Here is a 72,089-nt window from a genome sequence, read left to right on the forward strand (position 1 = left end):
GAAAATTAAAACAAGAACTAACAAACCAAACCTCTATTTGGACTAAAGGAGAGCTGGGTGTAATTTTGTGAACTGGTTTATATTAAAAACTGGTGAACCAGGGTGGATAATACAGATCAGAGGACTGCACTGTTTTTCTCAGCGTTATTGTTTAATAAATGCTGGTTTTGTTCTGATTAAGTTAAGCAGGTGTTCTGGTACTTTCATTCCTCTACTCCTACTTGAAATGTACCTAGTTTAAGCACTTGTGTGAAGCACTCCACAGTGTATTAATGAAGTGCCTTGCAGAAGATTTTTTTTTATGCGTTTTGGCCTTTTTTACACACTTTTGTACAAGCTTTTGTAAAACTCTTTCCAGAGTGAAGATATCCTTGTTTCAGTGTTCGCGTCTGGATGGATATAAACAGATTTTTGGGAATGCAGTAAGAGACGTTAATCAGTGTTTGTAGATGTTCTGTTAGTCCAGAACATCACAAATTACAATAGCAGGAGCATCATGTGTGAGGCCACGCTGGCAGATGAGCTGATGAGCTGCCTCCAGAGGACCGGCCACTGTCAGTAACCACAGTCCATGTAATGCTGCCTGGCCTGATAACATCCAAGAATGTGTACTAAAAACATGTGACAGTCAGCTCGCTGATGTAAGTACTGATAATTTCACATCAATGGCTGACGTGACTTATGACTCTTTGAAGGGAGCTGGATCTGAATTTCATTTTGCATGTGTAGACCAAGTTTAGCAGCACTGAATTGCTTATTTTCCTTATCTTAATGTCAGAGCCAGCCCTGGGCATAGGCAGTATAGGCAAATGCTAGGGGCGCCGAAAAGGGGGGAGAAAAAAAAATAATAATGAAAAATACAAATTTAAAGAATTTATATTTTTTATCAGTGCCATTACTACTATTATTTCTAAATATTATTATGCCCACAGCAACATAACGTCATAGCAAGGAATAATAAACAGAGAAGCCTTTTTTCTGGGTTCCTGGCTCAGTGCACTGTACCTGTCCTCTGTGAGGGGGGCAGGGCGAGAGGCGAGCTGCCTGAATCTGGCTAGACCGAGACACCAAGACCCAGGGAGAGATTTACTAATACTGTAACAGAATCACAAGGTCCAAAAGACTGAAACCATCCGGAGTCCAGTGAAGGAAAAGACGGAAAGAAGTGGAAGCAAAACGTGAAGAAAATACAGGTACAGTGACGTCAATGTGATAAAGTGAATGAAATCTATAGTTTAATGATCGTTGTTGGAGCAGAGTGTTAGCTTGCTAGCTTACTTCGACGATAGCAGCATCATTTACTAATCAACAAATAGCTGAGTCAATGTGTGTTCATGTTTCTCCACCTTCAATTCATCAGGGACATCTGGAACGTTAACGTTAGGCCTGTTAAGGTGTTATTTTACAGGTGTCTTTCCTGCTTGTATGTTAAAATGATATTAGTTTTCCATCCCCTTTGTAACAGGGTAGATGTAAAACTTTGGTTTATTGTGTCACAGTTTGTTTGTTAAAGTTTACATCAGTGTTAAAGTGTATTTCTGTTAATATTCCACACCTCAGCTTTCACATATCAATTTATAGGCGAAAAATATACACTGCACTTGCACTCTAGTTAGACTATATTGCTTTTCAATGACAACGTTGAATGAATCTCATCACATTTTCATTATTTCTCTATATTAGTCTTATGTATAGCACACATCAAGCACCTGTTTATTTCTAGTAAAATGTAACATGCAGTGGTCACATATTCTTCTTTTCTCTCTTCAGATGCATTTGAAACATATTTCAGCACCAGCCCAGTGACACAGCATCAGGTGCTCCTGTCCTCTACCTCAGCACAGCAGAGTGACACAGCATCAGGTGCTCCTGTCCTCTACCTCAGCACAGCAGAGAGACACAGCATCAGGTGCTCCTGTCCTCTACCTCAGCACAGCAGAGAGACACAGCATCAGGTGCTCCTGTCCTCTACCTCAGCACAGCAGAGAGACACAGCATCAGGTGTTCCTGTCCTCTACCTCAGCACAGCAGAGAGACACAGCAACATTTGTATTCCTGCTGTAAAAGTGTTTTAATTTACTCCACGACGCCCCCTTGCTAGCCAACATAGCTAATGCTAGGTAGCTGCACTGTTAGAACTGGCTAGCTAACAATGTTAGTAGAGCTTACATTTTTGTGAACTAATGCTAAAGACTGTTCTGCGACTCTACAAAATGAGAATAATAAGTAAACATGTATTGTTATATATATAATTCATATATATGAAAATGTTTCTGACTAACTTAGCGATGGAAGTGTTAAACACATGCTAACAAAGCGCTTTTAATGATCCAATAAGAAGTGGAATGGTTAATTACTGTTAATTACCGTACATGGGTGCATCACTCTGATTGGCTGGTTTGAAGACAGAGGTCACTGGAGGCGGAGCTTGCACTTGGAAACTTTCTGCTTTTCTTTCTGTGATGAAGCACTGGTGCCGTCTGATTGCACTTCCCCTCTGAGCAGCACTGTCATAGGAATGTAACGCACCCCTGCTGCTGCGTGCGGGTGCGCTTGGTCCGCGTCACCTTGTGCGCCCGGCACTCTCTCCTGAATTGTAAAACCACAGTATGCAACACGGTGTGAGTGCAGAGCTCCTGTCCTCTGGATCTGTGTGGTACGTCCATGTTTGTGACTGCTGGCCGGCGTTTCTGCGGGAACGTACGCGCACCTCATCTCGACTTGTCACAAAGAAAATCTCTCCTGAAACACTTCAGCGCTGTTACATCTGATATCTGTAATGTTCAGGATCTCCTGTGGAAAACTAAATACTAGAACAGTCAGAACATGCATCATACAGTTCTTATTTTATGGGTGTTGAGAAGCCTTCTAGGAAATGGATGTTGGCACGTAATCATCATCATGATTGGCCTCTTCTTCAGGGGGAGGAGGAGCTTTAGGGCCCAGACACACATCACCAACATCACCGACAAAGAACTAGACTGTTGATTGACCAAAAAGCTGCACAGGAACAAACCACACAGACTTCAGCCATCGGACAGCTAGTACATGCTTCCTGCACCTGCATGAGAGGAAACAAGTCTTCACACCAGCAGGTGGTGTTAGTCTGTATTCATCATTCACAGAGGGAAACCAAAAAGCCACCGACAAGGGCCAACTCGTGCCGACTGTGACACACCACAGAAACTGAAGCCACAGACGCTCAGTGCTCGTTGGCCTGCGGTGTTCATGTTGAGTTGAACCGACGACTGAACATCACAGATTGAAGGTAACGGTGCTGAAGTGTCTGACGGTGGAAATGATCTGTTCAGCTCACCTCACCACCTGCTTTAAGGTCCTGAAGGCGCAGAGACTTCCTGTCATCTTTAACTCCATCGTCACCTGATTGTGAGAAGCAGAAGGAAACTATCAGACGGATTACGAACATTTAAACACATTCAGGACGTTTGAGCATCTCTGTGTGTGAATGGACAGCCAACAGGTTTTTATTCAAACCAGGGATTTTTACACCATCAGTAAACCAAATGTTTCTGTCTGACTGGCTTCGCCTGCTGTTGACTGACTGTTAGCAGTGCTAGCCAGTTAGCCGCACGCTGCAGTTAATGACCCTGGACGCACTGTGTGAGGAGAACATCACGTTGATATTTTATCGGCTTTAGTATATTTTTTAATTTGCTCTTTGAGTGTTTTTTGCACAGAAATTGCTGTGAACAGGAGGAATAAAATGAATAACTCATAGGGCTAAATCTGTGCAATTTAATCATTTCATGCAACAAAAAAAGTCTCCCAGAATTTTATATAAAACTTTGGAGAACAAACTGTTCAGACTGAAGTTATTTAGAGACGTGAGTGACAGTCAGTGAGCGGCTGAATCAGTCTGGTGATATTTCAGAATAAATCTCACATTCAGACTCAAACAACAGTGATGGAAGCTCCTGATTATTAAATATGTTTTCCTCTGTGCCAATGAGCTCCATTAATTCCACAAACACTCTCCACAGCACCACATGTGGATTCATCCGCCACACAACATAACAGTGCAAATAAATAATAATGCAGTAGTTTCAACATCGTTCAGGCTGCAACGTATAATTATTTTCAATAGCAAATTCTCTTTAAGCATTTCTGCTTAAAAGATTAATTATAATTATTAAGCCTTAACGACGAGGTCCAGATTAATTTTCTGGACTAATCGCTCAGATTATTCATTGTAATTTAAACACACATTCATATATATGTTATATTATGTATTTTATATTTAATCATATACTCCTACAACATGATAACTGGTCAATATGATTACAATAAATATGATTGATACAAAAAATGTGTAATTAATATATTCTAATTATATTTTTGATAAAGATTGATATCAATAATAAATGTATTTGTTTTCATGACAACGATAAAAGGTAATTAATATTATATTTGGACATGTTTCGGAAAATTCATTGGTGTATCGGATTACACCATTAAGGAAGCTGGTTAATTATCATTCAGTGATTCATGGAGAAGAGGAGTGCTTTTGTATTATTCATACTGTCAACTGATCACCACCTGGTGGTGAGTTGGATCTGCTGGCAGGGGAGGAAGCTGGACAGACCTGGCAGACCCAAACGTATTGTGAGGGTCTGCTGGGAACGTCTGCTGGAACCCTCTGTCAGGGAGATCTTTAACTCCCACCTCCGGGAGAGCTTTTACCAGATCCCGAGGGAGGCTGGGGACATTGAGTCCAAATGGACCATGTTCTCCACTTCCATTGTTGACGCGGCTGTCTGGAGCTGTGGCCGTGAGGTCTCCAGTGCCTGTCGTGGCGGCAATCCCAAACCCGGTGGTGAACCCTGGAAGTAAGGGATGCTGTCAAGCTGAAGAAGGAGTCCTACCGAGCCTGGCAGGCCCGGGGGACTCCTGAGGCAGCTGACGGGTACCTGCAGGCCAAGCGTGCGGCAGCACTGTGCATTCTGTTGGAGGTGCTCCGGGAGTACGGGGTTGGAGGCCCTCTGTTAAAGGCTGTACGGTCCCTGTACGAACAAAGCAGGAGCTTGTTTCACATTGCGAGCAGTAAGTCAGACCTGTTCCCAGTGCATGTTGGACTCCGGCAGGGCTGCCCTTTGTTACCGGTTCTGTCATTATTTTTATGGACAGAATTTCTAGACGCAGCTAGGGGCCGGAGGGGGTCTGGTTCGGGAGCCGCTGGATCTCATCTCTGCTTTTCGCAGACGATGTGGTCTTCTTGGCTCCTTCAAGCCAGGACCTCCAGCATGTCCTGGGGCGGTTTGCAGCCGAGTGTGAAGTGGCTGGGATGAAAATCAGCACCTCCAAGTCCGAGGCCATGGTTCTCGACCGGAAAAAGGGGGAGAGTTCCTGCCTCAAGTGGAGGAGTTTAAGTATCTTGGGGTCTTGTTCACCAGTGAGGGAAGGATGGAGTGTGAGCTTGACAAGTGGATCAGTGCAGTGGCCGCAGTAATGTGGTCGTTGTATCGGTCTGTCGTGGTGAAGAGAGAGCTGAGCCGAAAGGCAAAACTCTCGATTTACCGGTCAATCTACGTTCCTACCCTCACCTATGGCCATGAACTTTGGGTCGTGACCCAAAGAATAAGATCCCGGATACAAGCGGACGAAGTGAGTTTTCTCGGCAGGGTGCTCCCTTAAGGCAGGAACACAATGGCCCAACTGTTGGACGTCTGAAGCACTTGGAGAGACTCGGACGAGGTTGGGAACACATCTGTTCGGTGTGTTCAGCTGCTTTGGAAGCTTTCGGAGCCGCGTGGACGTTGTCTGCTCCGATTCTGAGGAGGAGCGCTGTCGGCCATCTGAGCCATTGGATTCTCTGATTGGCCGTGTGCTAGCGAATCAGCGCGGTGTGTGGGAGGAGCAGAATACTTTGTGCGCTTTTTTTTTCCTATGCACTCCATTCCGTCATTTCCTGTTTTCATGTATCGCCACCCGCTTATTCGCCGAAATCCTTACGCTTACCCATTTTTCCTGCTTACACATCAACTTTGAGGACAACATGTGTCCCACTAACAGGTGCCATGATGAAGAGATGATCAGTGTTATTCACTTCACCTGTCAGAGGTCATAATGTTAAGCCTGATCGGTGTATATATATTGTCAAAAGAGATGAGATCTGTACACACTGGCCATATAAGGACACTATACCTAGTTCTAATAGGTGATTAAGAAATATATAAGAGTTCTGCTATTTGCGCATTGTATTAATAATCAAATGAGTAAAGGTTAGGGAGGGACTTCAAGAGATTCACAGTTGGATCCAAAACTTGTTGAGAGAGAGAGAGAGAGAGTATTATAGCATTATCTGATGCTAAGTTATCTGATTATGAGAAATCTGATAAACAAACTTAGATGTTTGCCTGATAATTAGTTAATTCATTGCATGTGTACGTGTTAATTTGATTTAAATTATTTTGTATTAAATCTAGACATGTGCAGGTGGACTCAGCCAGTGCTCAGAAAGGTCTTCTGCCTGCCTGTTGGAGAGATAGAGAGACTTAAGCATTAAATTGCGGTAAAAGATGCTGTATAAAAGACAGGCTACAACTTTTATTCCTTGTCCCCCCCTGGAATTATTCTCTAAAATGTTTCTGTTTATTGTCCCCCCTCCTACTATGAAATGGGATTTTCGCCCCTGGATTTTATGTCTCTTTAATGGAAGTAGGTGATATTTGTGCAAAGTATCTTAAAAGTTCTTAAAGGTTACCCTAGCCTAACAAATTGGTCCCTTTGGGTTTATCAAAAGAATCCAACCTTGCACCAGACCTAGTGCACAGATCATTAAGAGCAGAGTGTCATTAACGGGCGTGGTTGGTGGCCGTATCTGACTCAAGGGCCGTTCACGTCAGGTGTCAAACCAGAGGAAGCAGGTAGACGTTCAGACGTAGGCAGTGAGAAACTAGGTGAGTCTCCTTGTAGGTTTGGGACCTGACCCTTTATAACAGAAAGCTGGTCCAGTACCTCCTGGACAGGGGTATACTCGGGATCCAACAATTGGTGCCCAGCGTGAGGCGTGGCTGCAGGAGTCGTTGAGCCTAAAAGAACCACAGCAGAGAGCCAGCCACTGTTCGTGTGAGACGACCCGAGAGAGGCGTGCAACAGAAAGGACACCTGTCCAGCGCCAGTGAAGAGAGATCAACCGGAGCGAGGAGATCTCCAGGCGGTATGTAATTAGTTATAATAAGCATTCAGTTTTGTTTCTACATCGTCTGTGTTGTCAGGAAAACCACCAACCCGCTGTAGTCAGTTCAGTTTGTCATTCGGTAAACAAAAGTTCATTTGTCCTGAACTTAGTTTCTGTCTCACGGTTTGACTTTTTAAATCTTACACATGCTCCTAATTACATTTTACAGTTAGCACAAGTTATTTCAGCTGCAAATGTGAAATTCTCGCACTGTTGAGCCCAAATTAATCATTGCCTTTAATTACTGTAATGACGGCATGATTATTTTGAAGAGCAGCGCCTGTTGTAGCAAAGCAGTTTTTCTTTATATCCATAGATCTGAGGGGACTTTTTGAGCGTATATTATAATTACATCCCTGGGTCAGTTAAGTAAAGGCATTGATTGACTGACAGGATATTCACTTTGATAAATAAAACAATAAAATCTTGTTCAACTCAAGTTGTCTGTACTTGAATATTAAGTTTATTAAAACACAGATCTGATATCAGAGAAGGTTAAAAACATTAGATCCACCCAGCTTCGTACAGAATGTCACCGTCATACAGAATCTCATATCATCACAGCACCAGACGTCACTCAGAACATGTGTTATCCCAGAACATCTTATCCTCATTATCACACACTTCCAACATAAAATATGAGTGTCACAGGTTCTGTAACGTCTCAGGTCAACTACACGTCAATGCATAAATTCAAACAATATTGTAAGACAGATTTTAACACGTTTTCTTGGCCATCTCAGGACAATTAATGTTATACATAAGTACATAGAGGTCTTCACAGGTCCACCCAGACCTGAGCCAGGAGCTGCATTTCTTTACTAATGGACAGAAAAAAGGAGGCTAACATTCCTGTTTTATATGCACACAGAGGATTATCGAGACAGAAACCAGACCACTAATGTACGGTGATAAATAAGTAGGTATTATACGGTCAATGAGGGACCAAGTCGGATCCATAATGCTCATTTCTGCGTGGGTCCAATCCCAGCTTTCAAATAACCGACAGGCCCGGTTCAGTTCAGGGTGAAACACTTCTGGGTATTTTTGGATTGACACGATCTTTTGGACCAGTGAAAACCTTTAAAGTGCGATACTTGAATACTTGTGGTTACACGGCACATACACTTGTTCAATACTTCCACTGATCAAACTAACAGTAACAAAATGTTCCTTTACTTCACAACATTAAAACACCTAGTGCAAGTTATTTACACTGTCAAAACAACTGTTTTCATTACAACTACTTCTACTCTTAATGTCAGTCCTGTCTCCAGACTTGATGAACAGATTTGGTTTTATCTTTAGACTTCAGGGTGATGATGTTAGTTTTACATCATCACATTTAAAAAGATTTGTGGTTAAAATAAACACATGAGATTAAAAAAACACCACTTTGTGAGCTTTGACATGAATCAGAGTGCACACTCAGGACTTTAGTAGCACTTGGGTAGTTATTGCATGCAGTTAATGAAATCCCCCAATCCATCAATCTGGGAACATCAGTCTAAACAACTGCCGATAAAAAATAGATAGTTTAATTGTTAAAATTCTTTGACCACAACATGAAGTGCATCATCTGAAGTTTGTGTTGTGTTGCATGAAGTGTGATCACGCTGATGCGATTGGAAACTAAAGCAAAATGTAAAATTACTTTTAAAAACACAAATGACAGAAAAAACAATCCTCTCATTTACCTCAGAGAGAACATTAACCACAGGTCGAACATTTGTAGAAACTATGAATCAGTGTCTGGTTCAATCCAACAAGCCATGTTACTTCACACTAGTTGGCTTCTTCTCTGTACGTTATAGATTTAACAACTTAATATTACTCAGTCATGTTGTTTGCAGATTAAACACACAGGCCTAATGCAGAAGATATTACAGTTGTTATCATGGGTGTAGACATACAACACATAAATCAGAACAAACTAGAGCATGAATAACAACAATAACATACATCAAAGGTGCCAATTTATGAGTTCAATTCAATAAACCTGCTTTACAGTAGGTTATAAATAATTCAAATAAATACATTTTCAACACGTTTGTCAAACTCAGCAGCTTGGTCAGCGCCCTTAAGCTTCAAATCATGAGCCTCTACACTTCTGAAAAAAGGCTCTGCGGTCAAGTTAGCAACAACTGGTAATACAAAATGTCCGGTTACACTCACGTAACATACATGAAGTCACTGACATAATGTACGTGACATCAGTGACGTCATTTATGTAGCCTTAAAAATAAATCACTCTCGGCTCTTGGTCACAAACGGGTCACGAACCCTGGTCCAAAGGAAAAGTCCTGTTAGTGATTCTCTTTATACCACAGCATCAGACTGAAGCGTTCGGCCACTGACCAAGCTGTTGGAGAAGCTAAAATTGCTAAGTTCACCCTCACTGACACAAATAGGATGGAGAGAACAGTATAGAAACTCTCAGGATAACAAATACAAGTCAGGGGGAATTATTGCACAGCTGTCGTTTTGAGCTGCATTACATTTAGCCACCTTATGAACTGGCAAACTGAGCTACAGCAAAACCAAACACAGGCATGTTTAACTGAAACAAGACACAGACTGGTCAAACTGTCACATGTTTACTTTAACCACTCACCCTCAATGGCACCATCTGCAGTTTGAGGACCAGCCTGTATCCTCCTGCACCTCAGAGTTGCCAGTCACACAGTCTTCCCATTAAAATCATTGTCCAGCAGGTTGTAGGTATCCATTTTGCCTCTTTCATGAGAGGAGCTAAAACGTGATCAGTCAAAGTCTTCTGCTAAAGTGCATTGCTAACATTGGAATATAAATTAAATGGCCAAGGAAAATAAGTTTATTCTTATGCCTAAGTATAGTTCCATCAAAGCGATTGCTTGAGTTATTTTCAAATGTCGACAGTAGAAATGAAAACATCCTCCATGCATTACAGCTCGTGCAGACGTCCATCAGCCTTACTGGGATCCAGTCCCGGGTGAGTCTCGCAGTAGGTCCAGCCCGGACATCTGAGCAGAGCTCTCCATCAGCCCCCTGACGTTGTCCTGCCACTGCTGTGCCCCCAGATGGTCCAAATCCATCTTGTCCACTACAACAAACTGTTGAGTTTGCTGTGGCAAGCAGCTATTCACTGCTGTGTATTTTTTGGTGAAATAAAGCTATCCATTTATTCACAATTATAATTAAAGTGAATAATTTATCGTGATAAAAATGCTGTCTACACCGGTCAGCCTAAACATCAGACTAAGAAGGTCCTGGCATTCATATCAATGCTTCTTTACATGAACCATCCATCCAAACACAACCCCCTCATGGCATTCCTCACTGGCTGTGGGTTCCTTGCAGGACAGTACAGAAAAAAAGTGTTCAAGGTATCCACCTGGCCAAATACCATCCATGGGATGTTCCAGAACTAATCTAGGGGTGTCCGACCTCGCAAGCTGGAGTACTCAGAGGATCAGTCCATGGAGGGCATCCTTGGAGGGAGGGATCCTGTGAGTCCTGCAACTTTGCAAGATTGAGCCTCCCCAGATTGGACTTTGTCCAGCACATCCAACAGCTGCTCGATCAGATCAGGATCTGGGGGATTCTGAGGCCAGGTCAACACCTTGAGCCCGTTGTCACACTCCTGGAGTTGTACCATAGCAGTTTGGGTTGTGTCACCAGGCGCACTGTTGGGGTAGGCCACTGCCACTGGGGGTGTACTTGGTCTGTCGCAGTGTCTTGTAGGTGATGTGTGTCAAGGGTTCGTGGGTTCTCTGAGTTCTCATGTGTTGTGTCCATGAAACACTAGATCTAAATCATCTCTCACATATTTTGCTGATACAAAGCTACTTTCCTGCATGTGTTCTCACATGTCTTGCCAAATGAGACGAATCATAGAATCTTTTCCCGCAGGTTGTGCAAAGGTAGGGCTTCTCACCTGTGTGGGCTCTTCTCATGTGGACTGTTAAGTCACCGCTAAACCTGAAATCTTTCCCACAGGTTTTGCATGTAAACGGCTTCTCACCTGTGTGGACTCTCATGTGGACTTTCAATTTTGCCAATTCAATGAATCTTTCACCGCAATTCTTGCAAATGTGTGGCTTCTCGCCTGTGTGGATTCTCATGTGGACATTCAATCTCGACATTTCGATGAAACTCTTTCCACAGGTCTTGCAAACATACGGCCTCTCACCTGTGTGGGTTCTCAAGTGTACTTGTAATTTTGACATGTCAATGAATCTTTTCCCACAGGTCTTGCAAACGTACGGCCTCTCACCTGTATGGCTCCTTCTCATGTGGACTTTCAAGGCACTGCTGAATGTAAAATCTTTCCCACAGGTTTTGCAAGAATATGGCTTCTCACCTGTGTGGATTCTAATGTGGGAGCTCAACACTTTTGCATGACTGAAAGTTTTACCACAGGTGTCGCAGGAGTACTGCCTCTCACCGGAATGGGTCCTTGCATGATTTTTCAAATCTGACGCCTGACTGAATCTTTTCCCACATATGTTGCAGGGGTACGGCTTCTCACCTGTGTGGGTCCTCATGTGGACTTTCAAGCCACTGCTGAATCTGAAATCTTCTCTACATATTTCACAAGAATACGGCTTCTCCCCGGTGTGGATTCTTGTATGGGCAGTCAATATCGATGTCTGACTGAATCTTTTCCCACAGGTGTTGCAAGAATATGGCTTCTCACCTGTGTGGCTCCTCAGGTGTGTATTCAATTTAGACTTATACTTAAAAGCCTTTCCACATATGCCACATATGACTGACTTTTTACCTGGGAGAGTATCATAGTTGATCTCTGAAATATTAGAGTTGTTTGCATCATCACTGGGACTTTTGCTTCTGTGATGTCTTTCCTTTTTCTTCGGCTCTCCATCTCCAGCTGATCCTGAGTCTCCATGTTTTCCTCCTTTCTGGTCTGGGCTCTCAGCTACATGAGACTTGTTAGAGAGGAGCTGGTGGTCACTTGTTGGTTCTGCTTCACTGTGGTCACTTTCCTCATAAGCTGGAGTCAACATGACGGTATCCGTCTCCACCTTCAGTACAAGCTGCTCTCCCTCCCGACTGGTGCAGAGTTCCTCCTGTTCCTCTTTAATCTCTGGAGGCTCTGGGTCCTCTTGGTCCAGACTGGAGTTCCTCTCCTGGTTACAGAGCTGCTGGTCAGCCAGAACCTCCTCCTCCTTACAGACATGTTGCTGTGGGAGCTCTGGAGGGACATACAACAAAGGTAATACTAGATTACTGTGCTGTAACAGGATCCCATGTTTTGGTTTATTAGTGTGCACTATACAAGCATGCACGAGTGCTGAAATGCCAAATAAATCTATATCAGTTCATTAGTAATTTACCATCAGTAAACGTCAAGAACCAAACAACACACTTTAGATACATTATATACACAGTATATGTTAATTATATCTAATTCAAGTATATTAAAGGTCAGTTAAATAAATCAAGTTACTTTCCAATGACAAATGCACTGAAAATATGTCAATGTAATTACATTTTCAATCGACTAAATAAATCCAAAATTTCCCAACATGACGCTTTGACCACATTTTAAAGCAATTGTACAAACTACTCTTCATAGAAAAACATTACAGGACCATCTTCTTCACTAATGAAGGGACAGAACACTTTACGGTTCAATAAGGAGCAATAAAACTCAACTTGTTCTCATTCAGAAGAAAAGTGCTAACTAAATCCCAGGGAGTGTTGTCAGAGGTTTGTTCGTTTTCTTTTCCGTCAGGGTTGCGGGATGTTGACGCTTTTAATCCCCCCTGGGGGTTGCGGGGCTTACTGGGGCCAAATCCAGTTCGACGCAGGCCATGGTACACCCTGAACGAGTCACCAGCTCATTGCAGGACCCTCACTGATGGCAGTGGCTGCCCCACAGGGTGCCAACTGCACATCAGGAGCAACTTTGAGGTTCAGTATCTTGCTCAAGGATACTTCGGCATGTAGCTTAGTCCCACCCCAGGGAAGCAGGGGATTCGAACAAGCGACCTTCTGATCACTGGTCCACCAGCTCTACCCACTGAGCTACAGCCCCATTTTGTTGGAGGTAATTAGTTGAAAAGTAATCCATCAGCGCATATGGATTACTTTTTGGTTGTAATAAGTATGGTAACACATTAGTTCTGCAATTCAAGTGATCTGTTTCTCAAAACTCAACCTGTATTTGTATAGAACTTTCCAAAAACACAGCTACACAGTGCTTTACAGAACAATATAAAATAATACACACAAGCCACAAAAACATAAATAGAAACTGAACATAAGACTAATAAAACAGTGTTTGAAAGAAAAAAAGAACAAAGAGCAAAAAAAAAAGTTAAAATAAGTGATGGGAGAGGGAGTAAATTGTTTAACTGTAATGAGACCTTCTGTAAAAGTGTGTAATTTAAAAGTGATTTAAAAGAGGATACCGAGTTCTTCAACCTGACGTCTTCAGGCATGAAGTTCCACCGCTGTTTCCTTTTGGAACGAGGCGACTGTCGGAGCAGTTAGGAGGCAGCGGATCAGCTGCACAAGTAAATCTATGACGTACGCAGGAGCAAGACGATGTAAGGCTCTAAAATTAGTTAATAAAAGGTTTAAAATCATTTCTTTATTGAACAGGTAGCCCGTGTAGCGTTGCAGGGATGGGAGGTCTGACAGCTGAGCTCTGAACGAGCTGCAGACTGCTGCGACCTGACAGCCGACTGTTTTGTTGCATGAAGGCTACGAAAAGACTAACCAACATTTAACACAAACATATTTATTTGAAAAAAATACACATAAGAAGTGAAAATAACTGATACATGAGATCAATACTGAATATCTTTGACAGGATTTTAACAAACATGAGCAAGACAGCACGACGATTTGAAACAGTTTTAAACATTAATACAATGATAGTGCCATAATTTGAACATTAGCGCTGAACCCAACTTAACTTCACCACAGTTAGCTGACTGTGGACGATCACTGTTGCGCAGTTAGATTAGGATTGCTTCAGAGAAATGTTGTTGCTAATAGAAGTACACAAAACTTGATGGTGCTCCATTACAGGAACACACTGTGACCTCTTCCCAACAGGAAGTCTTTTGCATTCAGTTACAGAGATGTTGGTTGTTCTTCGTTTTTTCTCCGGTTTATTTTGATTCTCTGAGGATTTTTTTCACTTCTTGTGTGTTCTGACCATGAAACATCAGAACCAAATCACCTCAGGCTACTCGTCTGTACGAGTTCTCACACGTCTTGTCAAATGAGACGGATCTTTCTTGCTGGCTTTGCAAAGTTACAGCTTTGTGTGTGCTCTCATGTGCTTTTTCAAAGCACCACTACATCTAAAATGTTTCCCACATGTGTCGCAGGAATAAGGCCTCTCACCTGTGTGGGTTCTCATGTGGACCGTTAAGTCGCTATGAGAGCTGAAATCTTTCCCACATGTATTGCAGGAGTAAGGCTTCTCACCTGTGTGGATTCTCATGTGCCTTCTCAATTTTGGCATTTCAATGAATCTTTTCCCGCAGGTGTTGCAGAGGTACGGCTTCTCACCTGTGTGAGTTCTCACATGGACTTTCAACGCGTTGCTAAATCTGAAGTTTTTGCCACACATTTCACAAGAATACGGCTTCTCCCCTGTATGGATTCTTGTATGAGCGGTCAATACGGATGCCTAAATAAATCTTTTTCCACAGGTGTTGCAAGTAAAAGGCCTCTCACCTGTGTGGGTTCTTTTGTGTGTGTTCAATTTGGACTTGTACAGAAAAGTCTTCCCACATGTGTCACAGCTAAAAGACTTTTTACCTTGGTGAGCAAGATGGTAAATCTCTGAGTTTGAGTTGTTTGCATCATCACTGTGACTTTTGCTTCTGTGATGTCTTTCCTTTTTCTTCTGCTCTCCATCTCCAGCTGATCCTGAGTCTCCATGTTTTCCTCCTTTCTGGTCTGGGCTCTCAGCTACATGAGAGTTGTTAGAGAGGAGCTGGTGGTCACTTGTTGGTTCTGCTTCACTGTGGTCACTTTCCTCATAAGCTGGAGTCAACATGACGGTATCCGTCTCCACCTTCAGTACAAGCTGCTCTCCCTCCCGACTGGTGCAGAGTTCCTCCTGTTCCTCTTTAATCTCTGGAGGCTCTGGGTCCTCTTGGTCCAGACTGGAGTTCCTCTCCTGGTTACAGAGCTGCTGGTCAGCCAGAACCTCCTCCTCCTTACAGACATGTTGCTGTGGGAGCTCTGGAGGGACACACAACAAAAGTAATAAGATCTCAATGTCATGGTAAAGAAATAAATAGACATGTGAACAGATTAGGACCAGTGTAAACTGACCAGCCACCACATTAAAACCACTGACAGTGAGGTGAACAGCATCAGTCATCTTGTTATATTGCATTGTTCTGTTGACAAGATTAATACCAGAATATATATAAAAAATCTGGGAGTATATGCAAATTCACAATACATCTTGAACTCAATGTGTTTTAGTTTTTTCAGATTAAAAAGGTTCATGATGTAGAAAAACATATGCCAAACTTCACCTAAAAAGTACCTATTGAAGAGTGTTGTTGTGTTTGCCCACGCTTTGTGTAACATACAGAGAGAGTAGAGACATGTTGTGTTTACTACAGGTATATTCTCCACTTCGGCAGAAAGATCATCACACATACAGTGCGTGTTCTTTTTTTTTAAAAATACATTTTTCAAGTCTTTCGTGCTGCTTTCTTTGCGGTCTTCAACCAGAACGGCACCGAGGAGAGCCGAGCAGAGTGCACTCAGACACTACGGAGGCCCGGAGGGGGATGAACCAAAACCAGACAAAAGAAACGTTCCCTCTCGTTTCCACTCCAGGGCTCTGAACATTAGTGTAATTAAAATAAGAAACTTTTACTCACCTATCCTGTGTAACTTTACTTGGGGTTTCCAGCAGATATCCAGCATGACGCGCTGCCGATCGATCTCTTCCTCGTACTGGACGATAGTTGTTTTAAAAACTCTGAATATTTCTTCAGCAGCAGCAGTTAGTCGCTCGTTGACAAACTCTCTCAAACTCTCAACTGAACTCGTTGTTCTTTAATTACTCATTCAATAATGAGCTGCGCTGTGACTCAGTACCGTGTTCACTTCATTCATTACACACAGCCAGCTAATGCTGCTAGCTGCTACTGTTTACCTCCGCTGGGTGTCACGCTCTAAAGCTCCGACAGGGGAAGTGCGGAGGCTTTTTTTGTTCCGTTTCAGACTGAAAACATTTAATTCAGAACTTGTTTAAAACATATCTGACTACAGTTTTAAACTTGAAGAAAATTATTAGGCCAACAAATGTTCTCCACTTGCTAATCAGACTCAAAAAGACTTTCTTTTTTTCCATTTCTTACATTTTGTTTATATTCATTTAATTTATCATATTTAACACATTTCTCAATTTTGTATCATCTTTTCACACAGTGTGTTTACACTATGTTTGTGTACTCCTTGTATTAAGGTGTAGATCGACTCTGCTTAATTCCACAAAGAAATGTGGGACTCTTTTCTAAACTGCTACTTTGAATTAACAGCTAATGTTACAAACATAGAAGCTATTGTGTTTAACATAACTGTTTATATGATAGCAGGACACGAGAAGCGATAAGATTAACTCGAGTTTTTTTTAAAAGATATCTGTATAACTTTTCCATTTTGTACAAGAAAAGCATTGTAGAAAAACATAAAAGCACCTCATACTACACAGACCACCAAAAAAATAAAAACTAATGAGTAAAAATAAATTCAAAGAAGATTAATATGAAGTACAGAAACATGTAACATATATGTAAAACAAACAACAGGGCTGAAAGCTCAAACTGACAGTTGAAGGAACACATAAGCAGATATCCAGGCATTACAGTGTTACTATATGGTGTTTGCTTGATACAGTACAAAGCTGAGCGTCTGGGCTGGAGCGGCTCTCTGCTTCTCCAAACTGAGGCTGCACTGATCGGTGAGAACAGCCAGATGAGCTCAGCCACACATCACCCCATTCACCATGTGAGGTTGTTCCCCCAGATCAGCCTCCCAGAGCAATTAACTCATTAATCACCATGTTAACAAATATGATCAAATCAGCATATAGATACATAATCATATTTTGACATCTTCTCAAGGGGAAATTGTTCACATTCAGCATCAGCTCATCATTTCTCCTGTGTATATTGATCCTCTGAGGATTCTTCAAGTAGCTCATTTAAAGTTAAAGTTCTGCAATTATAAATGAAACACTAGAACTGAACCACCTCCAACATATTTTGCAAATACAAGGCTACTCGCTGTACGTGTCATCAAATGTCTCGTCCAAGCAGATCAGACAAACTTTCCCCAGACAACATTATGGTTTCTCACCTGTGTGAGTTCTCATGTGTCGACTCAATTCAACAGAAGACTTGAAATCTTTTCCACATGCTTGGCAAGAATATGGCTTCTCACCTGTGTGGATTCTCAAGTGGACCACCATATCTGCACGTTGGCTGAAAGCTTTTCCACATATTTTGCAAGTAAACGGCTTCTCACCTGTGTGGATTCTCATGTGTCGATTCAATTCAGTGCCAGACTTGAAAGCTTTCCCACATATTTTGCAAGTAAACGGCTTCTCACCTGTGTGGATTCTCATGTGGACCGCCATATCGGCATGTCGGCCGAAAGCTTTTCCACATGTTTTACAAGTAAACGGCTTCTCACCTGTGTGGACTTTCATGTGATCTGCTAAGTTTGCACGTCGGCCGAAAGCTTTTCCACATGTTTTACAAGTAAACGGCTTCTCACCTGTGTGAGTTCTCATGTGGACTGCTATGTATGCACGAAGCCTGAAAGCTTTTCCACATGTTTTACAAGTAAACGGCTTCTCAGCTGTGTGGACTCTTATGTGTTGATTCAATTCAGTATGAGACTTGAAATCTTTCCCACATGTTTGGCAACAATATGGTTTCTCACCTGTGTGAGTTCTTATGTGAACTGTTAAGGTATTACTTGCACTGAAAGATTTCCCACATGTTTTGCAAGTAAACGGCTTCTCACCTGTGTGAGTTCTCATGTGAACTGTTAAGGTACTACTTGCACTGAAAGATTTCCCACATGTTTCGCAAGTAAACGGCTTCTCACCTGTGTGGATTCTTATGTGTCGATTCAATTCAGTGTGAGACTTGAAATCTTTCCCGCATGTTTTGCAAGTAAACGGTTTCTCACCTGTGTGAGTTCTCATGTGTAGCTTCAGTCCCAAATGAGACTTCAAGTCTTTCCCACATGTTTGGCAACAATATGGTTTCTCACCTGTGTGAGTTCTCATGTGAACTGTTAAGGTATTACTTCCACTGAAAGTCTTCCCACATGTTTGGCAGGAATATGGCTTCTCATCTGTGTGAATTCTCATGTGTTGATTCAATCCGTACTTAAACTTAAAAGTCTTCCCACATGTGTCACAGTTGAAGGACTTTTCACCTGTGTGAGTGTTATGTTGAATGTCTGATGAGTTTTTTGCATCATCACTGTGACTTTTGCTTCTGTGACGTCTTTTCTTTTTCTTCGGCTCTCCATCTCCAGCTGATCCTGAGTCTCCATGTTCTCCTCCTTTCTGGTCTGGGCTCTCAGCTACATGAGAGTTGTTAGAGAGGAGCTGGTGGTCACTTGTTGGTTCTGCTTCACTGGGGTCACTTTCCTCATAAGCTGGAGTCAACATGACGGTATCCGTCTCCACCTTCAGTACAAGCTGCTCTCCCTCCCGACTGGTGCAGAGTTCCTCCTGTTCCTCTTTAATCTCTGGAGGCTCTGGGTCCTCTTGGTCCAGACTGGAGTTCCTCTCCTGGTTACAGAGCTGCTGGTCAGCCAGAACCTCCTCCTCCTTACAGACATGTTGCTGTGGGAGCTCTGGAGGGACACACAACAAAAGTAATAAGATCTCAATGTCATGGTAAAGAAATAAATAGACATGTGAACAGATTAGGACCAGTGTAAGCTGACCAGCCACCACATTAAAACCACTGACAGTGAGGTGAACGGCATTAGTCATCTTGTTATATTGCATTGTTCTGTTGACAAGATTAATACCAGAATATATATAAAAAATCTGGGAGTATATGCAAATTCACAATACATCTTGAACTCAGTGTGTTTTAGTTTTTTCAGATTAAAAAGGTTCATAATGATGAAAAACATATGCCAAACTTCACCTAAAAAGTATCCTATTGAAGAGTGTTGTTGTGTTTGCCCACGCTTTGTGTAACATACAGAGAGAGTAGAGACATGTTGTGTTTACTACAGGTATATTCTCCACTTCGGCAGAAAGATCATCACACATACAGTGCGTGTTCTGTTTTTTTTTAAAATACATTTTTCAAGTCTTTTGTGCTGCTTTCTTTGCGGTCTTCAACCAGAACGGCACCGAGGAGAGCCGAGCAGAGGAGAAGGGTCTAGCTGCAGCCGCAGCCAAGCCAGAGCCGCTCCAAACCACGCCCATTACAAAACACGCCCCCTACAAAACACGCCCATACAACACTACGGTGGCTGTGGAGGCCCTGAGCACTTAGAAAGCAAACACAAAGGAAACGAAGCAATAACCAGATCATTTTTAACAACTTTAACGGTTGATTCACAACATTAAATGCTTTTCAATGCAAACAATGTGCTTGAAACGATAAATATATACAAAAATAGAAAGTTAAGTAATAAAAAAAATAAAAGATTGGGATAAAAGATTAATCTGATAAAAGATTAGATAGGCCTGCTAAATCTGGTGCATGCATCTTTTCATTTTTTATATAAGTGACTAATGTATGTGCACAAGGTTATTTTAAACTCAATAAAATAAAATATTTACAGTAATAATAATAATAATTAGTAGTAGTCATTTCGATTAAAATGTTGTTTCCACCAGCCGTTTTTGTAAGAGCCACACTGTCACAGAGCTTGGCCTACTACATCAGATGCCATAATTATCACTCTAAGGTGATGATTTCTTATGGGTTAACAGAAAAGACTGCTGGCCCTTTGACACAAATAAAATGTATTTATGTATTTATAAATATGACCATACACAGGTCTTTAAAATATGTACCTCAAAACACAAAAGTTGAGACAAATGAATTAGCCAGCAACAACTTTTATTGGCAATAAAATAAAACATTATCATTTCACAGACTATTTTTTAATTCACCGTACATACATACTAAAGCCTCTTTAAAAGCTCCTCAGAGTCCAGAGCTCTTCTGAGTTTTTCAGCATATTTTTCTAGTTGCTGTTTTGCCTCCTTGCTCATGTTGTTTGTCATGTAATGAGCCAACAGCCGTTTTTCACTGATGAGACAAAATGGAAGAAAATAGCGATTAGTAAAAGGAAATTAACACGGAAAGGCTGTCATAAACAAGGTAAAAAACAATACTTATAGGTATTAGCACTCTCCTTATGTATGTAGCATACCTCAAGTCATACTGCAGTCCACATTTATACACTTCTGTGGCTCTGTCAATGGAACATGCATGGACAGCTGAAAGGGCGTGGACTGTTGCCTGTGTCATGAGGTGAACAAAAGGACATCTTTCATTTAGACATTTAAGTTGTCTGTCATGTTGCAGTTAACAAGATATTAACCATAAGTTAAAGACTGACAATAATAACAATTATACAAAATATGTTAATATAATAAATAAAAAAGTTTCATAATTTACCTCTGGCAGAAGCACATCCATAACAAATGCCACGTGATTGTGACACCTGGTTGTCTGTGCTTCAACCAGGCTTGTGAAGAAGCCCAGCACTCTGTCCAGCTGCTCATCCTCCTCAAAGATGATCACCCTGCACTTTGATGTTGCCCAGGAGGATGCAACTTTTCATGTGATGACCGCCTGTAAATATATATATTTCTTAGGAGAATGCTCAAAATAAATGTACGAACACTAGGCTAACAGAAAATGTTTCACCTAAATCATTCATTTAACATATTTGGACCAAAATGAGTTACACTATGTGACTTAAATTCCATTTTCAAACTCACTTCAAGATGTTGCAGCAGACCGTTATCCTGAGTGATGAACGTTACATGAAGGTCACTAGTGACTCTTCTATGGTGTTCAGCTTGCTGAGCCCTTTCCTAAAATTTGATCAAACAGCATTCAGATGTTAAACCTAATTATTCTGGTTAAGTATATCAAATAAGATTTGTTGTTTGTTGATCCTTTGCATGTCCTCACCACAAGCCTGTGGAAAGATGCGTCTTCACTCAGGATCCCAACGTCTCTGGTTGTGGTGACCACATCATGTTAGTCCATGCTGTCATTATAGTCCTTAATCAAGACACACAAAGTCATGGCTTAGTGCACAGCTGTGAACACTGGATATGTTGTTCTCTTGGGTTAATCTTCACTCACATTAACATGCTCTCTGGGTGGAAAGCTGTAAGGCCTCTTGCTGTACATGTGGTCGGTGTCCTGTGGACTCTGAAGAAAGCAAACCATAATTGTGTCAGTTTGTTTTATGGGGATCCAGGGAGGATTGACATTTGCACTTAAAATTATCGCACCCCCATTGCAAATTAGGTTTATTGACAAAATGTACAAACTTTCTGCTTTTTACAATAAACAGATCAACATGAACAATTTAAATGGATTCAAGAATACATCTGTCATTTTTGCAATAAATGTATTTGTATGTCACTTTCTGACATGCACTTAAACGTCACCGTTAACAAATCTCTAGCCAGTACAGTTATTTGAAGTGATATAAAACATGACCCTATTTTTTAATGTTTTTGTGTGTCAAAATAACACATTGATATGTTGAGTTAAATGACAATATTCTGCGTCTACGTGCCGTGTTCCCTCAATACTTCTGTTATCATCCCTTGCTCAGTCATTAACCTGATTTTCATAACGTAAAAGACGACACAAAATGGGTTTGCTTACGCACATTTTCAGTGTATCGGTTTGACGAAATGTGTTGTTTTTGTTTTTTTTACAAATAGTCCGGTGTCTTTGAAAAACAGTCATTAATGCTCTTTCTGCCTGGCAAAAGACGTCTCAAACATTAAATTAAACGTCAACATCTTCCCAAAATGTAAACGATCTAACCTGAAACGGCATCTCCATCTTGTCTGCCTACAGGCGCTGCTGACAACTGCGGTTGGCGAACGTACGGTTAAAATGACATTAAGTGTTCAATGTTTACACCTCCTAACCGGGAACTTAAAAATAATATAAATGCGTCTCACCTGAACTGGCATTGCCGTCTTGTCTTGGCTGCATTTGCCTTCTTCTTCTTCTTCTTTGACTGCTTGCATTTGCTGCTGTGAGTTTAATCGTCCTTCCCGGCCACCGTAGCAACACGTAGGCGTAGTTTGTAGAGGCGTGGTTTGTATGGGGCGTGGTTTGTAGTGGCTTCGGGGGTCGCAGTGGCTGCAGTTGGGTATTATTGGAGCAGAGTGCACTCAGACACTACGGAGGCCCGGAGGGGGATGAACCAAAACCAGACAAAAGAAACGTTCCCTCTCGTTTCCACTCCAGGGCTCTGAACATTAGTGTTATTAAAATAAGAAACTTTTACTCACCTATCCTGTGTAACTTTACTTGGGGTTTCCAGCAGATATCCAGCATGACGCGCTGCCGATCGATCTCTTCCTCGTACTGGACGATAGTTGTTTTAAAAACTCTGAATATTTCTTCAGCAGCAGCAGTTAGTCGCTCGTTGACAAACTCTCTCAAACTCTCAACTGAACTCATTGTTCTTTAATTACTCATTCAATAATGAGCTGCGCTGTGACTCAGTACCGTCTTCACTTCATTCATTACACACAGCCAGCTAATGCTGCTAGCTGCTACTGTTTACTTCCGCTGGGTGTCACGCTCTAAAGCTCCGACAGGGGAAGTGCGGAGGCTTTTTTTGTTCCGTTTCAGACTGAAAACATTTAATTCAGAACTTGTTTAAAACATATCTGACTACAGTTTTAAACTTGAAGAAAATTATTAGGCCAACAAATGTTCTCCACTTGCTAATCAGACTCAAAAAGACTTTTAATGATTTTTTTTCTATTTCTTACATTTTGTTTATATTCATTTAATTTATCATATTTAACACATTTCTCAATTTTGTATCATCTTTTCACACAGTGTGTTTACACTATGTTTGTGTACTCCTTGTATTAAGGTGTAGATCGACTCTGCTTAATTCCACAAAGAAATGTGGGACTCTTTTCCAAACTGTTACTTTGAATTAACAGCTAATGTTACAAACATAGAAGCTACTGTGTTTAACATAACTGTTTATATGATAGCAGGACACGAGAAGCGATAAGATTAACTCAAGTTTTTTTTTAAAGATATCTGTATAACTTTTCCATTTTGTACAAGAAAAGCATTGTAGAAAAACATAAAAGCACCTCATACTACACAGACCACCAAAAAACAAACTAATGAGTAAAAATAAATTCAAAGAAGGTTAATATGAAGTACAGAAACATGTAACATATATGTAACATAAAAAAATATATACAACAGAACTGAAAGCTCAAACTGACAGTTGAAGGAATGTAGGGGATATTGCCCGACGAGGTGTCTATAACAGGAGTTGCTCGTCGGACGGTTGCCTCCGTGAAGTCCATTAACTCCTGTTTATGGACACCTCGAAGGGCATTATCCCGCTTATACCATGGTCACTTGCCAAATAAAAGAAATTCGGATCATTAATTAACATTTCAGGCGTTTTACAATCAAAATATAAAGTTTTTCACAAGCCATAACTACGTTTCCCTGGTAACGCCTGAGGGTTTGACTAATACCTGGAACAGTCATTACTCTCCCGTAAGATTCTTATGCAACGGAAACGTTGTTCACTCCTCCAGTAAATAGGACGGACCATAGATACGACTTGGCAACGGGAGATATTCTAGTCCGCTCAGCGATGAGCCAGAAAGCTAACGCTATGCTAGCAAGATTCAAAGTCAATAACATTGCATACGGTTGACAAACAGTAAATATAATTTGACAGTATGCTAGCTAACACGATTAGCTAGCTAACCAGTCATGTCATTGTCCCCAAATCAATTGCAAGATTTTCACGAACAAATGACCGGCCGTGTGTAACGTTACTGTGGCCGCAGCCTGAAGCAGAGAGCTGAACAGAGAACGGGATGAGAGATTATTCACGTATCAGTAAGTTTAGAGGGGAAGTGAACTTTCTGCAGCTTGTGTGTTACAGTCGCCACCCTGTGGTGTTCAGAGGATAAGACACTGAAGGACTGACGGACTGAACTCAGTGCTGGAAATATAATATTCAGATTTGATACGCCAGCTAGCGCATTGATTTACAGTGGTGAACAGACAATCTGACTGAAACTACTTAGTAGGTGTCCATATATCAGGGGTTAATGGACACCCTGCAGCCAATCAGAATCGAGTATTCCCCCAGACCATGGTATGAAAGCAGATATCCAGGCATTAGTGTTTGGTTGATACAGTACAAAGCTGAGCGTCTGGGCTGGAGCGGCTCTCTGCTTCTCCAAACTGAGGCTGCACTGATCGGTGAGAACAGCCAGATGAGCTCAGCCACACATCACCCCATTCACCATGTGAGGTTGTTCCCCCAGATCAGCCTCCCAGAGCAATTAACTCATTAATCATCATGTTAACAAATATGATCAAATCAGCATATAGACACATAAACATATTTTGACATCTTCTCAAGGGGAAATTGTTCACATTCAGCGTCAGCTCATCATTTCTCCTGTGTATATTGATCCTCTGAGGATTCTTCAAGTAGCTCATTTAAAGTTAAAGTTCTGCAATTATAAATGAAACACTAGAACTGAACCACCTCCAACATATTTTGCAAATACAAGGCTACTCGCTGTACGTGTCATCAAATGTCTCGTCCAAGCAGATCAGACAAACTTTCCCCAGACAACATTATGGTTTCTCACCCGTGTGAATTCTCATGTGGTCTGCTAAGTTTTCATGTTTTTTAAGTAAACAGCTTCTCACCTGTGTGAATTCTTGTGTGTAGCTTCAATCCAAAATGAGACATGAATTTTGTCCCACAAGTTTGTCAACAATATGGTTTCTCACCTGTGTGAGTTCTCATGTGAACTGTTAAGGCACTACTTCCACTGAAAGCTTTCCCACATGTTTTGCAAGTAAACGGCTTCTCACCTGTGTGGATTCTTAGGTGTGCATTGAAGTGGGACTTAAACTTAAAAGTCTTCCCACATGTGTCACAGTTGAAGGACTTTTCACCTGGGTGAGTGTTATGTTGAATGTCTGATGAGGTAGAGTTTTTTGCATCATCACTGGGACCTTTGCTTCTGTGATGTCTTTCACCAGGCAACATTATGGGTTCTCACCTGTGTGAGTTCTCATGTGGACTGCTATGTATGCACGATGCCTGAAAGCTTCTCCACATATTTTGCAAGTAAACGGCTTCTCACCTGTGTGAATTCTCATGTGTTCTGCTAAGCTTGCACGTTGGCGGAAAGCTTTTCCACATGTTTTACAAGTAAACGGCTTCTCACCTGTGTGGATTTTAATGTGTTGATTCAATTCAGTACGAGATTTGAAAGCTTTTCCACATGTTTTACAAGTAAACGGCTTCTCACCTGTGTGGATTCTCATGTGAGCTGCTAAGTATGCACGTCGTCCGAAAGCTTTTCCACATGTTTTGCAAGTAAACGACTTCTCACCTGTGTGAATTCTCATGTGGTCTGCTAAGCTTGCATGTTGGCGGAAAGCTTTTCCACATGTTTTGCAAGTAAACGGCTTCTCACCTGTGTGGCTTCTCATGTGGACTGCTAAGTTTGCACATCGGCTGAAAGCTTTTCCACATGTTTTACAAGTAAACGGCTTCTCACCTGTGTGAGTTCTCATGTGGACTGCTAAGTTTGTACGTCGGCTGAAAGCTTTTCCACATGTTTTACAAGTAAACGGTTTCTCACCTGTGTGAGTTCTCATGTGTCGATTCAATTCAACAGAAGACTTGAAATCTTTTCCACATGTTTGGCAAGAATATGGCTTCTCACCTGTGTGGATTCTCATGTGGACCACCACTTCTGCACGTTGGCTGAAAGCTTTTCCACATGTTTTACAAGTAAACGGCTTCTCACCTGTGTGGATTCTCATGTGGACTGCTAAGTTTGCACGTTGGCCAAAAGCTTTTCCACATGTTTCACAAGTAAACGGCTTCTCACCTGTGTGAGTTCTCATGTGGACTGCTATGTATGCACGAAGCCTGAAAGCTTTCCCACATGTTTTACAAGTAAACGGCTTCTCAGCTGTGTGGACTCTTATGTGTCGATTCAATTCAGTAGTAGACTTGAAAGCTTTCCCACATGTTTTACAACTAAACGGCTTCTCACCTGTGTGGATTCTCATGTGGACTGCTAAATTTGCCTGTCGGTCGAAAGCTTTCCCACATTTTTCACAAGTAAACAGTTTCTCATCTGTGTGAATTCTCATGTGTTGATTCAATCCGTACTTAAACTTAAAAGTCTTCCCACATGTGTCACAGTTGAAGGACTTTTCACCTGGGTGAGTGTTATGTTGAATGTCTGATGAGTTTTTTGCATCATCACTGTGACTTTTGCTTCTGTGATGTTTATTCTGTTGCTTCTGCTCTCCATCTCCAGCTGATCCTGAGTCTCCATGTTTTCCTCCTTTCTGGTCTGGGCTCTCAGCTACATGAGAGTTGTTAGAGAGGAGCTGGTGGTCACTTGTTGGTTCTGCTTCACTGTGGTCACTTTCCTCATAAGCTGGAGTCAACATGACGGTATCCGTCTCCACCTTCAGTACAAGCTGCTCTCCCTCCCGACTGGTGCAGAGTTCCTCCTGTTCCTCTTTAATCTCTGGAGGCTCTGGGTCCTCTTGGTCCAGACTGGAGTTCCTCTCCTGGTTACAGAGCTGCTGGTCAGCCAGAACCTCCTCCTCCTTACAGACATGTTGCTGTGGGAGCTCTGGAGGGACACACAACAAAAGACAGACAATATTTAATCAACCAATCAACCTTTATTTATCCTCCAGAGATCATTGAGAGGCAACCCTCATTTACAAGGGCATCAAGGCCCACAGAACAAAGGCCGAATAACAACAAGTCGAAATACTCAGAAAGTTTCAATATTCCAGGTCATCTGACCCACTGACTCCAGACTAAAGCTGGATTGTGTTAATACACTGGGTTATTAGGACACACCTTCTTATATGGACTTTACTGCTCCTAATATTTGTTACTGATGTTTTTTAACGTAAAATGTATTTTTTTTCCCCCCAATAGCTTCCATCTCATCTGACCCACTGACTCCAAATCAATGCCGAAATGTCTTCCTAACAGGTTGAATGAGACACACCTCTTTCTGTTGAGTTTTAGTGCTCCTCACATGTTTCGGAACGTTTTGTGTGTAAAATCATCATTTTCTGAGCGGAGTTTCGCCGCGGTCTTCGATAGAACGGAGCCCAGCCGTGCAGCGGACACTCAGAACCTCCGGAGTCCCGGAGTGGAATGAACCAAAACGAGGGAAACACTCGTATGTTCGCTCCATGTAGTGAAACGTGGCTGCGATGCATATGTCCCCCTCTGTGGCCACTCCAGGGCTCTGAACATTAGTGTTATTAAAATAAGAAACTTTTACTCACCTATCCTGTGTAACTTTACTTGGGGTTTCCAGCAGATATCCAGCATGACGCGCTGCCGATCGATCTCATCCTCGTACTGGACGATAGTTGTTTTAAAAACTCTGAATATTTCTTCAGCAGCAGCAGTTAGTCGCTCGTTGACAAACTCTCTCAAACTCTCAACTGAACTCATTGTTCTTTAATTACTCATTCAATAATGAGCTGCGCTGTGACTCAGTACCGTCTTCACTTCATTCATTACACACAGCCAGCTAATGCTGCTAGCTGCTACTGTTTACTTCCGCTGGGTGTCACGCTCTAAAGCTCCGACAGGGGAAGTGCGGAGGCTTTTTTTGTTCCGCTTCAGACTGAAAACATTTAATTCAGAACTTGTTTAAAACATATCTGACTACAGTTTTAAACTTGAAGAAAATTATTAGGCCAACAAATGTTCTCCACTTGCTAATCAGACTCAAAAAGACTTTCTTTTTTCCATTTCTTACATTTTGTTTACATTCACTTAACTATATTTATCACCATTTTTATATTCTTTTAACACAGTGTGTTCACAGATTCAGATTAAGAACACTTCATTAATCCCAGAGGGGAACTCCTTTTGTTCAAATGCTCTGTTCAAAGCAGAAATAGAAATACAGCATGAATGTAAAGATAAAGATAAAGATACAAATACAATACTAAAATAGACCTTGAAATAAAATAAAATATTAAAGTAGACATTAAAACATAATAAAATAGTCAAGTAGACAAATAAATAACAGGCAGGAATGACTTCCAGTGGCGCTCAGTGGTGCATTTAGGAGCAATGAGTCTCTCACTGAAAGTGCTCCTATGTTTGACCAGAGCGTTGTGGAGAGGGTGAGAGCCAAACTGCAGTATCACCCGCACCTTCGACAGCATCCTCCTGTCCGACACTGCTGGACTGCTGTCAAAGAGTCAAGCTCCACCCTCACAACGTCACTGGCCTTCCTGATAAGCTTATTAAGTCTGTTGGCATCAGCTGCTCTCAGTCTGCTGCCCCAGTACACAACAGCAAACAGAATAGACTCACCACAGACTCGTAAAACATCCTCAGCATGGTCCAGCAGATGTTAAAGGAGCGGAGCCTCCTCAGAAAATAGAGGCTGCTCTGTCCCTTCTTGTAGAGGACTTCGGTATTCTTAGTCCAGTCCAGTTTATTGTCGATGTACACAGCTGTCTGAGCAGGGATGCCCAGACTTCCCTCACCTCGGATGCTTCCTCTAGCTCCTCCGAAAGGATCCAAAAGCGTTCCCAGGCCAGCCGAGTGACATTGTCACTCCAGTGTGTTCTGGGTCTTCCTTGGGGTCTCCTCCCAGTGGGGCATGCTAGGAAAACCTTCCGAGGAAGGCGTCCTGGGGGCATCCGATATAGATGCACGAGCCACCTCAGCTGGCTCCTCTCGATGAGGACCACTGGCTCTACTCCGAGTTCTTCCGGGTGACAGAGCTCCTCACCCTAACGGATCGCCCCGCCACCCTGCAGAGGAAACTCATTTTGGTCGCTTCTATCTGGGATCTTATTCTTTCGGTCACGACCCAAAGTTCATGACCATAGGTGAATGTAGGAATGTAGATTGACCATTAAATCAAAAGCTTCGTCTTTCGGCTCAGCTCTCTTCACCACGACAGACCGATACAACGACCGCATTACTGCCACCACTGCACCGATCCACTTGTCAAGCTCACGCTCCATCCTTCCCTCACTCGTGAACAAGACCCCAAGATACATGAACTCCTCCACTTGAGGCAAGAACTCTCCCCCAACCCGGAGGGAGCAAGCCATTTTTTTGCGGTGGAGAACCATGGTCTCAGACTTGGAGGTGCTGATTTTCATCCCAGCCGCTTCACACTCGGCTGCAAACCGCCCCAGGACATGTTGGAGGTCCTGGCTCGAAGAAGCCAACAAGACAACATCATCTGCAAAAAGCAGAGATGGAATCCAGTGGCTCCCGAACCAGATCCCCTCCGGCCCGTGGCTGTGCCTAGAAATTCTGTCCATAAAAGTAATGAACAGAACCAGTGACAAAGGGCAGCCCTGCCAGAGTCCAACATGCACTGGGAACAGGCCTGACTTACTGCCGGCAATGCGAACCAAGTTCCTGCTCCGGTCGTACAGGGACCGTACAGCCCTTAACAGAGGGCCTCCGACCCCGTACTCCCGGAGCACCTCCCCCAGAATGCCACAAGGGACACGGTCAAATGCTTTCTCCAAGTCCACAAAACACATGTGGACTGGTTTGGCAAACTCCCATGAACCCTCGAGCACCCTGCGGAGGGTATAGAACTGGTCCAGTGTTCCACGGCCAGGACAAAAACCGCATTGTTCCTCCTGAAACTGAGGTTCGATTATCGGCTGAATTCACTCGAATGGCCTCCCCAAACTTTTCCTAGACCCGAGTTTTTGCGACCGCGACCGCCCATGCTGCCGCACGCTTGGATTGCTGGTAACCGTCAGCTGCCTCAGGAGTCCCCTGAGCCAACCAGGCTCGATGGGACTCCTTCTTCAGTTTGACAGCATCCCTTACTTCTGCTGTCCACCATCAGGTTCGGGGATTGTTGCCACAACAGGCACCAGAGACCTTACGGCCACAGCTCTGAACAGCAGCGACAACAATGGAAGTGGAGAACATGGTCCATTCGGACTCAATGTCCTCAGCCTCCCTCGGGATCTGGTCAAAGGTCTTCTGGAGGTGGGAGTTGAAGATCTCCCTGACAGAGGGTTCCGCCAGACGTACCCAGCAGACCCTCACAATACGTTTGGGTCTGCCAAGTCTGTCCAGCTTCCTTCCCTGCCAGCGGATCCAACTCACCACCAGGTGGTGATCATTTGACAGCTCAGCCCCTCTCTTCAACCGAGTGTCCAAGACATACGGCCGGACTACAAGTATTTAACATACAACTGTTTATATAAAAGCAGGACACGAGGAGCAATAATGGAAACTGAGACACATAAGAGCGATTAACTCGATTTTTTAATCATCATGTTAACAAATATTGGCAAATCAGCATGAAGATGGACACATAAAGCTAAACCATACAACATCTCAACTGAATGCTTTCACCACCCCCGCCCTTTTCTGATTAAATCCTGTCTGTCTGTGCTCTGCCCCCTGCTGACAAAAATCATTAACACGTCTCTTCTGTCTGGTTCAGTTCCGTCCTGTCTAAAAACTGATGCTGTCACTCCCAATACTGAAAAAACCTGGAACTGACCAGGAGGACTTTACCAACTACAGACCGATCTCCAATCTCCCTTTTCTCGCCAAACTCCTTGAACACACTGTTGTTAGTCAGCTGCAGGTCCATATGTCACACTACAACCTATGGGAAGAGTTTTAGGGATAAACACAGTACAGAAACTGCACTAATGAATGGTCATTAATGACCTCCTTTCAACTGCTGACTCTGGTCACCTCAACATACTCATCCTCCTGGATGTCACTGCTGCCTTTGATACTGTCTGTCGCACCCTTCTGCTGAACCGGCTAGAAACATTAGCCGTTTTTAGACAGAGCACCAAGCAACCAATTTGCCCGTCCTTTTGGCAGCTCGGTCCGTGGTTTTAGACAGAGGCTGGCAAATTGGGGGTCTGTTTTGGTCCGCCGATTTTCCGCTTGGGAGGGTACACTTATTTCCACCTCGCCTGCTATCTAAAAATGAGGCAACAATGTGCCGGCCTCTGCGTGAGATGGGCGGAGGTATCAATGAGCCGGGAGTTTTAAAACCAAGAAACAGCTGATCACAGCAGTCAGTCCATCATTTAATCTGTGGACATTAAGATGAGCAACTAGACAGCCGCTGAGATCCAGGAGATGCTAACGTCTCCTTGGTCTCTGTAGCTGTTTGGTTCTGTTAGCTTGTTGTTGTGTTGGCAAGCTAACACCGGTCGCTATTTCAAATTAAAAGCCCCCGGCTAAGAACCCAGTTCTAAACTCAAATGGGGTGCAATGTAAAGCTCTTATTTTGAAGACAATTCTATGTCACTGTTCACAGCCCAACTTCGAGCTTCCCATCACGTCACATGTTTACGCCTACCTCAGAGGCGGCTTTTGGAAAAAGGAGGAATATTACACCTCCATTTTAGAAAGACAGGCCGGCACATTGCTGCCCTTACCTTGGAGCAAGTATGCCGCCTTTTCTATCTAAAAAGGACTATTGCTTGGCATCACTCAGTGCGTTTACATGACACTCAAGAAAACCGAATTACTGGGTTAGTCCGACTATGATCGGATTTTTAAAATGCACGTACACCTTAGTCTGACTAAAATCGTACCGAGTTGGATTTCTCATAGTCGGATTAACACACCTAGAGATTATTCAATTGATAGTCACATTACTCCTGCATGTATACGTTCCATCAGATCTGATCGGATTTTGCATTCTGCGCAGGCTCGTGACTTTTTTCTGAATTGTGTACAGTGCCACCTAGTGTACCAGGTTATGGCATGCTCCGGCCAATAATTCGATTTTCTCACCGGCATGTATACTCGGACAATTGCAGTTGTCTGATTGAGCAGCATAGTCAAACTATGGCTGTAAGCTGACTAAACTGTGCATGTAAACGCACTGACTGGCACCCCACTTTCATGGTTCAAGTCCTACCTCACAGCCAGACAACAGTTTGTGTCAATTAGCAGCTTTAGGTCTCCCGAATCCCCCCTTTCTCACGGTGTTCCACAGGGCTCAATTCTTGGTGCATTACTTTTCATCATTTACATTCTCCTGCTTGGTCACATTATCTGCCGGCATGGCCTAAACTTTCACTGCTCTGCCGATGAAACACATTCACACGAAACCATCAGACACTCTACCACCATCCAACCTGACTGACTGCCTTCATGATATCAACAACTGGATGAACTACAACTACCTCAAACTTAACCAGGACAAATCTGAGGCCATCCTCATTGCTTCCCCATCCACTCTCTACAAAACCTCACACCTCAGCTTCTCCATCCCTAGTTTCATCACATCCACTGTTGCTGAAGTTAGAAACTTAGGTATCACCTTAGACTCCACCCTCTGCTTTGACTCACATATCAAAAACATCACAAAAACAGCCTTCAGAATGTCTCCAGACTGCAATAGCCTTCTCCCCGGTTTGCCCAACTAAAGATTAAAAAAACCTCATTATGTCCAGAACTCAGCTGCCAGAGGCCTCTCTCACACCCAGTCCTGGGAACACATCACCCCCAGTCTTCAGCACCTGCATCGGCTCCCAGTCCAATACTGGATCACTTTTAAAACACTTCTCCTGGTTTTTAAATGTCTTCATGGCCTGGTGCCTCCCTCTCTATCCTGTCTTCTCCATCCCTATTCGCCACCCTGTTCGCTACGTTCCTCTGATGCACAGCTCCTCTCCATTCCCCCCTCCAGACTACACTCAGTGGGTGACAGGGCCTTCAGTGTGGCCCCACACTGTGAAATGCTCTTCCCCACAGTTTGCGCCAGTGCACATCAATTACTACTTTTAAATCACAACTGAAGACTCACCTTTTTAAATGTGCTTTCCCTGATGTTCTGTAATGCTTTTATAATTTGTTTTATGTATACTTTATTTGTGTACTTCACTTTGTTGTTTGACTGCTGTTGGTTTCTGCTTATAAATAACATTTATTATAATCATATTTTGACATTTTCTCAAGGGGAAATTGTTCACACTCAGCGTCAGCTCATCATTTCTCCTGTGTATATTGATCCTCTGAGGATTCTTCAAGTAGCTCATTTAAAGTTAAAGTTCTGCAATTAAGCATGAAACACTAGAACTGAACCACCTCCAACATATTTTGCAAATACAATGCTACTCGCTGTACGTGTCATCAAATGTCTCGTCAGAGCAGATCAGACAAACTTTCCCCAGACAACATTATGGTTTCTCACCTGTGTGAGTTCTCATGTGTCGATTCAATTCAAGAGAAGACTTGAAATCTTTTCCACATGTTTTACAAGTAAACGGCTTCTCACCTAGGCCTGGGCGATATGGCTGAAAAATGTATCATGATATAAGTGTTTCATATCAGACGATAGTGATAATTATTGATTTTTTTTTACCCATTTGAAATAAGTAAAATTTGAAAAATTACCCTCTAAATGCTGACTACAGGTGAGACTTTTTGGGGAAAAAAATCATTTTCAAAATTTCAGAATCAGAATCGGGCCTCACACTGTATTTCACCACTCGCAGATCAGCTGTTACTGACAGTTTAGTGAAATTATCGAACCTATTTTCTATTGATATTGATCACGTGTCTATAGCAATTGATATTGTTATCGTTTTATTGCCCAGCCCTATTCTCACCTGTGTGGATTCTCATGTGGACTGCTAAGTGTGCACGACGGCCAAAAGCTTTTCCACATGTTTTACAAGTAAACGGCTTCTCACCTGTGTGAGTTCTCCTGTGACAAGTTAAGTTACTGGTTTGTTTGAAAGCTTTTCCACATATTTTGCAAGTAAACGGCTTTTCACCTGTGTGGACTCTCATGTGTCGATTCAATTCCTTATGAGACTTTAAAGCTTTTCCACATGTTTTACAAGTAAACGGCTTCCCACCTGTGTGGATTCTAATGTGATCTGCTAAGTTTGCATGTCGGCCGAAAGCTTTTCCACATGTTTTACAAGTAAACGGCTTCTCACCTGTGTGGATTCTCATGTGATCTGCTACGTGTGTACGTCGGCTGAAAGCTTTTCCACATGTTTTACAAGTAAACGGCTTCTCACCTGTGTGAGTTCTCATGTGGACTGCTATGTGCATACGTAGCCTGAAAGCTTTCCCACATGTTTCGCAAGTAAACGGCTTCTCACCTGTGTGGACTCCTATGTGTCGATTCAATTCAGTAGTAGACTTGAAAGCTTTCCCACATGTTTGGCAACAATATGGTTTCTCACCTGTGTGAGTTCTCATGTGAACTGTTAAGGTACTATTTGCACTGAAAGTCTTCCCACATGTTTTGCAAGTAAACGGCCTCTCACCTGTGTGAATTCTCATGTGTTGATTCAATCTGTACTTAAACTTAAAAGTCTTCCCACATGTGTCACAGTTGAAGGACTTTTCACCTGGGTGAGTGTTATGTTGAATGTCTGATGAGTTTTTTGCATCATCACTGTGACTTTTGCTTCTGTGATGTCTTTCCTTTTTCTTCTGCTCTCCATCTCCAGCTGATCCTGAGTCTCCATGTTTTCCTCCTTTCTGGTCTGGGCTCTCAGCTACATGAGAGTTGTTAGAGAGGAGCTGGTGGTCACTTGTTGGTTCTGCTTCACTGTGGTCACTTTCCTCATAAGCTGGAGTCAACATGACGGTATCCGTCTCCACCTTCAGTACAAGCTGCTCTCCCTCCCGACTGGTGCAGAGTTCCTCCTGTTCCTCTTTAATCTCTGGAGGCTCTGGGTCCTCTTGGTCCAGACTGGAGTTCCTCTCCTGGTTACAGAGCTGCTGGTCAGCCAGAACCTCCTCCTCCTTACAGACATGTTGCTGTGGGAGCTCTGGAGGGACACACAACAAAAGACAGACAATATTTAATCATCCAATCAACCTTTATTTATCCTCCAGAGATCATTGAGAGGCAACCCTCATTTACAAGGGCATGGAGGCCCACAGAACAAAGGCCGAATAACAACAAGTCGAAATACTCAGAAAGTTTCAATATTCCAGGTCATCTGACCCACTGACTCCAGACTAAAGCTGGATTGTGTTAATACACTGGGTTATTAGGACACACCTTCTTATATGGACTTTACTGCTCCTAATATTTGTTACTGATGTTTTTTAACGTAAAATGTATTTTTTTTCCCCCCAATAGCTTCCATCTCATCTGACCCACTGACTCCAAATCAATGCCGAAATGTCTTCCTAACAGGTTGAATGAGACACACCTCTTTCTGTTGAGTTTTAGTGCTCCTCACATGTTTCGGAACGTTTTGTGTGTAAAATCATCATTTTCTGAGCGGAGTTTCGCCGCGGTCTTCTATAGAACGGAGCCCAGCCGTGCAGCGGACACTCAGAACCTCCGGAGTCCCGGAGTGGAATGAACCAAAACGAGGGAAACACTCGTATGTTCGCTCCATGTAGTGAAACGTGGCTGCGATGCATATGTCCCCCTCTGTGGCCACTCCAGGGCTCTGAACATTAGTGTTATTAAAATAAGAAACTTTTACTCACCTATCCTGTGTAACTTTACTTGGGGTTTCCAGCAGATATCCAGCATGACGCGCTGCCGATCGATCTCTTCCTCGTACTGGACGATAGTTGTTTTAAAAACTCTGAATATTTCTTCAGCAGCAGCAGTTAGTCGCTCGTTGACAAACTCTCTCAAACTCTCAACTGAACTCATTGTTCTTTAATTACTCATTCAATAATGAGCTGCGCTGTGACTCAGTACCGTCTTCACTTCATTCATTACACACAGCCAGCTAATGCTGCTAGCTGCTACTGTTTACTTCCGCTGGGTGTCACGCTCTAAAGCTCCGACAGGGGAAGTGCGGAGGCTTTTTTTGTTCCGCTTCAGACTGAAAACATTTAATTCAGAACTTGTTTAAAACATATCTGACTACAGTTTTAAACTTGAAGAAAATTATTAGGCCAACAAATGTTCTCCACTTGCTAATCAGACTCAAAAAGACTTTCTTTTTTCCATTTCTTACATTTTGTTTACATTCACTTAACTATATTTATCACCATTTTTATATTCTTTTAACACAGTGTGTTCACAGATTCAGATTAAGAACACTTCATTAATCCCAGAGGGGAACTCCTTTTGTTCAAATGCTCTGTTCAAAGCAGAAATAGAAATACAGCATGAATGTAAAGATAAAGATAAAGATACAAATACAATACTAAAATAGACCTTGAAATAAAATAAAATATTAAAGTAGACATTAAAACATAATAAAATAGTCAAGTAGACAAATAAATAACAGGCAGGAATGACTTCCAGTGGCGCTCAGTGGTGCATTTAGGAGCAATGAGTCTCTCACTGAAAGTGCTCCTATGTTTGACCAGAGCGTTGTGGAGAGGGTGAGAGCCAAACTGCAGTATCACCCGCACCTTCGACAGCATCCTCCTGTCCGACACTGCTGGACTGCTGTCAAAGAGTCAAGCTCCACCCTCACAACGTCACTGGCCTTCCTGATAAGCTTATTAAGTCTGTTGGCATCAGCTGCTCTCAGTCTGCTGCCCCAGTACACAACAGCAAACAGAATAGACTCACCACAGACTCGTAAAACATCCTCAGCATGGTCCAGCAGATGTTAAAGGAGCGGAGCCTCCTCAGAAAATAGAGGCTGCTCTGTCCCTTCTTGTAGAGGACTTCGGTATTCTTAGTCCAGTCCAGTTTATTGTCGATGTACACAGCTGTCTGAGCAGGGATGCCCAGACTTCCCTCACCTCGGATGCTTCCTCTAGCTCCTCCGAAAGGATCCAAAAGCGTTCCCAGGCCAGCCGAGTGACATTGTCACTCCAGTGTGTTCTGGGTCTTCCTTGGGGTCTCCTCCCAGTGGGGCATGCTAGGAAAACCTTCCGAGGAAGGCGTCCTGGGGGCATCCGATATAGATGCACGAGCCACCTCAGCTGGCTCCTCTCGATGAGGACCACTGGCTCTACTCCGAGTTCTTCCGGGTGACAGAGCTCCTCACCCTAACGGATCGCCCCGCCACCCTGCAGAGGAAACTCATTTTGGTCGCTTCTATCTGGGATCTTATTCTTTCGGTCACGACCCAAAGTTCATGACCATAGGTGAATGTAGGAATGTAGATTGACCATTAAATCAAAAGCTTCGTCTTTCGGCTCAGCTCTCTTCACCACGACAGACCGATACAACGACCGCATTACTGCCACCACTGCACCGATCCACTTGTCAAGCTCACGCTCCATCCTTCCCTCACTCGTGAACAAGACCCCAAGATACATGAACTCCTCCACTTGAGGCAAGAACTCTCCCCCAACCCGGAGGGAGCAAGCCATTTTTTTGCGGTGGAGAACCATGGTCTCAGACTTGGAGGTGCTGATTTTCATCCCAGCCGCTTCACACTCGGCTGCAAACCGCCCCAGGACATGTTGGAGGTCCTGGCTCGAAGAAGCCAACAAGACAACATCATCTGCAAAAAGCAGAGATGGAATCCAGTGGCTCCCGAACCAGATCCCCTCCGGCCCGTGGCTGTGCCTAGAAATTCTGTCCATAAAAGTAATGAACAGAACCAGTGACAAAGGGCAGCCCTGCCAGAGTCCAACATGCACTGGGAACAGGCCTGACTTACTGCCGGCAATGCGAACCAAGTTCCTGCTCCGGTCGTACAGGGACCGTACAGCCCTTAACAGAGGGCCTCCGACCCCGTACTCCCGGAGCACCTCCCCCAGAATGCCACAAGGGACACGGTCAAATGCTTTCTCCAAGTCCACAAAACACATGTGGACTGGTTTGGCAAACTCCCATGAACCCTCGAGCACCCTGCGGAGGGTATAGAACTGGTCCAGTGTTCCACGGCCAGGACAAAAACCGCATTGTTCCTCCTGAAACTGAGGTTCGATTATCGGCTGAATTCACTCGAATGGCCTCCCCAAACTTTTCCTAGACCCGAGTTTTTGCGACCGCGACCGCCCATGCTGCCGCACGCTTGGATTGCTGGTAACCGTCAGCTGCCTCAGGAGTCCCCTGAGCCAACCAGGCTCGATGGGACTCCTTCTTCAGTTTGACAGCATCCCTTACTTCTGCTGTCCACCATCAGGTTCGGGGATTGCTGCCACAACAGGCACCAGAGACCTTACGGCCACAGCTCTGAACAGCAGCGACAACAATGGAAGTGGAGAACATGGTCCATTCGGACTCAATGTCCTCAGCCTCCCTCGGGATCTGGTCAAAGGTCTTCTGGAGGTGGGAGTTGAAGACCTCCCTGACAGAGGGTTCCGCCAGACGTACCCAGCAGACCCTCACAATACGTTTGGGTCTGCCAAGTCTGTCCAGCTTCCTTCCCTGCCAGCGGATCCAACTCACCACCAGGTGGTGATCATTTGACAGCTCAGCCCCTCTCTTCAACCGAGTGTCCAAGACATACGGCCGGACTACAAGTATTTAACATACAACTGTTTATATAAAAGCAGGACACGAGGAGCAATAATGGAAACTGAGACACATAAGAGCGATTAACTCGATTTTTTAATCATCATGTTAACAAATATTGGCAAATCAGCATGAAGATGGACACATAAAGCTAAACCATACAACATCTCAACTGAATGCTTTCACCACCCCCGCCCTTTTCTGATTAAATCCTGTCTGTCTGTGCTCTGCCCCCTGCTGACAAAAATCATTAACAAGTCTCTTCTGTCTGGTTCAGTTCCGTCCTGTCTAAAAACTGATGCTGTCACTCCCAATACTGAAAAAACCTGGAACTGACCAGGAGGACTTTACCAACTACAGACCGATCTCCAATCTCCCTTTTCTCGCCAAACTCCTTGAACACACTGTTGTTAGTCAGCTGCAGGTCCATATGTCACACTACAACCTATGGGAAGAGTTTTAGGGATAAACACAGTACAGAAACTGCACTAATGAATGGTCATTAATGACCTCCTTTCAACTGCTGACTCTGGTCACCTCAACATACTCATCCTCCTGGATGTCACTGCTGCCTTTGATACTGTCTGTCGCACCCTTCTGCTGAACCGGCTAGAAACATTAGCCGTTTTTAGACAGAGCACCAAGCAACCAATTTGCCCGTCCTTTTGGCAGCTCGGTCCGTGGTTTTAGACAGAGGCTGGCAAATTGGGGGTCTGTTTTGGTCCGCCGATTTTCCGCTTGGGAGGGTACACTTATTTCCACCTCGCCTGCTATCTAAAAATGAGGCAACAATGTGCCGGCCTCTGCGTGAGATGGGCGGAGGTATCAATGAGCCGGGAGTTTTAAAACCAAGAAACAGCTGATCACAGCAGTCAGTCCATCATTTAATCTGTGGACATTAAGATGAGCAACTAGACAGCCGCTGAGATCCAGGAGATGCTAACGTCTCCTTGGTCTCTGTAGCTGTTTGGTTCTGTTAGCTTGTTGTTGTGTTGGCAAGCTAACACCGGTCGCTATTTCAAATTAAAAGCCCCCGGCTAAGAACCCAGTTCTAAACTCAAATGGGGTGCAATGTAAAGCTCTTATTTTGAAGACAAATTCTATGTCACTGTTCACAGCCCAACTTCGAGCTTCCCATCACGTCACATGTTTACGCCTACCTCAGAGGCGGCTTTTGGAAAAAGGAGGAATATTACACCTCCATTTTAGAAAGACAGGCCGGCACATTGCTGCCCTTACCTTGGAGCAAGTATGCCGCCTTTTCTATCTAAAAAGGACTATTGCTTGGCATCACTCAGTGCGTTTACATGACACTCAAGAAAACCGAATTACTGGGTTAGTCCGACTATGATCGGATTTTTAAAATGCACGTACACCTTAGTCTGACTAAAATCGTACCGAGTTGGATTTCTCATAGTCGGATTAACACACCTAGAGATTATTCAATTGATAGTCACATTACTCCTGCATGTATACGTTCCATCAGATCTGATCGGATTTTGCATTCTGCGCAGGCTCGTGACTTTTTTCTGAATTGTGTACAGTGCCACCTAGTGTACCAGGTTATGGCATGCTCCGGCCAATAATTCGATTTTCTCACCGGCATGTATACTCGGACAATTGCAGTTGTCTGATTGAGCAGCATAGTCAAACTATGGCTGTAAGCTGACTAAACTGTGCATGTAAACGCACTGACTGGCACCCCACTTTCATGGTTCAAGTCCTACCTCACAGCCAGACAACAGTTTGTGTCAATTAGCAGCTTTAGGTCTCCCGAATCCCCCCTTTCTCACGGTGTTCCACAGGGCTCAATTCTTGGTGCATTACTTTTCATCATTTACATTCTCCTGCTTGGTCACATTATCTGCCGGCATGGCCTAAACTTTCACTGCTCTGCCGATGAAACACATTCACACGAAACCATCAGACACTCTACCACCATCCAACCTGACTGACTGCCTTCATGATATCAACAACTGGATGAACTACAACTACCTCAAACTTAACCAGGACAAATCTGAGGCCATCCTCATTGCTTCCCCATCCACTCTCTACAAAACCTCACACCTCAGCTTCTCCATCCCTAGTTTCATCACATCCACTGTTGCTGAAGTTAGAAACTTAGGTATCACCTTAGACTCCACCCTCTGCTTTGACTCACATATCAAAAACATCACAAAAACAGCCTTCAGAATGTCTCCAGACTGCAATAGCCTTCTCCCCGGTTTGCCCAACTAAAGATTAAAAAAACCTCATTATGTCCAGAACTCAGCTGCCAGAGGCCTCTCTCACACCCAGTCCTGGGAACACATCACCCCCAGTCTTCAGCACCTGCATCGGCTCCCAGTCCAATACTGGATCACTTTTAAAACACTTCTCCTGGTTTTTAAATGTCTTCATGGCCTGGTGCCTCCCTCTCTATCCTGTCTTCTCCATCCCTATTCGCCACCCTGTTCGCTACGTTCCTCTGATGCACAGCTCCCCTCCATTCCCCCCTCCAGACTACACTCAGTGGGTGACAGGGCCTTCAGTGTGGCCCCACACTGTGAAATGCTCTTCCCCACAGTTTGCGCCAGTGCACATCAATTACTACTTTTAAATCACAACTGAAGACTCACCTTTTTAAATGTGCTTTCCCTGATGTTCTGTAATGCTTTTATAATTTGTTTTATGTATACTTTATTTGTGTACTTCACTTTGTTGTTTGACTGCTGTTGGTTTCTGCTTATAAATAACATTTATTATAATCATATTTTGACATTTTCTCAAGGGGAAATTGTTCACACTCAGCGTCAGCTCATCATTTCTCCTGTGTATATTGATCCTCTGAGGATTCTTCAAGTAGGTCATTTAAAGTTAAAGTTCTGCAATTATAAATGAAACACTAGAACAGAACCACCTCCAACATATTTTGCAAATACAAGGCTACTCGCTGTGCGTGTCATCAAATGTCTCGTCAAAGCAAATCAGACAAACTTGACCCAGGCAACATTATGGTTTCTCACCTGTGTGAGTTCTCATGTTTCCTTTTTAAGTCGCTATGAAACATGAAAGTCTTCCCACATATTTGGCAAGTAAATGGTTTCTCACCTGTGTGAGTTCTCATGTGTAGCTTCAATCCCAAATGAGACTTGAAAGTCTTCCCACATGTTCGGCAAGCAAGCGGCCTCTCACCTGTGTGGATTCTCATGTGGACTGCTATGTTTGAACGTTGGCTGAAAGCTTTCCCACAAATTTCACAGGTAAAAGGTTTCTCACCTGTGTGGATTCTTAGGTGTGTATTCAATATGGACTTAAACTTAAAAGTCTTCCCACATGTGTCACAGTTAAAAGACTTTTCACCTTGGTGAGCAAGATGGTAAATCTCTGAGGTAGAGTTTTTTGCATCATCACTGTGACTTTTGCTTCTGTGAAGTTTTTCCTTTTTCTTCGGCTCTCCATCTCCAGCTGATCCTGAGTCTCCATGTTTTCCTCCTTTCTGGTCTGGGCTCTCAGCTACATGAGAGTTGTTAGAGAGGAGCTGGTGGTCACTTGTTGGTTCTGCTTCACTGTGGTCACTTTCTTCATAAGCTGGAGTCAACATGACGGTATCAGTCTCCACCTTCAGTACAAGCTGCTCTCCCTCCCGACTGGTGCAGAGTTCCTCCTGTTCCTCTTTAATCTCTGGAGGCTCTGGGTCCTCTTGGTCCAGACTGGAGTTCCTCTCCTGGTTACAGAGCTGCTGGTCAGCCAGAACCTCCTCCTCCTTACAGACATGTTGCTGTGGGAGCTCTGGAGGGACACACAACAAAGGTAATAAGATCTCAATGTCATAGTAAAGAAATAAATAGACATGTGAACTAGGGCTGCACGATATATCGTCTAAGCATCGCCATCGCGATGTACGTGTGTGCAATAGTCACACCACAGAGCCTGCCATGTTGGACACAAATGAACTCAAATCATTTTAAGGGTACCTGCCATACACTCTGCCTGCACAGCGATCCACCAATCAATTAGTTCTTAATCAGTGTGCCGAAGCAGACCAGCCCCTGCACATGGAGTGAGTCGCTGGTAACGACATTGAAAAATGAGCAACGAACAAGAGAAAATCGCGAAAACGAAGACTTGGTTCCAAAAAGAAAAGCAACTCAGTCATCTGGAATTATGTCTGCTACAAGAAGGATGATAATGACCAAACACGTGTTCTGTGTCAACAGTGCGTTGCATCTATGCCACAACGAGAGGTAACACAACTCATTTTTTCGACCATTTACGTCGGTACAACACAGCAGAGTCCTGCACAGGTCTTATTTTGAAAACCCGCCCGTACACGCCATACTTAAAACTGCATCCGACCCCTTTTCCTACATTACATTTTGCACCCGAGCCGACCCGTTATAAATTGTTACCGACGCCCGACCCACCTGATGGAAAATTAGACAGGCGTAAATTTTGGTAATGAAAGTAAGCCAGCTGGGGAATGGAAGTTCTGGGAGGGCGCAAGCACGCATGAATGAGCTCATATGAAATATAAATGCTTATCATTTAGAAATGCAGCATAACAAAGTGCTATTCAGGTCAGCTGATGAAAATTCCTGTATTTTTTCATATTGCAATATATATTCCAGGGTTAAAAAAAATCGCAATGTCAGTTTTTTCCAATATCGTGCAACCCTAATGTGAACAGATTAGGACCAGTATAAACTGACCAGCCACCACATTAAAACCACTGACAGTGAGGTGAACAACATTAGTCATCTTGTTACATTGCATTGTTTTGTTGACAAGATTAATACCAGAATATATATAAAAAATCTGGGAGTATATGCAAATTCACAACACATCTTGAACTTGATGTGTTTTTGTTTTTTCAGATTAAAAAGGTTCATAATGATGAAAAACATATGCCAAACTTCACCTAAAAAGTATCCTATTGAAGAGTGTTCTAGTGTTTGCCAATGCTTTGTGTAACATACAGAGAGAGTGGAGACATGTTGTGTTTACTACAGGTATATTCTCCACTTCGGCAGAAAGATCATCACACATACAGTGCGTGTTCTGTGTTTTTTTAAATACATTTAAAATGCTGCTAGCTGCTACTGCTACTGTTTACTTTCGCTGGGTGTCACGCTATAAAGCTCGAACAGGGGAAGTGCGGAGGCTTTTAGTTCCACTTCAGACTGAAAACATTTAATTCAGAACTTGTTTAAAACATATCTGACTACAGTTTTAAACTTGAAGAAAATTATTAGGCCAACAAATGTTCTCCACTTGCTAAGCAGACTCAAAAAGACTAAATAGTATTTAACATATAACTGTTAATATAAATGCAGGACACGAGGAGCAATAATAAGTGGGACACATGAGACTGATTAACATGATATTTTCAAAAAAAAAATCTGTATTACTTTGCCGATTTGTACTACACAGAACATGGTGGAAAAAAACTAACCAATGAGTAAAAATGAATTCAAAGAAGATTAATATAAGAGAAAAAAAAAGAAACATACAACACGACTGAAAGCTCAAACTGACAGTTGAAGGAACACGTAAGCAGATATCCAGGCATTACAGTGTTACTATATGGTGTTTGGTTGATACCAAATCTCAAGTGTGGACCTTTCTAGGAATGTCTGACCAGATAAGTCCATAGAGGCCCTTTCTGTAGAGTCTGTGCACTCTACATACTGATATAATTCAAAAAGGGGTTCCAAGTTTTATAAAACAACAGAGGTTTGTCCTTAAGCCAGTAGGTCAGTGCTTCCAGGGGAATAAGTTCCATTATACCCAATAACCACTGTGAGAGCTTAGGAGGTTTGTCAGAGATCCTCTGAAGTAGGATACACCGCCTGGCAGCACACTGAAGAACATCAAGCAGTCTCAGCACACAAGGTTTTAGATTCAGTGCAGGATGTAATCCAAGGATGCAAGACAGTGGAGTGAGATACAGCTCTTTACCAAATATGTCGGAATTTTCTTTGCAAAACTTTCTCCAAAAATGTTTAATACAGGGACAGTCAAAGATGCACTGGCAGTATGATCCCTCTGAGATCTTGCATTTATTACAGTGTAGGAGACACTACTTGACAATAAGGGTGATTAATCACTGGTGATCAATCATACACTCATAAATGAGGGCACCACCTTCGTTGTTTAGCTATTTTGAATAATCCGAAGAACATTATTCAAAATTCAACTGTACAAGTTTGGCTTAAACAGTTCAAATCAATTCCAAATCAATTTATTCATTCTCATATTCTGAAGCAGTGACTTCTTTGCACATATCCATCGGTTGTCCAAATTAAAATTAAGTTCCAGACAAAGACAAACGATTATATATGTTTATTGACTAAATAATTTGGGGTAAAATAAATGAAATGGCAATTTTAGACCAACAACAACAGATAACAGAAAATGTAAAGATTGTAATTAGTAAAGTAATAAAGTTATGTGACTGTCGGCAGATGGTAAAGTTAAAGGGTTGGGTTTTATATATATCAAATATTATGGGAGTAATTTTTAATACTAACGAGACCCTAATCTCAATTCTCTTAAGTTCATATGATAGAAGTCAGAACTTAGAAGTCAGAACCTAGACAGAAGTCAAAGCTTTAGACACCAACTCTGATTCTCACGTGTGTGGATCCAGCTGTATGAAGACGTTCAGCCTGTTTTGTCTGGGAGTCAGGAGGTCCTGATGTTTGGTTTCCTTGAGAGTTCTGGGTTGGACTACGGTTCAGCATGTCAGTCCAATAGCCAGAGGGAAGGCCGGTACTCTGTTGAGGAACTCTCGGTTCGAAGGCCCAGCCGGGTTTCCGCCTTGGGAGCGCTGGGGGCAGAGTCGGTCTCAGCTGTGAGCACACAAAGTCTCTTTTGTTGGAGACTCCTTGCAAGGCTTCTGAATCAGACAATAACTGCAACGTTCTTCATCAATTGATCGTAGTCTTGAAAAAGCATTTTATTTGTTGTTCCGAGTGGTGGTTCTTAAGTTCTGATTCTTAAACTAATTCAACTTCTTTTAGATCAGGCGGTGATACTTTAACGTTATATCAAAATCTAAAATCAAAAGGAAAAGAATTTCTATTAAAAACTTGGATAAAAGTAAAGCACTTAAAGCAGTGATTCAATTTGCTTATCTTAGAGCTTGTTGTGTAGGAGACTATCACTTAGATAGAAAAAGGGTTAATTAATTACTGGTAATTAGTTGCAGTTTATACGGGACACCACCTTCGTTTGTTAAGCTAGTTTGAATAATCCGAAGGACATTATTCAAATTCAACTGTACAAGTTTGGCTAAAACAGTTGAAATCAATTTAATCAGTCTCTTATTCTGAAGCAGTCACTTCTTTCCAAGTCTCCATCGATTTTCCACTTCAAATTAAACGTGCACAGACAACGACATAAGGTTAAATATGTTTATTAACTAAATAAATGCAGAGTAAATGATATGAGATAATAATTCGAGTAAGTAAAAGTAAAAAAGTAAAAAGTAAAACGAGTAATCACAAATGACAGAAAGGTGAAGATTGTGGGAGTGAGTTATTGAACAACGGACTTCTAAACGATGGTGGATTTGACTTTAACACTTCGTTCATTCATAAAATCACGGGAGTAATTCCTATCCTAACGGTACGATATGAGAAATTTTCTATGAGTTTATAAAGTAGAAGTCAAAGCTTTATAGACACCAACTCTGATCTTTGTGACTCCCGCTGTGTGCAGAGAATTCAGCCTACTTGTTTGTAGAAGGGGAGGTCTGCGGGGTGTCCCTCTGATCCTCTCTCGTCTTGGCTGCAAGGGGCAACAGCTTTTTGGCCGCAGGCCAATGACGCGGGGATTCCTTGTGACGTCACTCTCCTGCCCAACGGGATTCCGTTTGAGTGCGTGGCTGCGGGCGGGCTCGGCTGGATGTCGACTTCTCTGGTCAGCTGGATGTGCTGTTCCAGCTTCTTGAACAGTTCGATTTCTGTACCGGACTTTTGATCAGCGTCTTAGTCAGAGTCTCTTTGGAGTGGTGAAGATTTAGCTTTGACTTATTAATGGATTTCTTGTTTAAAAATAACTGAAGGATGAAACGTTGGCTGGCGAATCATCCTTAGTCACGAAATACAAGAATAGACAAAAATGGCTTCTTCTGAATTTGAACACGATACTTTAGTCATATATAAGAAGCAAAAGAAAGTAACTTCGCCCTTGCCTACGTTTTCAAAATAAAAGTTCTCTCAAAAGCGAAAATCCTCACTTGGAAGAATATGCAACCAGTGTTTCAGATTCTTCAGAGCAGGTCGCAAAAACTAAGCAAGGCACGGAGTCAAATGTTAAAAAATAAAAGAGTGACGCGGCGTAAAAAAAAAAAAATAGAAGTAAGGAAAAACAAGGGAAAAACACGATCATAAAAAACGAGAAAGCAGGAGAAACAAGAGTGCAAGAGCGAGAGACACGATGTGTCCGTCTTTTAAGGCTTAGTAGTAGGCAGGTCCGAGGAGTGGCTTGGCCAGTCACTTCCTCCGGTGATGTCACAGATCTAATCGCAGACTTATCAATTACTGCTGAATTGAACTATCCTTCTGAAAGTTTTAAGATCGCGGTTGACTGTTCACCTAAATCCACCATAGTTTTTACATAAACCTTTCGGTTACATGAATAAAAGCAAATAAACGAAATTGCTTGATAGGAAAAAGGAATAATCAGTTATAATACATGAAACACACGGATACATGACCTCTGCCAGCATTGATGGCTCAAACCTGTTCATACAGTGCTGACTTATACATTCAAAACATATATCGGAGGAAAGAGAAAAGTATAGATAAACAAGATTATGGATTACATTACTTAAGCAAGTCCTCTGGGAACTATACCGAAGCTTACCACAAGGTGGCACTGTGGCTCCATCACTCATTCAGGTATTAATTCAGAAATTTATAATTTTGGTTAGGATTACATCAGGAAGATTATAAACATATCAAAACGTAGGTCTGGTCGAGCTGTTGAAAAATATATCATTAAGGCAAAGGTAAGACTATAGCTTGGTATCTTTCTTGGATTAGGAAAGAGATCAGGACTCTTTTCTCTTCTGCTGGTATGGAAATGTTTATGGCTTTCTTTTACGATCCTTGATTTCACGGTGACATGGAACAGTCAGATGCTGGTGGTTATCTTTGACACACGGCTCTTGTCCTTCTAACCAGAAATTGGGTGAAGGGATAGTTAGTCCACAGATAGGCTTTTGTTGGGAAGTCACAGTTTATAATGTAAGAGATGATTTTGTCATGAGGTTGAGAAGGGAGAGAATTAGAAAAGGGGAAGCAGACCCTCGTGATAAAGGACACAAAAGGGTTCAGGAGGAGGGGGGAGGTCACACAGACCCACAGCCGGGCCTCCTGCGAGGAGAACAGCATGGGCCGGGTTCCTACAGTTGCAAAAATAAAAGTAAAGATTATACTTTAAAATAAAAAGGAAAGAAAGAAAAGAAGAGGTAGATGAGTGGGAGAGTGAAGAGGAGAAGCAGAGAAGAGGATAGGAAGTGAGGAGAAGAGGACAGAAGTGAAGAGAAAAAGAAGTAGACAGAAGAGAGGAGCAGAGCATGTCTCTGTTTTTATGACCTGCAGCAGACAGACCAAAGCGGCTGACAGTGTCACTGTCACTGTTTAGGCTCACAAATGTTTAATCTAACTAAACTATTGTTTTCAATGTTTAGAAATCGTGTTTTACCTTCTCAAAACTTCACCATGGCTTAATTATTATCACTCAAAAAGAATTAAAACATGATTAAGGCATAAAACACTTGCATATACAGTAGAACCAAGGACTTATGCATATTCCTTCTAGTTCTATCTTAAAAAAACACATCACAGACATTTTACTGGTAAGTAACAGAAGTATTACACACAAAGAGGAACTCGGATGGAGACTGGTGTGGACTGGAATGTCACACACAGGATCCTAAAACGGTTTAACCCGTGAGGGAGGGGACTGGATCATCCACCACTGGAAGTTGCATGCTCTCAGCCAATATTCAGCACACTGTACATTCTGCTCCACGTGACTGACTATTTACACCACACACCCCCTCCACAGCCACTCTTCTTCACCCCGTGCAAACAGCAGCACAGGGCACACCTCCGCTCACCAGTGCTCCCGTCCAACCCAATCAGTCATTAACCCTCCTACCTGAGACTTTCCCCCATACAGTCCATCACATCACACAGACCACCTCACCCACACTGTACATCCAAGGCTGTAAATATCAAAAACCTGTGCCCCATTTTCTGCACTCCTGCCACTCCCCACTCTACTCCAACCTCTAAACACCTGAAACTTGCCCTATTCAACACCCGCTCACTAACTAACAAAAGTGTCATCCTACATGAATTCATCACTGACAATGAACTGGACTTTCTCTGCCTCACTGAAACCTGGCACAGACCTCTGGACTATTTCTCCCTGAACCAAACCACACCCTCTGGCTACACTTACATCGACAAACCCGGCCTGTGGGGGAGTTGCTGCCATTTTCAGGAAAAACATAAAAATCTCCACAATCTCCATCCCTCCTGCTCAGTCCTTCGAGCATGTTGCCCTCAAACTGCCTGGTCCCACTTCCCTGGTCATCACCATCATCTATCTTCCTCCCAAACCAAACCACTCCTTCCTTTCTGACCTCGCCATCTTCCTCACCCAGCTATCCGCCATATCCCCCTCGATTCTCCTGCTCGGCGACTTTAACATCCATATTGATGATCCAAACTGCAAAAGTGCAATAGACCTCCTGGAACTGCTTCACTGTCTTCACTTCACCCAGCATGTCAACTTCCCCACCCACTGTCGCGGCCACATCCTGGACCTAGTCTGCTCCGCCGGTCTCACTCTCCACCAACTCACCGGTCTCAACCTCCACATCTCGGACCATCTGGCCATCATCATAGACTTTATCACTTTATGCAACTCCTTCCTGTCTTTCTTTCAGTCCAAAATCGACACCATCTACAGCCAACTCAGCAACCCCCCCGCTACCTCTGACTCTCAACCTCCCGCCGCCCCGACCACTCCACCCCGTTCACAGTTCACTCTCATCTCCCCCCTGGAACTCCTTCCCATCATCACTAACATGAAAAGCTCCACATCCGTCCTGGACCCCATACCATCCTCCATCATCAAACTCTGTCTCCCAGCAATCTCTCCACTCATCGTCACCATCATCAACTCCTCCCTCATTTCTGGCTATGTCCCCCAAACCCTGAAACTGGCTGCTGTCACCCCCATCCTCAAAAAACCCGGCCTGGATCCTGACACCATCTCAAACTTTCGTCCCATCTCAAACCTCCCTTTTCTGTCAAAAATTCTGGAACGCGTTGTCGCAGCGCAAATCAAAACCCACCTCCGCACTCATGAACTGTATGAACCATTCCAATCTGGATTCCGCCCACAACACAGCACCGAAACCGCTCTCTTGAAAATCACAAACGATCTCCTCCTCACTGCAGACTCTGGGCACCTCAACATACTGATCCTCCTTGACCTCACTGCAGCCTTTGACACCATCAACCACTCCATTCTCCTGTCCCGCCTACAAACATCACTCAACATCACTGGTTCTGCTCTTTCCTGGCTTAAATCTTACCTCACCGACAGACATCAGTTCATCCACATTAACAACTGCACCTCCTCCACTGTCACCCTCCCTCAAGGCGTCCCCCAGGGCTCGGAGCTTGGTCCTCTCCTCTTCATCCTCTTACCTATTCCCCACTGGTTCCATCATCCGCTGTCATGGTCTCCCCTTCCACTGCTAGGCTGACGACATCCAAATCTACATTTCTACAAAATCCATCACCCCTGTCACCCACTCCACCCTCACCAACTGTCCGACAGAACTAAAATCATGGCTGCAAACTAACTTCCTTCAACTGAACTGTGACAAATCTGAAATCATACTCATCGGCCCAAAATCCCTCGACACATCGACCCAGAACTTCTCCCTCAGCATTGATAACACCACCCTGTCACCCTCCCCGTTCATCCGCAACCTTGGTATCATCTTCGACAATAACCTCTCATTTGAACATCACATCAGTCGCCTCACCCAAACTGCTTTCTTTCACCTCAAGAACATCGCTCGCCTTCATCCATTACTCTCCTTCTCTGCCACTGAAACTCTCATCCATGCATTCATCACCTCACGACTCGTCTACTGCAATAGCATCCTCTATGGCTCATCATCCAAGGTTCTCAACAAACTTCAGTACATTCAAAACTCAGCTGCCCGCCTCCTTACCCACACCCGCTCCCACAAACACATCACCCCTGTTCTGCAAAACTTACACTGGTTCCCTGTCCCATATCGAATCAACTTCAAGCTCCTCCTCCTCATCCACAAAGCCCTCCATAACCAGGCCCCTTCCTACCTCACAGACTTGCTCCACCACCACACTCCCTACCGCAACCTCCGATCATCTTATGCAAACCTCCTCTCACACCTGCTCAGGACCAAGCACCGCACCTGGGGCGACAGAGCTTTCTCTATAGCCACCCCCTCCCTCTGGAACGCCCTCCCCAAACACATCCGTGACTGTTCTAACCCATCCACCTTCAAATCACTACTCAAGACCCACCTTTTTAAATCTGCTTTTAACCTGCAACAATAGCTGTTTTTCTCTGTGCCCCCCATCAGTTTTCGTAAGCACTAACACACAGTTATTTGCACATTGTTTGTTTGTCCCTCTATGTACTTTTCATTTATTTCTCTTTCTTTCTCTTTGCACTGAGCACTTATGTACTATTCCTCTGTATTTGGTTTTATGTAAAGCGTCTTTGAGAGCTGTAAAAGCGCTGTAAAATGTATTATTATTATTATCTTTACCCCAACCAACTTCTTCTCCCACTTCCTGTCACCTGATGTGGAGAGAGAGGACTCTATTGTGCTTGACCTAGTTTGACCTGAGGGAAAGGAGTTCATCTTCTTTTGTGGGGGGGGGGGGGGTAAGGCTTGTGTTCCTACAACAGTATTTAGAAAGTGAAGGAAGTGAATGAATGAATAGTTTTATTTTGGTTACAATATAAAATACTTACAATATGTGCAATCAACTGACAAAATATTACCATACATGCTTCCACTCAACATTTTCTCACAACAAAATTTTAAACAAATTCTGTAACCAAAAAAGGACCCGGCTGAAGCCGAGGCTTATTTTTGCCTATCCTGTACAATCCATGAAATAACCCAGAATATCAGTAATACAAAGAAGCAGGAAAAAACACAAATATTTACTCTAAATTCTTCTTCTTAGTCATGTCACATGTCAGTCATTTTACATTCCAATCCTTAATTATTTAAAATTTCAATGTTTTTTTGAAACTCAACAGTAGATCACTCCATTCCATAATTTAACTCCCAAAAATGAAATGCATCTATATTTAACATTAGTTCTCACTTTACATATTCCAAAGAATTTTTAAAAAAAAATGTTGAACACAGATGGGAAGACTTTTATTCATTGCTTGAAATAGTATTTCTAATGTTTTTATGTATACAATATCTAAGAATTTTAAGATGCCAGACTTTATAAATAATTCATTAGTGGTTTCGCGAAAGGAAGCTTTATAATTATTCTGATAACTCTTCTCTGGAGTCTAATTATAGGGTCTATATATGTCCTGCACGTATTTCTCCAAACTTCAACACAATATGACATATAATCTGGAGCATCTGGGTAATTTTGAATTGAGATTCCTTCACTTTATTGGTGGACAAACAGCCAGATGAGCTCAGCCACACATCACCCCATTCACCATGTGAGGTTGTTCCCCCAGGTCAGCCTCCCAGAGCAATTAACTCATTAATCATCATGTTAACAAATATGGCAGATCAGCATGAAGATAGACACATAATCATATTTTGACATCTTCTCAAGGGGAAATTGTTCACATTCAGCATCAGCTCATCATTTCTCCTGTGTATATTGATCCTCTGAGGATTCTTCAAGTAGCTCATTTAAAGTTAAAGTTCTGCAATTATAAATGAAACACTAGAACTGAACCACCTCCAACATATTTTGCAAATACAAGGCTACTCGCTGTACGTGTCATCAAATGTCTCGTCAGAGCAGATCAGACAAACTTTCCCCAGACAACATTATGGTTTCTCACCTGTGTGAGTTCTCATGTGTCGATTCAATTCAAGAGAAGACTTGAAATCTTTTCCACATGTTTTACAAGTAAACGGCTTCTCACCTAGGCCTGGGCGATATGGCTGAAAAATGTATCATGATATAAGTGTTTCATATCAGACGATAGCGATAATTATTGATTTTTTTTTACCCATTTGAAATAAGTAAAATTTGAAAAATAACCCTCTAAATGCTGACTACAGGTGAGACTTTTTTGGGAAAAAAATCATTTTCAAAATTTCAGAATCAGAATCGGGCCTCACACTGTATTTCACCACTCGCAGATCAGCTGTTACTGACAGTTTAGTGAAATTATCGAACCTATTTTCTATTGATATTGATCACGTGTCTATAGCAATTGATATTGTTATCGTTTTATTGCCCAGCCCTATTCTCACCTGTGTGGATTCTCATGTGGACTGCTAAGTGTGCACGACGGCCAAAAGCTTTTCCACATGTTTTACAAGTAAACGGCTTCTCACCTGTGTGAGTTCTCCTGTGACAAGTTAAGTTACTGGTTTGTTTGAAAGCTTTTCCACATATTTTGCAAGTAAACGGCTTTTCACCTGTGTGGACTCTCATGTGTCGATTCAATTCTTTATGAGACTTTAAAGCTTTTCCACATGTTTTACAAGTAAACGGCTTCCCACCTGTGTGGATTCTAATGTGATCTGCTAAGTTTGCATGTCGGCCGAAAGCTTTTCCACATGTTTTACAAGTAAACGGCTTCTCACCTGTGTGGATTCTCATGTGATCTGCTACGTGTGTACGTCGGCTGAAAGCTTTTCCACATGTTTTACAAGTAAACGGCTTCTCACCTGTGTGAGTTCTCATGTGGACTGCTATGTGCATACGTAGCCTGAAAGCTTTCCCACATGTTTCGCAAGTAAACGGCTTCTCACCTGTGTGGACTCCTATGTGTCGATTCAATTCAGTAGTAGACTTGAAAGCTTTCCCACATGTTTGGCAACAATATGGTTTCTCACCTGTGTGAGTTCTCATGTGAACTGTTAAGGTACTATTTGCACTGAAAGTCTTCCCACATGTTTTGCAAGTAAATGGCCTCTCACCTGTGTGAATTCTCATGTGTTGATTCAATCTGTACTTAAACTTAAAAGTCTTCCCACATGTGTCACAGTTGAAGGACTTTTCACCTGGGTGAGTGTTATGTTGAATGTCTGATGAGTTTTTTGCATCATCACTGTGACTTTTGCTTCTGTGACGTCTTTCCTTTTTCTTCGGCTCTCCATCTCCAGCTGATCCTGAGTCTCCATGTTCTCCTCCTTTCTGGTCTGGGCTCTCAGCTACATGAGAGTTGTTAGAGAGGAGCTGGTGGTCACTTGTTCGTTCTGCTTCACTGTGGTCACTTTCCTCATAAGCTGGAGTCAACATGACGGTATCCGTCTCCACCTTCAGTACAAGCTGCTCTCCCTCCCGACTGGTGCAGAGTTCCTCCTGTTCCTCTTTAATCTCTGGAGGCTCTGGGTCCTCTTGGTCCAGACTGGAGTTCCTCTCCTGGTTACAGAGCTGCTGGTCAGCCAGAACCTCCTCCTCCTTACAGACATGTTGCTGTGGGAGCTCTGGAGGGACACACAACAAAAGACAGACAATATTTAATCATCCAATCAACCTTTATTTATCCTCCAGAGAACATTGAGAGGCAACCCTCATTTACAAGGGCATCAAGGCCCACAGAACAAAGGCCGAATAACAACAAGTAGAAATACTCAGAAAGTTTCAGCAGCTTCCAGGTCATGAGTGCAGTCGAGTTCCGCAGCTCAATGATGATCATTACTGCGGGACTCTACTGCAGTCGGTAATCGACTCACAGGGTTTCCCCACAACAAGGAATGCTTCTCAGGTGGTGAGTTTTGTTTATATTTTCCGACAAATACGGCAACGATATCAAATGTTTGATGCCTTGAAATATGTGCTGCGACCTTATTTCCTCGACTACGAGGTTCATAGTCGAATCAGACCTCTCCGAATCGAATTGTCGAATCGTCGACTATTGGAGGTCAGCCCGACTGGGTGATTCAGGAAACTGTCACTTGTTTTCTTTACTCCATGTTTTATTTAATTTGGGCTTTTAAAGTCCTCCGTAAGAAATGTTTTAAACATGTTCCGAAATGTTTAGACTGATCAGAGTATGTTTTCCCGCAGGTCTTTCAAAGGAACAGCTTCTCACCTGTGTGGGTTCTCACATGGACTTTCAAACGAGACGACTTGGAAAAGGTTTTCCCAAATGTTTCAAAAGAATATGGCCTCTCACCTGTGTGGGTTCTTATGTGAAGGGTTAAGGAACTATGATGCCTGAAAGCTTTCCAGCAGGTTCTCACTTGTGTGGGTTTGAAGGTGTGCATTCAATTGGAACTTAAACTTAAAAGTCTTCCCACATGTGTCACATTTGAAGTACTTTTTACCTGGGTAAACATGAGCTGTGTGATGTCTTTTCTTTTTCTTCTGCTCTCCATCTCCAGCTGATCCTGAGTCTCCATGTTCTCCTCCTTTCTGGTCTGGGCTCTCAGCTACATGAGAGTTGTTAGAGAGGAGCTGGTGGTCACTTGTTGGTTCTGCTTCACTGTGGTCACTTTCCTCATAAGCTGGAGTCAACATGACGGTATCCGTCTCCACCTTCAGTACAAGCTGCTCTCCCTCCTGACTGGTGCAGAGTTCCTCCTGTTCCTCTTTAATCTCTGGAGGCTCTGGGTCCTCTTGGTCCAGACTGGAGTTCCTCTCCTGGTTACAGAGCTGCTGGTCAGCCAGAACCTCCTCCTCCTTACAGACATGTTGCTGTGGGAGCTCTGGAGGGACACACAACAAAAGTAATAAGAGCTCAATATCATGGTAAAGAAATAGACATGTGAACTACGGCTGCACAATATATCGTCTAAGCATCGCCATCGTGATGTACGTGTGTGCAATAGTCACACCGCAGAGCCTGCCGTGTAGGACACAAATGAACTCATCTAATTTTTTTTTTTTTTTAAAGATTTTTCCGGCATAGACACCTTCACCAAGCAGTAGACAGATAGGAAATATGGGAGAGAGAGGGGGATGTGACATGCAGCAAAGGACCTCCGGCCGGAATCGAACCGGGGTCGGCTGCGTATATATGGCATGCGCTCTAACCACTCGACCACCTGCGCGCCCAACTCATCTAATTTTAAGGGTACCTGACACACACTGTGCAGGCAGAGTCTGCATGCACAGCCATCCACCAATCACATTAGTTCTTAATCAGTGTGCCGAAGCAGACCAGCCCCTGCACATGGAGTGAGTCGCTTGTAACGACATTGAAAAATGAGCAATGAACAAGTAGAAACAAAAAGAAAAGCAACACAGTTATCTGGAATTCTTTCGGCTACAATAAGGATGATAATGACCAAACACGTGTTCGGTGTCAACAGTGCCTTGCATCTATGCCACAACAAGAGGTAACACAACTCATTTGTTCGACCATTTACGTCGGTACCACACAGCAGAGTCCTGCACAGGTCTTATTTTGAAAACCTGTTCGTACACGACATACTTAAAACTGCATACGTCCCGTTTTCCTACAGTAGCACAAATTACATTTTGAACCGAGCTGACCCGCTATAAATTGTTACCGACGCCAGACCCAACCAAAGGAAAATTAGACAGACGTAATTTTTAGTTATGAAAGTAAGCCAGCTGGGGAATGGAAGTTCTGGGAGGGCGCAAGCACGCATGAATGAGCTCATATGAAATATAAATGCTGATCATTTAGAAATGCAGCATAACAAAGTGCTATTCAGGTCATCTGATCGAAAAATTCATGTATTTTTTCATATTGCAATATATATTGCAGGGTTAAAAAAAAAATCGCAATGTCAGTTTTTTCCAATATTGTGCAACCCTAATGTGAACAGATTAGGACCAGTGTAAACTGACCAGCCACCACATTAAAACCACTGACAGTGAGGTGAACAGCATTAGTCATCTTGTTATATTGCATTGTTCTGTTGAGAAGATTAATACCAGAATATATATATAAAAAATCTGGGAGTATATGCAAATTCACAATACATCTTGAACTTAATGTGTTTTTGTTTTTCCAGATTGAAAAGGTTCATAATGTAGAAAAATATATGCCAAACTTCACCTAAAAAGTACAAATCAAATCAAATCAAATCAAATCATTTATGATTTTCTATGATTTTGATTTGATTTGATTTGATTCACCTAAAAAGTACCTATTGAAGAGTGTTGTTGTGTTTGCCCACGCTTTGTGTAACATACAGAGAGAGTAGAGACATGTTGTGTTTACTACAGGTATATTCTCCACTTCGGCAGAAAGATCATCACACATACAGTGCGTGTTCTGTTTTTTGGAATACATTTTCAAGTCTTTTGTGCTGCTTTCTTTGCGGTCTTCAACCAGAACGGCACCGAGGAGAGCCGAGCAGAGTGCACTCAGACACTACGGAGGCCCGGAGGGGGATGAACCAAAACCAGACAAAAGAAACGTTCCCCCTCGTTTCCACTCCAGGGCTCTGAACATTAGTGTTATTAAAATAAGAAACTTTTACTCACCTATCCTGTGTAACTTTACTTGGGGTTTCCAGCAGATATCCAGCATGACGCGCTGCCGATCGATCTCTTCCTCGTACTGGACGATAGTTGTTTTAAAAACTCTGAATATTTCTTCAGCAGCAGCAGTTAGTCGCTCGTTGACAAACTCTCTCAAACTCTCAACTGAACTCATTGTTCTTTAATTACTCATTCAATAATGAGCTGCGCTGTGACTCAGTACCGTCTTCACTTCATTCATTACACACAGCCAGCTAATGCTGCTAGCTGCTACTGTTTACTTCCGCTGGGTGTCACGCTCTAAAGCTCCGACAGGGGAAGTGCGGAGGCTTTTTTTGTTCCGCTTCAGACTGAAAACATTTAATTCAGAACTTGTTTAAAACATATCTGACTACAATTTTAAACTTGAAGAAAGATATTAGGCCAACAAATGTTCTCCACTTGCTAAGCAGAGTCAACAAGACTTTAATTATTTTTTAAAATAGTATTTAACGTATAACTGTTTATATAACTGCAGGACACGAGGAGCGAGTGGGACACATAAGACCGATTAACTCGATATTTAAAAAAAAAAATCTTTATTCCATTTCCAATTTGTACTACACAGAACATGGTGGACAAAACTAATAAAGTAAAAAAATTTTTTAAAGAAGATTAATATAAGAGAAAAAACAAGCTCAAGGACTGAAAGCTCAAACTGACAGTTGAAGGAACACGTAAGCAGATATCCAGGCATTACAGTGTTACTATATGGTGTTTGGTTGATACCAAAACTCAAGTGTGCATCTTTCTAGGGATGTCTGACCAGATAAGTCAATAGAGGCCCTTCTGTAGAGTCTGTGCACTCTACATACTGATATAATTCAAAAAGGGGTTCCAAGTTTTATAAAACAACAGAGGTTTGTCCTTAAGCCAGTAGGTCGTTGCTTCCAGGGGAATAAGTTCCATTATACCCAGTAACCACTGTGAGAGCTTAGGAGGTTTTAGTTTCAGTGCAGGATGTAATCCAAGGATGCAAGACAGTGGAGTGAGATACAGTTCTTTACCAAAAATGTCAGAAATTTCTTTGCCAACCTTTCTCCAGAAATGTTTAATACAGGGATAGTCAAAGATGCAGTGGCAGTATGATCCCTCTGAGATCTTGCATTTATTACAGTGTAGGAGACACTACTTGACAATAAGGGTAATTAATCACTGGTGATCAATCATACACTCATATATGAGGCACCACCTTCGTTGTTTAACTATTTTGAATAATCCGAAGAACATTATTCAAAATTCAACTGTACAGGTTTGGCTTAAACAGTTCAAATCAATTCCAAATCAATTTATTCAGTCTCATATTCTGAAGCAGTGACTTCTTTGCACATATCCATCGGTTCTCCACATTAAAATTAAGTTCCAGACAAAGACAAACGATTGTATATGTTTATTGACTAAATAATTTGGGGTAAAATAAATGAAATGACAATTTTAGACTAACAACAGCAGATAACAGAAAATGTAAAGATTGTAATTAGTAAATCAATAAAGTTATGTGACTGTTGGCAGAGGGTAAAGTTAAAGGGTCAGGTTTTTATATATTAAATATTACGGGAGTAATTTTTAATACTAACAAGACCCTAATCTCAATTTTCTTAAGTTCATAAGATAGAAGTCAGAACTTAGAAGTCAGAACCTAGACAGAAGTCAGAACTTTGGACACCAACTCTGATTCTCATGTGTGTGGATCCAGCTCCATGAAGACGTTCAGCTGTTTTGTCTGGGAGTCAGGAGGTCCTGATGTTTGGTTTGAAGCACTCTCGGTCCGAAGGCCCAGCGGGGTTTCCGCCTTGGGAGCGCTGGGGGCAGAGTCGGTCTCGGCTGGGAGCACACAAAGTCTCTTTTGTTGGAGACTCCTTGCAAGGCTTCTGAATCAGACAATAACTGCAACGTTCTTCATCAAATGATCGTAGTCTTGAAAAAGCATTTTATTTGTTGTTTCGAGTTTCGAGTGGTGGTTCTTAAGTTCTGATTCTTAAACTAATTCAACTTCTTTTGGATCAGACGGTGATACTTTAACGGTATATTAAAATCAAAAATCAAAAGGAAAAGAATTTCGTTCTATTAAAAGCTTGGATAAAAGTAAAGCACTGAAAGTAGTGATTCAATTCGCTTTTCTTAGAGCTTGTTGCAAAAATAAAAGTAAAGATTATACTTTAAAATAAAAATAAAAAGGAAAGAAAGAAAAGAAAAGAGAGGAGTGGGAGAGTGAAGAGGGGAGAAGCCGAGAAGAGGAGAAGAAGTGAGGAGAAGAAGACAGAAGTGAAGAGAAAAAGAAGTAGACAGAAGAGAGGAACAGAGCATGTCTCTGTTTTTGTGACCTGCAGCAGATGGACCAAAAGGGGGGGGTGACAGTGTCACTGTTTAGGCTCACAAAAGTTTAATCTGACTAAACTATTGTTTTCAATGTTTCATAATCGTGTTTTACCTTCCCAAAACTTCACCATGGCTTAAAAGTCGAATTTTGTCTACGTGAAAAGATGCAACATGAGGGAGAGTCACGTGGGAGTGCCGAACAAGATGGCTGCACTTTAGAAGTTGTCCAGAAACCCCACCAACTTAATGTAAATTAATTCGTTCGTTCGTTCTCTTTTCCGCTTTTTCCGTGAGGGTTGCAGGATGTTGCCGCTTTTTATCCCCCTGAGGGGTTGCAGGGCTTACTGGGGCCAAAATCCAGTTCTACTCATGGGCGTAGGCCAGGGTGCAACCTGAATGAGTCGCCAGCTCATTGCAGGACCCTTACTGATGGCAGTGGCTGCCACACAGTGTGCCAGCTGCACATCAGGAGCAATTCTGGGGTTCAGTATCTTGCTCAAGGATACTTCGACATGTAGCTCAGTCCCGCCCAGGGGAGCAGGGTATTTGAACCAGCAACCTTCCAATCACTGGTCCACCAGCTCTACCCACTGAGCTACAGCTGCCCCCCAGCTTAATTTGTTCATTCCTCAATAATTTTCAGCATCTCAGTGTTTAAGAACACTCCGTTGTTGTTTCTCATCATTTGAAGCACAGAGATGGCTTCCTCGAGATATTTTAGACCAGCATGGGGAAAGCCTGCAGCAGACTCTGGCGATGCTAGCCCAAAGCAGCCTGAGCAGAATACTAGCTTGGACATCCTTTTTACTGAAGTGAGTAAAGTGAGTGCCACACTGCTTACGGTCGCTTCGGACGTTTCAACAATCAAACAGACCACGGCAGAATTGAAAAATGCTGTTAACGCTATGCAAGTACGGCTGACTGAGGCGGAGGGCTGAATTTCCGACATCGAGGACACCGCGCAACAACTGGTGACCGACCGCGAGCTACATAGCAAGCGGATAGATACACTGTGGACTCGTGTGGAGGATTTAGAAAACAGGAGCCGACGCAATAATGTGAGATTGCTAGGTCTAACTGAGGGCAAAGAAGGGGACAACTTAAAGGAATGCATCGCAAAGATCCTTTCAGAGGGACTGGGCATGGACGTTGGCGGTGAGTTTGAAATAGAAAGAGCACACCGCTCCCCTGGATCTCGGCCAGATGACGACCAACCGCCGAGACTGATAATGATAAAATTTCTGCGCTCCTCTGCCAGAGATAAAGTTCTCAAAGCTGCACGAGAGAATGGGGGAACTGTATGGAGCGGATGCAACATTTCCTTTTTCCCAGACATAACCAAGGAGCTGGCCGAGAGGAGGAAAGCCTTTTTCAACAGCCAAACGAATGCTTCATGACAAGAAGGTGAAATTCAGGCTTGCTTTTCCAGCGACACTGGGATTTACATGGAGAGGGAGGAGCAGGAAGTTTCAGGATGCAACGGAGGCTGTCAAGTTCATCCAGCAACAAATGACTGATGGAGAACAATAGGCCCACTGGAGACAATCCGGACAAAGAATAAAAGGAGGATAATCCACGACAATTAAGCTACAAGGAGAGTTTGAGAGAGGTATGGTGGGGTTGGACAATATTTGTGTGGCTATCTGAACTAGGGAGCTAGTCGGTCATTCCACAGACCACATTGATGTATTTTTCTTTTTTCTTTTCTATTTCCTTTGGACTGACCTAAAAGGAAATGAGCCTCAAGTTGGTTTTTGGAGGCCTTTTTGTGTTACTGTGTTCTCTTTTACTGAAGAGGTTAGGTTTGTGTTGACCAGTTTGGTCTTGTCTGTTCTTTTGAAAGTTGCAGATAATTTCATTATACTTAGTAATGGTACACAAAGCTTTGAATATAATACTGGTACAAGAAGGTCGGATAAAATGGTCATACTTGCCCATACTTGCATATATATTTTTTATTTTCTTAACATGAATGGCAAATAATTCCTCTGTTAAGGTGGTGTCCTGGAATATTAATGGTTGTGGGAATCCGATGAAGCGGAAAAAGGTGCTTTTATATCTCAAACATAAACAAGCCGATCTAGCTTTCATTCAAGAAACACATCTTAAAGATGATGAGGCTCAAAAATTTAGAAGAGACTGGGTAGGACAAGTTTATTATAGCTCTTTCTCCAGGAAGAAAAATGGAGTTCTTATTTTGGTACATAAGAGGCTGAACCTCCCAATGGTAAAGAAATTTAAGGATGCTAATGGTAGAATTATATGTCTTGAAACTGTCATAAATGGTATGCAATTAACACTCTGCAATATCTATGCCCCCAATACAGAAGACCCATCTTTTTTCCATGAGGTCAATAGCATACTGGGGAACACACAGGGGCAAGTGATTTTGGCAGGAGACTTCAATCAGGTTCTAGATGGTGCGCTTGATAAAAGCAAATTTTCAGGGACCCGAACATCAACACCTAAAGACAGAGCTGCCATTCGTACACTGATGGAAGACAATGGTTTGATTGATGTATGGCGATTGGTTAACCCAAGGAAACAAGAATATTCCTTTTACTCCCACTGCCACAAATCCTATTCAAGAATAGACTTTATTTTGATATCCCAAAACTTGATACATTCTGTCATAGACAGCAATATTAATGCCATGTCCCTTTCAGACCACGCACCTGTTGAACTATGTGTTAACATACACTCAGATAGACTAAGACGAGGTAGATGGAGAATGAATACTTTCCTGTTGCATGATGAAGTATTTAATAACGAACTTGCAGCAGATTTGTCATCATTTTTTGAGATCAATATGGGAAGCACAGACAGGGTGGCAATGGTTTGGGAAGCATCAAAAGCTTATGTTAGAGGCAAGCTCATTGCGCAAACTTCCAAGAGGAAAAAAGAACATAAAGATATTATTCAGAAACTGGAAGTAGAGTTAAGTGCAATGGAAAGAGAACTGGCCAGACACTATTCTGATAGCTTGTTTAATGACATTTGCAAATGTAAATTTAAAATACATGAAATATTTAATAAACAAGCTGAATATGCTTTGTTTGTTTTATGAGTCAGGGGAAAAAACAGGCAGACTCTTGGTGAGACAGCTCAAAAAACAAAGTACTGCACATGTAATTCCAGCAGTAAGATCGGGGGGGTCTCTGGTGACTTCCTCCAAGGGAATTAATGAGGTCTTTAAAGACTTTTATGAGAATTTGTACAAATCGTCAGGTACCCCAAATAAACTGTCACTGCAGAACTTTTTTATGAATACAAATTTTCCAAATCTATCACCTGAACAGGTAGCCTTAGATGAACCGGTGACCCAGGGAGAGGTGAGAAATGCCATTAGATCCATTAAATCAGGGAAATCACCTGGAAGTGACGGTTTCCCTGCCGAATATTATAAAGAGTTCATCGACATAATTGCCCCAGTACTAACCAATGTATATGAAAAAGCTTTTCAGACTGGCTCACTCCCGCCATCTCTGACTGACGCACTTATCTCACTCATTCCTAAAAAGGGTAGGGATCATACAGACCCTGCCAATTTTAGACCAATTAGCCTCATTAACGTGGATAGTAAAATACTGGCCAAAGTACTGGCCATACGGCTTGAAACAGTTCTACCATACATCATACACTCAGATCAAGTGGGCTTTATAAAGGTTAGATCTTCAACTGATAACTTACGAAGGCTCTTACATTTAATGTGGTTGAACTCTTCCAATACAGCTCCTGTGGTTGCTGTTTCGTTAGATGCTGAGAAGGCCTTTGACAGGGTCGAGTGGGGATTCTTACACTCGGCCCTGTCGGAGTTTGGTCTTGGCACCAGTTTCAGCAAGTGGATAAAAATAATGTATAATGCTACCAAGACAGCTGTCATGACAAATGGTGTGACTTGACCATTTTTTGATCTTGCCAGAGGAACCCGACAAGGGTGTCCCATTTCGCCACTCCTGTTTGCGATCGCTTTGGAACCTTTGGCAATTGCCATAAGAACAAACCCTTCCATTAGTGGAGTGATTGGTGGTGGTAGTGAGCACAAATTAATGCTTTATGCGGACAACATTCTTTTTCTGACCAGAGATCCTAAAGACTCATTGCCTGCGTTAATGAACACCATATGTGAATACTCTAAGCTTTCAGGCTACCAGATCAACTGGACCAAATCTGAGGTGATGCCCATATCCAAACACTGCCATCCACAGGTAATAACACAACATAACTTTAGATGGATTACTAAAGGCATGATCTACCTAGGTATTAAACTAAGCCCAGACCTACAGGAGATGACCACACTCAACTTTGATCCACTCCTTCAAAAAACCAAAACAAACCTGGGAAAGTGGGGGAAGTTGAACCTGACCCTGTGGGGTAAAGTAAATGTTGTTAAAATGGTAATAGCCCCACAATTCAACTACTTATTCATGATGATACCACTCAATATATCTGATCACATTTTTAAACAGTATGACAGTCTCATTAAAGACTTTCTGTGGGCTGGAAGGAAGCCCAGATTTAAGCTGAGCAAAATGTATGCACCCAAAGATAAAGGCGGGCTTGGTTTACCTGATCTTAGACTGTATAGCTGGTCGTTTGAAATGGCCAAGATAGCTAAACTCTGGAGTGGGACAGTGGATGGTTTAGAATGGGCTGCTATTGAAAAGGCTCTTGCCGTGCCATTCCACCCTATGTGTGTGATAACTCAGCAGTCAAAGGATAAACAGAGAGATCATAATCCAATTATTAAACACTCTAGGGAGGTCTGGGCAAAAGTTCATAAAGTCCACAAGCTCTCACATTGCAAACAGCAATATGCCACACTTTGGTTAAACCCAGAAGTGAAAATATGGAAACAAACAATATTTTGGAGAAGATGGTTAGACAGTGGAATACACACAATAAGCAATCTCTATAAAGATGGTATAATTAAGTCATTTGCTGAATTAGCCCAAGAATACAATCTACAAGAGAAGTGTGACTTTTGGAAATACTTGCAGGTTAGACATTGCTTAATGAAGAAGTGTCAACCAAATGAAACCAACAACCCAATAATTGACTATCTCCAAAACCCAATTAACCACAAAGCATCAACATTCTATACTAATTCAATCTATTTAACCAGTAGCTCATGTAACAATTTGAGGTTAATCTGGCAGAGGGACCTTAATTGTCAGATTGATGAAGATACATGGAAACAAATTGTGGCTGATAATGGTAAATATATCAAGGAAACTAGAGGTGAATTCACTCAGTATAAAATTTTACACTGGTATTACTGGACACCATGTAGGCTTTTCAGAGTAGGACTAATAAGTACCAACACATGCTGGAATTGTAAGACAGAGATGGGCACATTCATACATCTCATATTGGAATGTTCTACGGTCAACCCATTTCGGCGAAGTGTATTGAAATTCTTAGAGGCGTGGGTAGGAATATCCTTGCCACTATCCCCACGTCTTTGCCTTATGGGAGATAAAAACAGAAATTCCAAAATTGACCAAAAGCGTTCATTCAGTGTTGATGGTGGGGACAACCTTAGCTGCCAGAATTATTCTGAGACATTGGAAAGCATCCACTACCCCAACATTTAATGAGTGGAAAGCTTTGATGAGTGAAACAGCATCATGTGAGATTATGTTGGCAAGAATAAGGGGCAGGGGACATGTGACCCTAGGAAGCTGGGAGTATTTTATGAACTACCTGACCTCTAACTATTAGGCTGTTTGTTTGCAATCCCTCACCTCTGTATTTTTGTATTATTGTATATTGTATTGTTATTCTCTTTTTTTTTTTTTTTTTGTTCATGGTGTATTTATTGAAAGTTTTTTCTTTTTACACATAATAAAAGAAATAAGAAAAAGGCCACGAGGGACAGGTTAGAACAACAACACATACATATAACCAGAAAAGGCAAAATAAGTAATAAATAAATTAATAAAATAAATAAAATTAAAATATATATACATATATATATTAAAAAAAAAATGCATTTATACACACATATACATGCATATATATGATAATAAAAATAGATAAATAATGATAATAATAATAAAGAAAAAAAATGGTAAAAAGGAAAATGAAAGAAAATAAATAAATAAACAAGGGGGGGTCTCACACACATACATCTAAGCACATACAAGAGCAGATACGTGAGGGAGTTCACAGTCACAGAGTAGATGTACAGTAAACTTACAGTGTCTGGAGGTGGTAAGTCAAGACCCTCTACATGTAGAAGGAACGGCTGCCACAATTCATTAAATTTAGATGCAGAACCTCTCTTTAAGTGTCGAATCTTTTCGAGTTTTGAAAACGTTAGTATGTCCCTGATCCACAATGACTGTGATGGTGGGTATTGTGATTTCCAGTGTCTCAAAATTAGACGCCTAGCGATCAAACAGAGAAAAGCAAGAAAATCAGATTGGGGTTTTGATAATTTAGTGGGATCTGATAAGACACCGAATACGGCCATGAGCGGACATGGTTCCAGGGTTTTTTGAAATACATCAGAAAGAGTAGAGAATATAGAAACCCAGTATGCATGTAAAGATGGACATGTCCAAAACATATGAATAAGAGTGCCACGATGTTGTCGACATTTAACAGATAGTTACAAGTGTTTGGTCAGATGGAGAGCAAAGAGAAAGAATTGCATTATAGAGAGAAGATATTAACCCCTTCATTGCCGTGGGAGCCCGTTATTCTTTTTTTTTTTCTTCTCTTCTTTAACCAGGGACACCTAACCAATGTGTCATTTTGCTGTCCGACCTTACTGTGTGTGTAAGCTGTGCCTAATGAGCTATGTACCATGTTTAAAAATAAAAACGTAAATTACAAAAGAAAAAGATGCAACATGAGTACAATCACTTATCACTCAAAAAGAATTAAAACATGATTAAGGCATAAAACACTTGCATATACAGTAGAACCAAGGACTTATGCATATTCCTTCTAGTTCTATCTTAAAAAAAACACGTCACAGACATTTTACTGGTAAATAACAAAAGTATTACACACAAAGAGGAACTCAGATGGAGACTGGTGTGGACTGGAATGTCACACATGGGATCATAAAACGGTTTGACCCGTGGGGGAGGGGACTGGATCATCTTTACCCCAACCAACTTCTTCTCCCACTTCCTGTCACCTGATGTGGAGAGAGAGGACTCTATTGTGCTTGACCTAGTTTGACCTGAGGGAAAGGAGTTCATCTTCTTTTTCTTTTTTTTGGGGGGGGGGGGGGGGGACCTTGTTAAGATGCAGAGACAAAAAGGCTTGTGTTCCTACAACAGTATTTAGAAAGTGAAGGATTACATTTATTCCGTAGCACTGGTGTAATGAATGAATGAATGAATAGTATTATTTCGGTTACAATATAAAACACTTAAAATATGTGCAATTAACTGACAAAATATTACCATACATGCTTCCACTCAACATTTTCTCACAACAAAATTTTAAACAAACTCTGTAACCAAAAAAGGACCCGGCTGAAGCCGAGGCTTATTTTTGCCTATCCTGTACAATCCATGAAATAACCCAGAATATCAGTAATACAAAGAAGCAGGAAAAAACACAAAAATTTACTCTAAATTCTTCTTCTTAGTCATGTCACATGTCAGTCATTTTACATTCCAATCCTTAATTATTTAAAATTTCAAAGTTTTTTTGAAACTCAACAGTAGATCACTCCATTCCATAATTTAACTCCCAAAAATGAAATGCATCTATATTTAACATTAGTTCTCACTTTACATATTTCAAAGACACACAACCCTCTTAAATTATAGTTTTTTTTCTCTTAGTTTAAAACATTTTTGAACACAGATGGGAAGACTTTTATTCATTGCTTGAAATAGTATTTCTAATGTTTTTATGTAAACAATATCTAAGAATTTTAAGATGCCAGACTTTATAAATAATTCATTAGTGGTTTCGCGAAAGGAAGCTTTATAATTATTCTGATAACTCTTTTCTGGAGTCTAAATATAGGGTCTATATATGTCCTGCACGTATTTCTCCAAACTTCAACACAATATGACATATAATCTGGAGCATCTGGGTAATTTTGAATTGAGATTCCTTCACTTTGTTGGTGGACAAACAGCCAGATGAGCTCAGCCACACATCACCCCATTCACCATGTGAGGTTGTTCCCCCAGATCAGCCTCCCAGAGCAATTAACTCATTAATCATCATGTTAACAAATATGGCAGATCAGCATGAAGATAGACACATAATCATATTTTGACATCTTCTCAAGGGGAAATTGTTCACATTCAGCATCAGCTCATCATTTCTCCTGTGTATATTGATCCTCTGAGGATTCTTCAAGTAGCTCATTTAAAGTGAAAGTTCTGCAATTATAAATGAAACACTAGAACTGAACCACCTCCAACATATTTTGCAAATACAAGGCTACTCGCTGTACGTGTCATCAAATGTCTCGTCAGAGCAGATCAGACAAACTTTCCCCAGACAACATTATGGTTTCTCACCTGTGTGAGTTCTCATTAGGGATGGGCATGATTAATCGACGATTGATTAATCGATCATTAAGAATTTCATCGATGACGTTATTCTTTTATCGATAAAACTAATGCAGGTTCTATTGCGTAGTGTGAGTCTTGAGGAATGCAATGAATGTCGCTATGTGGCAGCAATCCAACATTTTATCACATGGGGCAATGTTTGAAAAAAATGCCACAGGCCTACTCAGTTACCTGCGAGTTTCCGTGTATTTCAAAAGTAAGGTTAATCATGAAAAGTTCACGGCGAAGTGTGTCGTGGGACCATTTTGATTTAAAAAATGACTTAGTTCACCGCCAACACTGCGAAGCTGTGTGTAAGTACAACTCGTCCACGACTCAAAATGATGTACCACTTGAACGACGCGTATCCGACCCTGGTTAGTGGTGGTGCATCCTGCTCTCAGTCCCAACCTAGCATAAACTCGGTGTTAGCATGGACACGGAGGAGCTGTAAAAGTTGCTCTTACCACAGACTGCTGGACCGCTTTAACAGCTGAGAGCTACATCACCATCACCTGCCGCTACATCAGCGAAGACTGGCAAATGAACTCAGCGGTCCTGCTCACAGAAAGCCTTCCAGGCCGGCTGACCACCTCGCTGATAAAATAAATGAAGCTGTAGAGCAATGGGGACTTGAAGACCGCATTATTGCCTGCTTTGCTGCCAACAGAGTGAACTGGATTTCCGTTGCCTGCTTTGCACACACACTCGAGTTGGCCATAAATGACGGATTTGCACTGTATCTATATCGGGTAATATCAGCGGCTAGCGGCTTTTGAAAATAGCCTATAAATAGTGAATTTTAATATAAAAATATTAATGATTAATCGAAAATCGATCGTTAATTCTCCCGACGATCGATCAAGACAATTTAATCGAATGCCCATCCCTAGTTCTCATGTGTCGATTCAATTCAACAGAAGACTTGAAATCTTTTCCACATGTTTGGCAAGAATATGGCTTCTCACCTGTGTGAGTTCTCCTGTGATAAGTTAAGTTACTGGTTTGCTTAAAAGCTTTTCCACATGTTTTACAAGTAAACGGCCTCTCACCTGTGTGGATTCTCATGTGTTGCTTCAATTCAGTACCAGACTTGAAAGCTTTTCCACATGTTTTACAAGTAAACGGCCTCTCACCTGTGTGGATTCTCATGTGGACTGCTACGTGTCCATGTTGGCTGAAACCTTTTCCACATATTTTGCAAGTAAACGGCTTCTCACCTGTGTGAGTTCTCCTGTGACGAATTAAGGCACTGGTTTCCCTGAAAGCTTTTCCACATGTTTTACAAGTAAACGGCTTCTCACCTGTGTGGACTCCTATGTGTCGATTCAATTCAGTAGTAGACCTGAAATCTTTCCCACATGTTTGGCAACAATATGGTTTCTTACCTGTGTGAGTTCTCATGTGGACTGCTATGTGTGTACGTAGCCTGAAAGCTTTCCCACATGTTTTGCAAGTAAACGGCTTCTCACCTGTGTGGATTCTCATGTGGACTGCTACGTGTCCATGTTGTCTGAAACCTTTTCCACATATTTTGCAAGTAAACGGCTTCTCACCTGTGTGAGTTCTCCTGTGACGAATTAAGTTATTGGTTTCCCTGAAAGCTTTCCCACATGTTTCGCAAGTAAACGGCTTCTCACCTGTGTGGACTTTTGTGTGTCGATTCAATTCAGTAGTAGACTTGAAATCTTTCCCACATGTTTGGCAACAATATGGTTTCTCACCTGTGTGAGTTCTCATGTGAACTGTTAAGGTATTATTTGCATTGAAAATCTTTCCACATGTTTCGCAAGTAAACGGCTTCTCACCTGTGTGAGTTCTCATGTGGACTGCTATGTGCATACGTAGCCTGAAAGCTTTTCCACATGTTTTGCAAGTAAACGGCTTCTCACCTGTGTGGATTTTTATGTGTCGATTCAATTCAGTAGTAGACTTGAAAGCTTTCCCACATGTTTGGCAACAATATGGTTTCTCACCTGTGTGAGTTCTCATGTGAACTGTTAAGGTACTATTTGCACTGAAAGTCTTCCCACATGTTTTGCAAGTAAACGGCTTCTCACCTGTGTGAATTCTCGTGTGTCGATTCAATCTGTACTTAAACTTAAAAGTCTTCCCACATGTGTCACAGTTGAAGGATTTTTCACCTGGGTGAGTGTTATGTTGAATGTCTGATGAGTTTTTTGCATCATCACTGTGACTTTTGCTTCTGTGACGTCTTTTCTTTTTCTTCAGCTCTCCATCTCCAGCTGATCCTGAGTCTCCATGTTCTCCTCCTTTCTGGTCTGGGCTCTCAGCTACATGAGAGTTGTTAGAGAGGAGCTGGTGGTCACTTGTTGGTTCTGCTTCACTGTGGTCACTTTCCTCATAAGCTGGAGTCAACATGACGGTATCCGTCTCCACCTTCAGTACAAGCTGCTCTCCCTCCCGACTGGTGCAGAGTTCCTCCTGTTCCTCTTTAATCTCTGGAGGCTCTGGGTCCTCTTGGTCCAGACTGGAGTTCCTCTCCTGGTTACAGAGCTGCTGGTCAGCCAGAACCTCCTCCTCCTTACAGACATGTTGCTGTGGGAGCTCTGGAGGGACACACAACAAAAGACAGACAATATTTAATCAACCAATCAACCTTTATTTATCCTCCAGAGATCATTGAGAGGCAACCCTCATTTACAAGGGCATCGAGGCCCACAGAACAAAGGCCGAATAACAACAAGTACAAATACTCAGAAAGTTTCAGTAGCTTCCATCTCATCTGACCCACTGACTCCAAATCAGTGCCGAAATGTCTTCCTAACAGGTTGAATGAGACACACCTCTTTCTGTTGAGTTTTAGTGCTCCTCACATGTTTCGGAACGTTTTGTGTGTAAAATCATCATTTTCTGAGCGGAGTTTCGCCGCGGTCTTCTATAGAACGGAGCCCAGCCGTGCAGCGGACACTCAGAACCTCCGGAGTCCCGGAGTGGAATGAACCAAAACGAGGGAAACACTCGTATGTTCGCTCCATGTAGTGAAACGTGGCTGCGATGCATATGTCCCCCTCTGTGGCCACTCCAGGGCTCTGAACATTAGTGTTATTAAAATAAGAAACTTTTACTCACCTATCCTGTGTAACTTTACTTGGGGTTTCCAGCAGATATCCAGCATGACGCGCTGCCGATCGATCTCTTCCTCGTACTGGACGATAGTTGTTTTAAAAACTCTGAATATTTCTTCAGCAGCAGCAGTTAGTCGCTCGTTGACAAACTCTCTCAAACTCTCAACTGAACTCATTGTTCTTTAATTAATCATTCAATAATGAGCTGCGCTGTGACTCAGTACCGTCTTCACTTCATTCATTACACACAGCCAGCTAATGCTGCTAGCTGCTACTGTTTACCTCCGCTGGGTGTCACGCTCTAAAGCTCCGACAGGGGAAGTGCGGAGGCTTTTTTTGTTCCGCTTCAGACTGAAAACATTTAATTCAGAACTTGTTTAAAACATATCTGACTACAGTTTTAAACTTGAAGAAAATTATTAGGCCAACAAATGTTCTCCACTTGCTAATCAGACTCAAAAAGACTTTTAATGATTTTTTCAATGTCTTACATTTTGTTTATATTCATTAAATTTATCATATTTAACACATTTCTTG

General features: G+C 42.3%; 4 protein-coding genes and 1 long non-coding RNA gene across 13 annotated transcripts in view; 1 reads left to right on the top strand and 4 right to left on the bottom strand.

The window, feature by feature from the left end:
- Nucleotides 1–422, top strand: part of LOC115581337 (NACHT, LRR and PYD domains-containing protein 12-like) — a 19,025-nt gene extending 18,603 nt beyond the window's left edge. Inside the window, exon 10 of the mRNA XM_030416352.1 lies at nt 1–422. This exon is cut by the window's left edge and continues 980 nt beyond it. The gene's annotated coding sequence lies outside the window, so the exon portion shown is untranslated.
- A 15,825-nt stretch (nt 423–16,247) lies between these two features.
- On the bottom strand, nt 16,248–26,747 carry LOC115581366 (gastrula zinc finger protein XlCGF57.1-like). Of its 3 annotated transcripts, none has more exons than XM_030416398.1 (2): nt 26,616–26,747; nt 16,248–18,556 (listed from the first exon to the last, which is right to left on the bottom strand). In XM_030416398.1, exons 1-2 carry the CDS (start codon nt 26,629–26,631, stop codon nt 17,535–17,537), a joined length of 1,038 nt encoding a protein of 345 aa, XP_030272258.1. In that variant the 5' UTR covers nt 26,632–26,747; the 3' UTR covers nt 16,248–17,534. The 3 variants fall into 3 exon arrangements, with proteins under 3 accessions (XP_030272258.1, XP_030272260.1, XP_030272259.1); XM_030416400.1 differs by lacking the exon at nt 26,616–26,747 and adding an exon at nt 18,557–18,712 and having other exon boundaries at nt 16,248–18,220; XM_030416399.1 differs by lacking the exon at nt 26,616–26,747 and adding an exon at nt 18,557–18,712 and having other exon boundaries at nt 16,248–18,304.
- Nucleotides 20,282–22,602, bottom strand: LOC115581400 (uncharacterized). Of its 3 annotated transcripts, none has more exons than XR_003984026.1 (7): nt 22,401–22,602; nt 21,562–21,630; nt 21,385–21,477; nt 21,189–21,284; nt 20,863–21,039; nt 20,615–20,703; nt 20,282–20,490 (listed from the first exon to the last, which is right to left on the bottom strand). It is a non-coding gene; the product is annotated as an uncharacterized LOC115581400 (long non-coding RNA). The 3 variants fall into 3 exon arrangements; XR_003984027.1 differs by lacking the exon at nt 22,401–22,602 and adding an exon at nt 22,100–22,230; XR_003984028.1 differs by lacking the exon at nt 21,189–21,284.
- Nucleotides 25,378–34,933, bottom strand: LOC115581399 (zinc finger protein 721-like). Its single transcript, XM_030416448.1, has 2 exons — nt 34,117–34,933; nt 25,378–26,615 (listed from the first exon to the last, which is right to left on the bottom strand). The coding sequence occupies exons 1-2, from the start codon at nt 34,802–34,804 to the stop codon at nt 25,510–25,512; spliced, it is 1,794 nt and encodes a 597-aa protein (XP_030272308.1). The 5' UTR covers nt 34,805–34,933; the 3' UTR covers nt 25,378–25,509.
- A 16,938-nt stretch (nt 34,934–51,871) lies between these two features.
- LOC115581358 (zinc finger protein 420-like) lies at nt 51,872–70,591 on the bottom strand. 5 transcript variants are annotated; one of them, XM_030416386.1, is made up of 3 exons: nt 69,600–70,591; nt 69,364–69,431; nt 51,872–53,010 (listed from the first exon to the last, which is right to left on the bottom strand). In XM_030416386.1, exons 1-3 carry the CDS (start codon nt 70,453–70,455, stop codon nt 52,981–52,983), a joined length of 954 nt encoding a protein of 317 aa, XP_030272246.1. In that variant the 5' UTR covers nt 70,456–70,591; the 3' UTR covers nt 51,872–52,980. The 5 variants fall into 5 exon arrangements, 4 of the variants coding, with proteins under 4 accessions (XP_030272246.1, XP_030272244.1, XP_030272245.1 ...); XM_030416384.1 differs by having other exon boundaries at nt 51,872–53,848; XR_003984025.1 differs by having other exon boundaries at nt 51,872–52,994; nt 68,431–70,591.
- Between the last annotated feature and the right edge of the window lie 1,498 nt (nt 70,592–72,089).

Source organism: Sparus aurata, chromosome 5 (genome assembly GCF_900880675.1).
Source record: "Sparus aurata chromosome 5, fSpaAur1.1, whole genome shotgun sequence".
Lineage (NCBI taxonomy): Eukaryota > Metazoa > Chordata > Actinopteri > Spariformes > Sparidae > Sparus > Sparus aurata.

Excerpts from the sequence above, each read along its gene's own strand:
- LOC115581358 (XM_030416382.1), bottom strand. The coding sequence starts at position 70,455 with ATGAGAACTCACACAGGTGAGAAACCATATTGTTGCCAAACATGTGGG. Across the intron at positions 53,849-69,363 it reads CTGTTGAATTGAATCGACAC|ATGAGAACTCACACAGGTGA; the intron begins ATGAGAACTAGG and ends ATAGCAGTCCAC.
- LOC115581399 (XM_030416448.1), bottom strand. The coding sequence starts at position 34,804 with ATGAGAATTCACACAGGTGAGAGGCCGTTTACTTGCAAAACATGTGGG. Across the intron at positions 26,616-34,116 it reads CCACATGAGAATCCACACAG|ATGAGAAACTGTTTACTTGT; the intron begins GTGAGAATAGGG and ends GAATTCACACAG.